At 38.8% G+C, this 71,725-nt stretch overlaps 5 protein-coding genes and 1 long non-coding RNA gene across 6 annotated transcripts in view; 4 read left to right on the top strand and 2 right to left on the bottom strand.

Moving 5' to 3' along the window:
• Positions 1 to 10,869: 10,869 nt before the first annotated feature.
• LOC138403432 (aldehyde oxidase 1-like) lies at positions 10,870 to 13,886 on the top strand. The gene is made up of 4 exons (XM_069503925.1): positions 10,870 to 11,408; positions 11,682 to 11,874; positions 13,021 to 13,131; positions 13,816 to 13,886. Exons 1-4 carry the CDS (start codon positions 10,899 to 10,901, stop codon positions 13,884 to 13,886), a joined length of 885 nt encoding a protein of 294 aa, XP_069360026.1. The 5' UTR covers positions 10,870 to 10,898.
• A 1,995-nt stretch (positions 13,887 to 15,881) lies between these two features.
• Positions 15,882 to 25,397, top strand: LOC117989723 (xanthine dehydrogenase/oxidase-like). Its single transcript, XM_034977134.2, has 17 exons — positions 15,882 to 15,924; positions 16,714 to 16,871; positions 18,207 to 18,367; positions 18,731 to 19,104; positions 19,189 to 19,409; positions 20,141 to 20,243; positions 20,322 to 20,449; positions 20,669 to 20,956; positions 21,305 to 21,466; positions 21,724 to 21,852; positions 21,954 to 22,438; positions 22,509 to 22,692; positions 22,781 to 22,976; positions 23,070 to 23,836; positions 23,914 to 24,106; positions 24,780 to 24,893; positions 25,327 to 25,397. The coding sequence occupies exons 1-17, from the start codon at positions 15,882 to 15,884 to the stop codon at positions 25,395 to 25,397; spliced, it is 3,777 nt and encodes a 1,258-aa protein (XP_034833025.2).
• A 1,513-nt stretch (positions 25,398 to 26,910) lies between these two features.
• Positions 26,911 to 46,523, top strand: LOC117989672 (uncharacterized). The gene is made up of 18 exons (XM_034977064.2): positions 26,911 to 26,984; positions 27,642 to 27,730; positions 28,726 to 28,883; positions 30,063 to 30,223; positions 31,332 to 31,705; positions 33,241 to 33,461; positions 34,722 to 34,824; positions 35,138 to 35,265; positions 35,842 to 36,129; positions 37,615 to 37,776; positions 38,778 to 38,906; positions 39,823 to 40,307; positions 41,365 to 41,548; positions 42,537 to 42,732; positions 43,121 to 43,887; positions 44,433 to 44,625; positions 45,546 to 45,659; positions 46,450 to 46,523. Exons 1-18 carry the CDS (start codon positions 26,911 to 26,913, stop codon positions 46,515 to 46,517), a joined length of 3,894 nt encoding a protein of 1,297 aa, XP_034832955.2. The 3' UTR covers positions 46,518 to 46,523.
• An 820-nt stretch (positions 46,524 to 47,343) lies between these two features.
• On the bottom strand, positions 47,344 to 59,130 carry LOC117989670 (uncharacterized). Its single transcript, XM_069503989.1, has 18 exons — positions 59,088 to 59,130; positions 56,769 to 56,926; positions 55,746 to 55,900; positions 55,023 to 55,031; positions 54,348 to 54,724; positions 53,546 to 53,766; positions 52,881 to 52,983; positions 52,641 to 52,768; positions 52,035 to 52,322; positions 51,297 to 51,458; positions 51,039 to 51,167; positions 50,450 to 50,934; positions 49,650 to 49,833; positions 48,920 to 49,115; positions 48,071 to 48,837; positions 47,800 to 47,992; positions 47,607 to 47,720; positions 47,344 to 47,414 (listed from the first exon to the last, which is right to left on the bottom strand). Exons 1-18 carry the CDS (start codon positions 59,128 to 59,130, stop codon positions 47,344 to 47,346), a joined length of 3,783 nt encoding a protein of 1,260 aa, XP_069360090.1.
• A 1,405-nt stretch (positions 59,131 to 60,535) lies between these two features.
• LOC138403453 (uncharacterized) lies at positions 60,536 to 61,714 on the top strand. Its single transcript, XR_011237713.1, has 3 exons — positions 60,536 to 60,665; positions 60,991 to 61,166; positions 61,620 to 61,714. It is a non-coding gene; the product is annotated as an uncharacterized lncRNA (long non-coding RNA).
• A 6,953-nt stretch (positions 61,715 to 68,667) lies between these two features.
• LOC117989678 (uncharacterized) overlaps positions 68,668 to 71,725 on the bottom strand; it is an 18,916-nt gene continuing 15,858 nt past the window's right edge. The window contains exons 14-17 of the mRNA XM_034977070.2: positions 71,086 to 71,725; positions 70,595 to 70,787; positions 70,192 to 70,305; positions 68,668 to 69,683 (exon numbers count right to left, since the gene is read on the bottom strand). The exon at positions 71,086 to 71,725 is cut by the window's right edge and continues 127 nt beyond it. Coding sequence (XP_034832961.2) covers positions 69,613 to 69,683; positions 70,192 to 70,305; positions 70,595 to 70,787; positions 71,086 to 71,725 — 1,018 coding nt within the window. The 3' untranslated portion in view covers positions 68,668 to 69,612. The remainder of the gene's footprint in view (positions 69,684 to 70,191; positions 70,306 to 70,594; positions 70,788 to 71,085) is intronic.

Genomic DNA, 71,725 nt, shown 5'->3' with positions numbered 1-71,725 from the left:
TCAGCCTATTGGCATGATCGTGGCCGAAAGTCAAGACATAGCTCTCTACGCATCTACTTTAGTTGATGTTACGTACACAAATAAAAGAAAACCAATCGTGGATATAAATGCTGCAAGAAAGGAACCAAATCGAGTCAGCGTTTTCCAATCCGTAAAAGCAACATCTAAAGGCACTGATGTTGTTAAAGTGATCAAAGGGAATAATACTATTTATGGGCAGTACCATTGTCCCATGGAGACTTTAGTTTGCGTAGCTCGGCCAACTGAAGAGGGATTACAGCTGCATGCGACCACGCAATGGATAGATTTGGTGCATCAAGCGGTGTCAAGGTGTCTGAACATGGACCAAAGCAGGTGAATATAATGAGCTTCAATCTGACTGTTGTAGTGTTATTTTTATTTTTTTATTTTTTTATTATGAGAACCAACAGCTTACATACTTAGCCTTGTCAAGTGCTATGTCTGGTCCACCCTCTTGTATGGTTGTGAAACTTGGGTTCTCAAAAAGGAAGCAAATAACCGCCTACAAGCTTTTGAGATGTGGATCTACAGGAAAAAGCTAAAGATAACCTGGAACAGCTTTACACCGAATACGAAGGTACTGGAAATGGTCCACAAAGACAGAGAACTCATGTCCACTATCATGCGAAGGAAGATCGCTTTCTTTGGGCATTTACAAAGAGGAGCCCAATTCTCATTTCCGAGATTAGTTTTGGAAGGAAGGATTGAGGGCAAAAGGGCTCCAGGTCGCCAAAGACGCAAATGGTTGGACGATATAAGGGGGTGGACAGGGCTTAGTTACCCAAAGTTGAAAGAGGCGGCTTTAAATAGAGAAGCTTTTCGCATGATGACCTCCAAACTTCGTTTTGAAGAAGGCACACGATGATGATGAACAGCTTACATTAAAATATAATCTTAAAATTAAGTAAATACAAGCTAATAAAAGGTTTTCACAATTAGATACTAAATTAAAAGTAAAATGAACACAGTGACAGACTATAACTATAATATATTATTGCGTTAAGCTAGCAAATAAATTTATTAAACTTTGGCGCACACTATTCACATTGCCATAAAATAAGTCTATGCTGGATTCGTCATAAAATTGAGTTTAAATTGCGAGAAGTGCGACCAATGAAGTAATTTGATCTGATGTTAGTTCTAGACGATGGCAAATGTAAATGTTTTTGTGCCTGGATGACCGTATTAATACTCGTTATATTGATCGATCGTTACAATTATGATAAATGTTGATGCTCGGACATCGATACCTAAATTATTTTATTGAAAACATTATCCCACCAAAAACATTTCATGTATAGTTGGTTGCCAAGGCTCAGGCTATATATAAAAGCAAAAGCTGACTGGCTGACTGATTTATCAACGCACAGCTCAAACCACTGAAATCGGGCTGAAATTTGGTATGCAGGTAGCTACAATGACGTAGACATCCGTTAAGAAAGAATTTTTAAAAATTCCATCCTAAGGGGGTAAAATAGGGATTTGAAAAAGGGAAACACCCGTTCTTGGCCAAAACTTATGCATCAATGTTATGAATACTAAAAAAACTTATTTAAGTACTGAAACATTGCTCGTAACGTAGAAGACACTCAACTAATTCCGCTCGTAAACAATCTTGCCCATGTAGGTATTGCAATAATTCTTACTGAGAAAACAAATAAACAAAAAGGTTTTTCAAAGTTCCTCCTAATTCTATGTCCAATCCTAGATTTCACAATTTTTAGCGGCCCCATGGTATTAAAATATGCTATGCCTGGTTAAAATCTACTGTTTCCTAAGCTATTACACTGATCGCGAGCAATTTACTCTTATCCGTTGAAGAGTTCCATTATCTATGTTCGAAGATGTTCATTAGATCTTCACCAAATTTATATGGGACCACCTTTAGTATACCCTTTCAAATAAAAAAAGAATTTTTAAAATCGGTTCAGGCGTCTTCGAGTAATCGAATAAAACAAAAACAAAAAAAAAAGATTCCGACGAATTGAGACGTTTCCCTTTGTGTAGTCCTCGCAGATGAAGTCGTGAATATATGAGTTTTGAGCAATCCGGTATTTGACAAATAGTCAAATCAGTAACTTTTTATCAAACGTCAAAACGCGCGCTTTGTAAGCGAGCTTGAAGTACCTACTGGTATGTGACGTCACAATCATTTGATGTGATTTTTTAGTTAATTCGATAATTTAAAATGGTAATCACACTTAAACTGACAAAGGACGTGGATTTTACGTATTTTGGAAGACCCTCTATTTAATAATTACTGAGTATAATAATATATTTTTAATAAATAGGCAAACACCCAATTAAATATCACTTGCTTTTACGGTTAATAAAAACATCGTGACAAAAGCTGCATGCCTAGGAGTTCTCCATAATGTTCTCCAAAGTGTGTGAAGTCTGCCAATCCGCACTTGGACAGCATTCGGCCTTGGCCAAACCTTTTTCAATCTGGGAGGAGACCCGTGCTCAGCACTGAGCCGGCGATAGATTGATCATGATGATGATGATGGACCATTCTGTTAGAATCGACGTTTGCTGCCGGCGACTCGGCGGAGCCTACGGCATGAAGATAGGCCGGGCCAACCAAGTCTCTGTGGCCACTGCCATGGCGGCCGTGCTGCTCGACCGGCCCTGCCGTATGGCCACTCCGCTGACCGTCAACACGAGGGCTATGGGCAAACGCATGCCCTGCTCTAGAGACTTTGAGGTATGATAACATCACATTTCCTTGAAGTGTAGGTAAACAACATTGGCACCGATTCCGTTGTCTTTCTCTAAACTAAATTTAGAGTATCTGCATCAGTTTCTTTTTAACAATGCTAAAATAAAAAATAAAATAAAAATCTATTTTATTCGTATTAACTTTTACAAGTAACCATCTACCACTGGTTCGGAATGCCTTTCCTACCGAGAAGAACCAGCAAGAAACTCGGCGGTTGCTCTTTTCAAATATTTGTTTTTAAATGTAAAGTTCATGCTCTGTCCCTTTTTAGCATTGTTAAAAAGAAAAGGATGCAGATACTCTAAATTTAGTTTAGAGAAAGACAACGGAATCGGTGCCATTATGTCATTTCTCGTTCAAAGGGCTGCATTGTAATATGAGCCCTTGAAAGTAGTTTCAATAACTGCAAAGTGTCGCTACTAGATGGCATAAACAGTCGCTTCAGTACTGAGTGAACATACATATCACAAATTTCATCACTGGAAGCAAGCGAACCGTGGCCTAGCGGTCAGAGCGTCGGACGTGATCCCAGGAGACATCGGTTCGAATCCTGCCGGTTCCGCATTGTTTGATATGTATTATAATAAGCACTAGTTTTGAACATATTAGGGTTATGTACCTCAAAAAGAAAAAGGAACCCTTATAGGATTACTTTGTTGCCTGTCTGTCCGTTTGTCCGCCTGTCCGTCTATCCGCCTGTCCGTCTATCCGCCTGTCTGCATGTAAATCTGTCCGTCTGGCCGTCTGGCCGTCTATCGTGTCTGTTAAGAAAACCTAAAGGGCCCAAGCAAAGGAAAAAATCCGTAAACCGTGAATTTGTGGTTACATCACAAAAAAAGTTAAAATGTATGTTCTCGAAAAAATAATTTACTAAATCACATACCTATAGATGGCGTTGTTGTCATTAACTTGCAGTGTTGCTCGTAAAAAAGTTAAAATATCTTGTACGATGGCACCGTGAACCCTTCGTCAGCAAGTCCCACTCGCACTTGACCGGTATTTTTTTCAGGTGGGCGTGAACGCGAACGGGGAGATTCAATACGTGAACTGCGACCTGTACGGCGACAATGGGTACATTGTCAACGAGCCACTGCTGGCGCTGGGCATGGACGTATACGCCAACTGCTACGACAAGGCCCTGTGGAACTACACCTGCTACAATGTCCTCACCGACACTCCCTCGAACACTTGGTGCCGGTCACCTGGTAAGTACAATACGTGAACTGCGACCTGTACGGCGACAATGGGTACATTGTCAACGAGCCACTGCTGGCGCTGGGCATGGACGTATACGCCAACTGCTACGACAAGGCCCTGTGGAACTACACCTGCTACAATGTCCTCACCGACACTCCCTCGAACACTTGGTGCCGGTCACCTGGTAAGTACAATACGTGAACTGCGACCTGTACGGCGACAATGGGTACATTGTCAACGAGCCACTGCTGGCGCTGGGCATGGACGTATACGCCAACTGCTACGACAAGGCCCTGTGGAACTACACCTGCTACAATGTCCTCACCGACACTCCCTCGAACACTTGGTGCCGGTCACCTGGTAAGTACAATACGTGAACTGCGACCTGTACGGCGACAATGGGTACATTGTCAACGAGCCACTGCTGGCGCTGGGCATGGACGTATACGCCAACTGCTACGACAAGGCCCTGTGGAACTACACCTGCTACAATGTCCTCACCGACACTCCCTCGAACACTTGGTGCCGGTCACCTGGTAAGTACAATACGTGAACTGCGACCTGTACGGCGACAATGGGTACATTGTCAACGAGCCACTGCTGGCGCTGGGCATGGACGTATACGCCAACTGCTACGACAAGGCCCTGTGGAACTACACCTGCTACAATGTCCTCACCGACACTCCCTCGAACACTTGGTGCCGGTCACCTGGTAAGTACAATACGTGAACTGCGACCTGTACGGCGACAATGGGTACATTGTCAACGAGCCACTGCTGGCGCTGGGCATGGACGTATACGCCAACTGCTACGACAAGGCCCTGTGGAACTACACCTGCTACAATGTCCTCACCGACACTCCCTCGAACACTTGGTGCCGGTCACCTGGTAAGTACAATACGTGAACTGCGACCTGTACGGCGACAATGGGTACATTGTCAACGAGCCACTGCTGGCGCTGGGCATGGACGTATACGCCAACTGCTACGACAAGGCCCTGTGGAACTACACCTGCTACAATGTCCTCACCGACACTCCCTCGAACACTTGGTGCCGGTCACCTGGTAAGTACAATACGTGAACTGCGACCTGTACGGCGACAATGGGTACATTGTCAACGAGCCACTGCTGGCGCTGGGCATGGACGTATACGCCAACTGCTACGACAAGGCCCTGTGGAACTACACCTGCTACAATGTCCTCACCGACACTCCCTCGAACACTTGGTGCCGGTCACCTGGTAAGTACAATACGTGAACTGCGACCTGTACGGCGACAATGGGTACATTGTCAACGAGCCACTGCTGGCGCTGGGCATGGACGTATACGCCAACTGCTACGACAAGGCCCTGTGGAACTACACCTGCTACAATGTCCTCACCGACACTCCCTCGAACACTTGGTGCCGGTCACCTGGTAAGTACAATACGTGAACTGCGACCTGTACGGCGACAATGGGTACATTGTCAACGAGCCACTGCTGGCGCTGGGCATGGACGTATACGCCAACTGCTACGACAAGGCCCTGTGGAACTACACCTGCTACAATGTCCTCACCGACACTCCCTCGAACACTTGGTGCCGGTCACCTGGTAAGTACAATACGTGAACTGCGACCTGTACGGCGACAATGGGTACATTGTCAACGAGCCACTGCTGGCGCTGGGCATGGACGTATACGCCAACTGCTACGACAAGGCCCTGTGGAACTACACCTGCTACAATGTCCTCACCGACACTCCCTCGAACACTTGGTGCCGGTCACCTGGTAAGTACAATACGTGAACTGCGACCTGTACGGCGACAATGGGTACATTGTCAACGAGCCACTGCTGGCGCTGGGCATGGACGTATACGCCAACTGCTACGACAAGGCCCTGTGGAACTACACCTGCTACAATGTCCTCACCGACACTCCCTCGAACACTTGGTGCCGGTCACCTGGTAAGTACAATACGTGAACTGCGACCTGTACGGCGACAATGGGTACATTGTCAACGAGCCACTGCTGGCGCTGGGCATGGACGTATACGCCAACTGCTACGACAAGGCCCTGTGGAACTACACCTGCTACAATGTCCTCACCGACACTCCCTCGAACACTTGGTGCCGGTCACCTGGTAAGTACAATACGTGAACTGCGACCTGTACGGCGACAATGGGTACATTGTCAACGAGCCACTGCTGGCGCTGGGCATGGACGTATACGCCAACTGCTACGACAAGGCCCTGTGGAACTACACCTGCTACAATGTCCTCACCGACACTCCCTCGAACACTTGGTGCCGGTCACCTGGTAAGTACAATACGTGAACTGCGACCTGTACGGCGACAATGGGTACATTGTCAACGAGCCACTGCTGGCGCTGGGCATGGACGTATACGCCAACTGCTACGACAAGGCCCTGTGGAACTACACCTGCTACAATGTCCTCACCGACACTCCCTCGAACACTTGGTGCCGGTCACCTGGTAAGTACAATACGTGAACTGCGACCTGTACGGCGACAATGGGTACATTGTCAACGAGCCACTGCTGGCGCTGGGCATGGACGTATACGCCAACTGCTACGACAAGGCCCTGTGGAACTACACCTGCTACAATGTCCTCACCGACACTCCCTCGAACACTTGGTGCCGGTCACCTGGTAAGTACAATACGTGAACTGCGACCTGTACGGCGACAATGGGTACATTGTCAACGAGCCACTGCTGGCGCTGGGCATGGACGTATACGCCAACTGCTACGACAAGGCCCTGTGGAACTACACCTGCTACAATGTCCTCACCGACACTCCCTCGAACACTTGGTGCCGGTCACCTGGTAAGTACAATACGTGAACTGCGACCTGTACGGCGACAATGGGTACATTGTCAACGAGCCACTGCTGGCGCTGGGCATGGACGTATACGCCAACTGCTACGACAAGGCCCTGTGGAACTACACCTGCTACAATGTCCTCACCGACACTCCCTCGAACACTTGGTGCCGGTCACCTGGTAAGTACAATACGTGAACTGCGACCTGTACGGCGACAATGGGTACATTGTCAACGAGCCACTGCTGGCGCTGGGCATGGACGTATACGCCAACTGCTACGACAAGGCCCTGTGGAACTACACCTGCTACAATGTCCTCACCGACACTCCCTCGAACACTTGGTGCCGGTCACCTGGTAAGTACAATACGTGAACTGCGACCTGTACGGCGACAATGGGTACATTGTCAACGAGCCACTGCTGGCGCTGGGCATGGACGTATACGCCAACTGCTACGACAAGGCCCTGTGGAACTACACCTGCTACAATGTCCTCACCGACACTCCCTCGAACACTTGGTGCCGGTCACCTGGTAAGTACAATACGTGAACTGCGACCTGTACGGCGACAATGGGTACATTGTCAACGAGCCACTGCTGGCGCTGGGCATGGACGTATACGCCAACTGCTACGACAAGGCCCTGTGGAACTACACCTGCTACAATGTCCTCACCGACACTCCCTCGAACACTTGGTGCCGGTCACCTGGTAAGTACAATACGTGAACTGCGACCTGTACGGCGACAATGGGTACATTGTCAACGAGCCACTGCTGGCGCTGGGCATGGACGTATACGCCAACTGCTACGACAAGGCCCTGTGGAACTACACCTGCTACAATGTCCTCACCGACACTCCCTCGAACACTTGGTGCCGGTCACCTGGTAAGTACAATACGTGAACTGCGACCTGTACGGCGACAATGGGTACATTGTCAACGAGCCACTGCTGGCGCTGGGCATGGACGTATACGCCAACTGCTACGACAAGGCCCTGTGGAACTACACCTGCTACAATGTCCTCACCGACACTCCCTCGAACACTTGGTGCCGGTCACCTGGTAAGTACAATACGTGAACTGCGACCTGTACGGCGACAATGGGTACATTGTCAACGAGCCACTGCTGGCGCTGGGCATGGACGTATACGCCAACTGCTACGACAAGGCCCTGTGGAACTACACCTGCTACAATGTCCTCACCGACACTCCCTCGAACACTTGGTGCCGGTCACCTGGTAAGTACAATACGTGAACTGCGACCTGTACGGCGACAATGGGTACATTGTCAACGAGCCACTGCTGGCGCTGGGCATGGACGTATACGCCAACTGCTACGACAAGGCCCTGTGGAACTACACCTGCTACAATGTCCTCACCGACACTCCCTCGAACACTTGGTGCCGGTCACCTGGTAAGTACAATACGTGAACTGCGAGGAACATTTGCAGTTATTCGTTCATCGCTCAGAGTAGGTGTACTTCTCCAACACGCCTCTTGTATAAGAGTGGTTATATGGTGAGTTGCATTATCAATATCTTCTGGTGTTTTCAGATATTCTGTTCTAAAAACTCACGGAAAGAGTCCCAATCTGTATACTTGACAACAAGTACCAGAGACCCTGTACAAACTGGGTCTCTGGTCTCTCATTATGTATGATGCTAGTGCTGACAGTCAGTAAGACTGGAGTGTGGTCAGAGGAGCTGTCATAGCAGGATTCAGCTTTAAAGTAATGTTGAGACAGTCCTTTCACAATGAAGAAATCCAAGAGGTCAGGTATTTTATTCCTGTCTGTAGGCCAGTATGTTGGATCGGCAGTCGAAATAGGCACAAGATGATTAGAAACTAGAGCTAGATTTAATTGCCTGCCTCGCGTTGTCGTGAGTCTTGAGCCCCAGTACGTATGTTTCGAATTCCAGTGGCCACCTGCCACAAAGCGGTCGCCAAATTTCCCAAAGAGCTCTGTGAACATGGCTTCACTAATGTTATGTTTTGGTGGACAATAGACGGAAGCCAAGTTAAAGTATCCGCATTTGTCTTTAACTGCTACGATAGTGGCTTGAATATGGCTTGTCTGGAAATCAGGAAGGGGGTGATGTTTTATGTGGTTTTTAATGATAATATATGTCCCACCATGAGCTTTTCCATCAGGGTGGTTGGTCCAATAAGTGTTAAATCCATCAAGTTTAATACTACTGTTACTAGTACAATGAGTTTCTTGTTTCTTGTTTACAATGAGTTTCAATTTTATGTTCTTTTAACAGGAGCTCAGCCTCTGCTTTATTAGGACTTAAACCATTTATGTACCACGTAGCTACTCGTAGACCTATTTTTTAGCTAGTTTATCGACGAGGGTTGTAATGAGGCTCATTAAAGTACTCATCTGTTGTAAGATTAAATCAAATTTCTCATAATATATTGATTATGAGAAATTTGATCATTCATAATGATCTTTTCTAAATTCATAAGGTTATTTGTTGTTTGAGGTTCTTGAGGTTGTGGTTTATTATTCGATTTCAGGGCTTCCGCATAGTACCTCTTGTCCATATAATATGTTGAGTGAACATCTTGTTCAACAACCCGGTCACGCGGGTGTTTTATAGTTTGACTTGGATTCTTTATTGGTCGTTTAGTTATTTTCCTTGCCAAGATTTCTTTATAGACCTCACAGCCTTTATAGTTCGCTGGATGCGGGCCGAGACACAGCGCACATTTTGCAGGTGTGTTTCTATCGCGTTTTGAGCATTCGGATGTTTTATGTGATATATATGTTTTCCTATGTGATAGAGCACACTTTACGCAACGGTAGGGTCTCATGCAATAGTTCTTAGAGTGGCCATACTGCTGGCATCGTTAGCATTGTACTACTGTCTTCTTTTTTCTCGGATCTTCAATTACAACTGACTGATGATATATATACTTGATTTCTTTAGTAAGTTTGTTGTTTGTATGAGGAAGAAGGTTAACGAAGAACGTATTTGTTGGTTTCTTTTCAGGGCCATATCTAGCATTAATTATTTCACCAGATACAGTGTTTCCTGTTTTTTCTATTTCTTCTTTTATAGCCTCGATAGGTGTTGTGTGATGCAGATTTCTAATCACAAGTCTGCATAACCTGTTGTCTTTTCTGTTGAATGTGTGTCCAATTAAGCCTTGTTCTCTAATAACAGTTTTTCGCTTTTTATAGATCTCAACATCATCTGAATTTACACGTAACTGGTTTTTGTTCACAATCTTGTAATAAAACTTGCTTTTGTCTACAATAACCACTTAGCAATTCTGTTAATTTATTGACATCATCTATACCATATAGGATAATTGGTGGGGGTTTAGCGGGTCTAGGTTGCTGCTTCAGATTTGGATCTTCATTCTCATCAACCGGAAGATTGCTCTATCTATTGGTGGTAGGTATTCTTTCAGGAGAAGGGCTAAGTGTGGATTTTTTCCTCTTAGGGTTTCTCAGAGTAGGAATTCTTTGCCACTCCGGTGGGACTACTTTACATACATTTTCATCAGTATTGCCTGGAGTTTGGTTATTATTGAGTTTAATCTCACTAGCGTCTGATGGTTTGCTACCCAAAGATGAGCTTATTGGCCGGGTGATGAATAAGCTTGGGTGGAAAGCTTGCTGTACTAAAGTTTTCTTTCCATTAGTATTTACTAGCATAGGAGCCTGGTCACTCACTCCTATAGAGTCTAGGTATTATATCTATTTAGGTAGATAAAACAAAAAGCTGACTGACTGACTGACTAGACTTTTTATCCCAGAAAATCAAAGAGTTTCCATGAGATTTTTAAAAACCTATAAATCCACGCGTACGAAGTCACGGGCATCAGCTGGTGTAGAATATAAGTTAGTAACAACATTTGTTTTTGTATTTTCCAGGTACTCTAGAGAACATAGCTATGGCAGCGATGATGGTGGAACATATAGCGTGCGAGATGGAGCTAGACCCGTTAGAGGTGCACATAGCAAACTTGGGCAGCAATCGCGATGAATTGGTCGATATGATTAACAAATTAAAAGCTAACTCGCGATACGAAGAGAGGAAAAAAGAGATCGAGACATTTAATAACAATAATAGATGGATTAAACGGGGAATGGGATGCAGTCTCCTGCAATGGGAACCAGTTGGATCCATGAACCTCGACGTGAACTTGTCGGTCTACGCTGACGATGGCAGTGTCATCATCACACACGGAGGAATCGAGATGGGACAAGGTGTCAACTCGAAGGCAATACAGATCGCTTCGTACATACTAAAAGTACCCATGGACAAGATCAAGATTAAGCCAAATGATAGTATCATCGTACCGAATTGTGCCCCATCTGGCGGTAGTATAACATCTCAGAACGTGGGAATCGGCGTACGACGGTGTTGCGAGGAACTTCTGAAAAGACTTGAACCTGTGAAGCAGCAAATGAGTAACCCTTCTTGGAAGGAGTTGATACAGAAGGCGAAAGCTGCCGAGGTCGACTTACAAGTGCACGCGTGGACTACTTCAGCTGATGTTGTAAAATACCATATTTGCGGTGTTGCGTTTTGCGAAGTCGAAATTGATACACTAACGGGAGAGTTCCAAGTACGACGAGTTGACCTGATGGAGGATGTCGGTCAGAGTGTTAGCCCTGGAGTGGATATTGGACAAGTAAGTGTTATTTTTTATAAATTTTTAATTTTTGTAACTAAACTTCAAGGAAATCTCTATATATAAAAATTAATCGCTGAATTTGTTGCTGATCGAAAATTTCGAGAACAGCTGAACCGGTTTCGCTAATTCTTTTTTATAATATTCCTTGAAGTAAGAGGATGGTTCTTACGGAGAGAAAAATTTAAAAAAATTGCCTGAAAAAGAATCGACTGTTAAGGCGGTACGAAGTTTGCCGGGTCAGCTAGTAAAAAATATTTTTATTTTTTGTAGATTGAAGGTGCATTTATGATGGGAATGGGGTACTGGACGAGCGAGAACCTAATTTACGATCCCAGCACGGGAGAGTTGGCGACCACCCGCACATGGGACTACCACCCTCCTCAAGGCTGTGACATCCCACAGAAGCTGAACGTTTACTTCACAGAGAAAGGATACAGTACTGAACTTATTTATGGAGCCAAGGGTGAGTTCCGGCCGTTAAATGTCCAAAGGAAAAAGGAACCCTTATAAAATCACTTCGTTGTCTGTCTGCCTGTCTGTCTGTCTTCCTATTTGCCTTACGACATGCAATGTCGTATATATCAAGACAAGGAAACCAAAACCTGTAGGTTACTTCCCGTTGACCTAGGATCATGAAATTTGGCAGGTAGGTAGGTCTGATAGCACAAGTAATGGAAAAATCTGATAACCATGAATTTGTGGTTGCATCGCTTTCTCACAAGTTGCAACAATCTCCACTTTAAAGTCGCCCATTTCGTATGGGCACCGAGTAGATACGAGAGCCATCCTGAGATAAAGCTTTTTATATTTTAAACAATATCCAGCTGAAGGCCATCATTATTATGTTTAAATTGCTATTGCGCTGGAACCATGACTCATTAACATCGAAATTACGTAATTTTGACGTCAGCCGAAATAAAAATATACCATCAGCTCGAAACTTCAGTCTAGTGCTGACGTCACTAAAATGGCGGCCACGCGCATTAGCAATTTGCGGGACTTATACGTACGTGTGAGCACTGTCGGCGGTACATTTGTTCGGGACTACGTCATGAAATGTTACCTATTGATTGAATAGCGCCATCTAGTTGCATCTGTGGCAACCGCCACACTTCGAATCCTGTGCTATGTGCATGCGGCTGATTGCAAACAGCATTATACCAGAAAAATTGTTACTCTATGTGCATAAATTTTTTTAACAAATTGCCAATGGAGATTAAAATGCTTCCAATTAAATAATTCAGTCATAAATTAAGAAAATGGTTGCAAGAAAAAAAAATTTATGCAGTGGATGACTTCGTACGACAAATTTTGAGATTTCATTATAACTCATCAATGTCATTTTTTTTTAAAGTTAATATTAACATGTAATAAGACATTTTTAGGTTTTTCTTTGACATCATAATATTTTAGTTTTTGTTTAGTATATTTTTCCATGTAAATTGTACTAAATGTGTAACTGACACTATTGTAAAATTGCGCGCCATTAATGGCAGGTTGTAATTGGACTTTTACATTTTTAAGACCCTATGTACATAGGTACAATTTTGCAATTAATAAAATATAATCTAATCTAAGCACTAATCTATATATTTTTTTTTGTGATCAGGAACGGGCGAGCCGGCGGCGTGCATGAGCGTCGTAGTCGCATTCGCGATTAGGAATGCGTTAGGAGCCGTTCGGAAAGACTGTGGACTGCCAAATGAGTGGCTCCAGATAGGTAATCATTTAGAGACGGTCTATTTCACGATGGCCGCTCAGCCTTGGTTGTAGTAGTGAGTGTACCGGTAAGCGTTAACGCATTTGTGTGCGTAACACTCCTTTCACACGGCGCAGCGGTCCAGTTTTGCAGGACAGGCTTTTTACTGTATCCTGCAAAACTGGACGCTGTGTTCACATGATAGTTCAGTTTTGCAGGATCCAGTAAAAAGCTGGTCCCGCAAAACTGGACTGCCGTGTGAAAGGGGCGTAACGTTAACCGTATCGCAGATTTTTATGCATGTTAGTTTTTGATTTATCATGCAAAATGTCGAAAAAAATACCCGAACTTACGGAACCCTCGGTGCGCGAGTCTGACTCGCACTTGGCTGGTTTTATTTAAATTGACAGAGCTCGTGGCCATAGGTGGATTTCTTAGAAAATAATTTAAATTTATAAAAGAAAAAGGTGACTGACTGACTGACTGACTGATCTATTAACGCCCAGCTCAAACTACTGGATAGATCGGGCTGAAATTTGGCATACAGAAAGCTATTATGATAGGATTTTTAAAATTTTATTCCTAAGGGGATGAAATAGGGGTTTGAAATTTGTGTAGTCCACGCGGACGAAGTCGCAATCATGAGCTAGTCATTGTATATTCGTTGAGTAGATTTTTGTATTAAATATTATTATATTTTTTCAGATGGTCCCTTTACCATGGACAAGATTTGCATGGCAACAGGAAATAAACCCGAACATTTCAAATTTTACTAAATATTTTTATTTTTTTGTATTTTTTATCCTACTCTTTATTATGTATAGAGTTAATAGATAGTTTACAATCAGTTCGTATTTTTGCTCTTACTGAGTAGAACTGACTAGTAGATTAAGTTAACTCTTATTATTTTACAATTTTTTTTCTGCATTTAGTACTTAAAATTATCTACTAGTGATGTAACGAATATTCGCATTCGCATTCGCGGATATTCGCATATTTTTGCATATTATTCACATTCGCGAAATTACTGCGAATGTTTTGCGAATATTAAAAAAAGTTATTGATATAGGTTGGTTAGTAAAAAAAACATTAATTTCTTATGTTTTTTAATGTAACAAAAAGTAACTTAACCTCGTTATCACATTATCAGTCTTCTCTTTATCATTTGGTATCATTTATTTATTTAAATAAATAAATGATACCTACTTTAGGCATGAATGACACTTCAATCGGTTGCGTTCGTAATTCGTATTAACTTGGTTATTTTCGGAACAAAAAACGAACTGTACGCATAAGATTTTACGTTTCACCAAACGTTGCTAGAATTCGAGAGTCGAAACACAATACCGTCAAAGTAAAATGGACCTAAAAAGCCTTGAATTGAAGTCAAAAATTCAATGCCACTGATTTTAATTTCGCAACGTTTCCACTTGGAGCGCTGGCTGTAGATGTGTAAACAAACTTGAGCTTTAAAACAAGGCAGTTAAGATCCAGTTTACTATAGATTCAGTTTTTGTTTAAACAAAAACTGAATATTCGCATTCGCATTCGCATCCGCGAATGTCCAAAATATGACGTTCATTACATCACTAATACCTACATGTTATTTCTTTGTTGTCTCAGGGATTGCTTTTCAGGGAAAGTTTTATTATTCTCACTTTGTGTATTATTCAAACATCTTGTTTCTTGTTTTTGTTACTTAGTGGTAGAAGGTTTTTGGTTTCAACAATGTTTGTTCTATGATTTATGAAACTTTTGTTTTGCTGTGATTTGTTGCACTTCTTTATTATTATTTTTAATACGTTAAAATTCTGATTGTTATTGCAAAAATAAAATGATGACATGAAAATAATGTTTCTTTGTTTTGATTTGTTTCTTTAAATTATAATAGCTCATTACTTTTTATCTCTTCAGTAAAACACCCTGGAGAGAGACATAGGCTACTTATCCCGGAAAATCAAAGAGTTCCCGCGGGATTTCGAAAAATGTAAATCCACGCGGACGAAGTCGCGGGCATCAGCTAGTAATATATAAATAGTTTATAGCCTTTTTGATATCAGCTCTGAGTTTACAAAAGCTAAATCTTGGTAAAATTATGTAATGTTTTAGCTTTTAGGGTTCCTTACGCAAAGGGTGCGAACGGGCCTAAGCCTCCGCTGTTCGTCCGTCTGTCGGCCCATCTGTCCGTCTGTCTGTCAGTGGGCTTTAGCTTAGTACCTCATTAACCCTCATAGCTATATACCTAGTTAAAACTGTCACAGAATGTGTATTTCTATTGCCGCTATAACAACAAATGATAAGAATTTCAAAATTACTGTCATGAAAATCACTACTCTTATTATAAATAAGAAAGTGTGTTCGTTTGTTGGTTTATTGGTTTGTCCTTCAATCACGTCGCAACGGAGCAATGTGTTGACGTGATTTATTGCATGGGTACCTATAGGTATCTAGTTGAAGAACTGAAGCGTGACATTTTTATCCCGGAAAATGAAAGAGTTCCCGCGGGATTTTTGAAAACCTAAATCCACGCCGAAGAGGTCGTGGGCATCAGTTAGTTAAAAATAAATAAAAAGTGCGTAGTTTTATACGTTGTGCGATGGTGCGGATAGCGGAACCCTTGGTGTGCGAGTCCGATTCGCACTTGGCTGGTTTTGTGTTATCTATATTGATCAAACAAGATAGTGTTTGCTTATGCAATTTTCTGTGCAAGATAGCCAAATGAAATTTTCCCAATTTCACCGTCCCGTTCACTCGCAATGGTCCTGGACAAGATGGACAAAGTTACTTTTCAAGTTAATGGCATCAGCCATTCAGGTACTTATATATCTTTTAAAGTAACTTAATAACTAATTACTATACAGGTTGTAACCAGAACGCTAGCATAATTTTTTTTTTTAAATTTATAGACTAGCGCTTGGCTGCAATCAGACCTGGTGGCATAGTGATGATGCAGCCAAGATGGAGCGCGCTTGTCTAGAAGATGCCTATTCACTCTTGACTTGAAGGTACTCATATTATAATTGGAGGGGAAAACTGATGCTGGAAGGGTGTTCGAAAGCTTAGCGGTTCAAATCAGAAATGTGGAGGCTAATCGCTTCGTACGTATCCGGGGAATTTGGACTACGTACGGGGGCAGACCTTGGCGATGCCTTGCGGTACGATAGTAGAAAGGTGAAGAAGGAACCAGGTTGAAAAGTTCCTCGGCACACTCTCCGAAATATATCCGAACTTAGCGTTATTGTTATACTACCTAAACACAATCCAATACCAATAACTATTTGCCTCATGTTGTAGTTTTAGTGATTTAGTATCTTTCAAACCCGCAATGTATAGCGCACAAAACTCGGGTCAATGCCTCGCTTACGACGCGGCATTGACCCCGAGTAGCATATTTACGCAACTTCGTTGACCTCTAGCGTCAGTCAGATATTTTTTTTGTAATATTTCGTAAACTTTTACAAAATATAGATCGATCCATACGTGTTGCTGAGCAACAATTGCTTTAGAATTTTATACCAATTATTGTTTTGTACTTTCTAGATTTATCCTATGGGATAATCTCAAGAAAACACTGGTCTTATGACCCTTATGACTATTTTTCAGTTGGCTGTGAGGTCAGCTCGAGCACCACGCTCTTGGAGTACCTTCGACGTACGTTGGAGCTCCGCGGGACCAAGTATAATTGCTTGGAAGGAGGATGTGGTGCTTGCATTGTCAGTGCGGCCAAGTGTGCTGGCGATGCACCACGAGGCATAAACTCTGTATGAATAGAATATAATAGAATAGAATATATTTTTATTCAAGTAGACTTATTACAAGTGCTTTTGAATCGTTAACTAATTTAATTTACCACTGGTTCAGAATGACGTTCCTACCAAAAAGAACCAGCAAGAAACTCGGCGGTTGCTCTTTTCATGTGATCAATTTAGAATATTATTATACCGTACTGTACAAACAATTGCAGCTCCGTGCATTGCTGGAGCGAGTCAAATCCAAGCTTTCTTATCATTTACATAGTCTTCCACTGTATAATCCTTTTTTAAAGGCAAGTGTAAAGGCAAGTCTAAAATTGTTTGTGGGATTCTATTATAAAATATTACACTCATTCCCACAAATGACTTTCCCACTTTCGCGAGGCGTAGCGTAAGAGTTGCAAGTTTATCTTTGAAGGGGTTCTATTTTCTACTTTGTAGGGTTCCGTACCTCAAAAAGAAAAAGGAACCTTAGAGCGATCACGCACTCATCCGATCCGAATCCGTGAAAATATGGATGTAAAAAATATCTACATCAAATATCATAAGCTACCATACAAATAGTTCTATGACAATTACTTCGGAATGTATTTTCACGGACTCAGATCGGATGAGTGCGTAACCGCCGTTATAAGATCATTTCTGTCTGTCTGTCGTGTCTGTCAAGACCCGTCAAGGGTATCAAAACCTATAGGGCACTTCCCATCATCATCGTCATCATCATCATCATCAACCGATAGTCGTCAACTGCTGAACATAGGTCTCTAGTAGGAACTTCCACACGCCATAGTCTTGCGCCGCCTGAATCAAACATCTATCCACCTAGTGGACGTCTTCCAACGCTGCGTCATCCGGTGCGAGGTCGCCATTCCAGTACCTTGGGACCCCAACGTCTATCGGTTTTACGAACTATGTGCCCTGCCCATTGCCACTTCAGCGTCGCAACCCGTTGAGCTATGTCGGTTACTCTACTTCTCCTATGGATCTCCTCATTTTTGATTTGATCACGTGGAGAAACACCAAGCATAGCTCTCTCCATCGCCCGCTGAGTGACTCTGAACTTTCTTATGGGGCCCATAGTTAGCGACCATGTCTCGGATCCATATGTCATCACTGGCAACACGCACTTACTGTTGACTTACAATCGTGAAACTTGGCAGGTAGAAATATCATGTAGTGAAGGTAAAAATCCGAAAAACGTGAATATGCGGTCACATCATAAAAAGAGTTATTTTTTATGAGATGGTACGGAAACCTTCGTGCGCGAGTCCGACCCGCACTTGACTGGTTTTTTATTTAGTCTGCTCCCACAGTCACCCAGTCTATTGCAGTCTACCTTTTCAGTGTTTGGTGTCTGTAACATCATGCCAGGACTGGGATATCAAGACGATCGAGAAGGTTGGCAACCGCTTGGATGGGTACCATCCGCTGCAGAAGACCCTCGCGGAGACGAATGGATCCCAGTGCGGGTACTGTTCACCAGGGATGATCATGAATATGTACAGGTAAGTTGCTCTATAAACCGCACTGCACTTGACGATGGCAGCAGCATGGGTACAATGCCTCGCTGCGGTGGTCTCGATGAGGTTTTAGGTTTAATTTCAAGTTTCTGTTATATGTAAGTTTATTTTATAGAATTCGTTGTTAATTGTTATAATACAAGTTATTAGTATAAATAAATTCAATATAATTATTATTATTATGAATATCTGACGAAATTTACCATCTCCGTTGTTTGTCACTTTATTTAGTTATTTTTATAGGATGTAAACACGATAAAGTATACCAGCTTTTGGTCTGCACTGCGTTCCAACCGTAGCGGAGACCAATCCTTAATCTAAGATTATTATATATAGTAATTTTTTCAGTCTCTTACAATCAAAGCAACTTACAATGCTTGAGATAGAGAAGTCTCTTGGCAGCAACATCTGCAGGTGTACAGGGTACAGGCCAATATTGGAAGCCTTCAAGAAGTTCGCGAGTGATGCGCCGATACCAACCTTGTTAGATATTGAAGACTTGAAACTTTGTGACAAAACTGGACAAGCATGCTCCAAAGAAAAATGTGAACAATCCGATTGGTGCATGGTTTCCAGAAACGAACTGATTAATGAAGTTGTACATATCAAATTGAAGGATAATAAAGATTGGTATAGAGCTAATACTTTGTTGGATGTGTTTGCTATTTGGAGGAAGAATGGCATAGAATCTTTTATGCTGGTCGCTGGAAACACGGCTAAAGGTAGTTTAAATAAAATATTCAATGATTACCGTTATCAAATAGTCAAAAAGATACATTTGATAAAAGATATTTATTTTGTTTCAGGAGTATACCCATTATTAGAATATCCCAGAACACTCATCGATATCAGTTGTGTACAAGAGTTACAAGGTTACTATTTAGACCAAAACTTAGTGATTGGTGGCGGTAACACACTCACAGATGTTATCAGCATATTTGTAACTGTAGCTAAAAATGACGGTTTCAGTTACCTTAATATATTGAAAGACCATATAAATTTGATTGCACATATTGCTGTTAGTAATGTAAGTATATTGAAGATTCGGAAACACGTCATATTTATTGTGTATGAACTTATTATTTTATTTGTTATGATGTACTACATACAAATAAAATAATATATATCATAATTGACATAATATATTATATATGTCGGCAGAGCTCTAGGATCATCTTGTTTCCTTCTATTGGGCTTTTATCTACAGGGTTATTATGTTGAATAAATAGGAACGCGGGATAGGATTCTACGTGATTCTACACAAGTCTTTTCTCTTACCATATTCAACCCATATTGTTTTTCTTAACGTGGTAACCCAGATTGTGTCATAATGCGAAGACTCCATCAACGTCGTTAAACAACGTTTACGTTCCGATTACTTATTATATTCGCGCACTCGACCGACTCGCTCACTTTGTTCTGTACTTCAATTTACCAACTTTCTTTGTACAAAGTCGCAAATTATTTGTGGATAAGATACCTATTGTTTATTTTCTCATGTAAGTGAATTCAATATTCTTAGTGAGCATAAAGATATTTAACCGTATATTGCCGTGTTGTGCCGCAATCTAGTGCGATGTGGTAACGGCAGATCAGAATACAGTTGTCACTACCCCTCCTCTTCCAGCGGACTCTACGCTATTGATCATGATGATGAATATAATATATTACATCAAAAAATTTGGTTACGATTATCTAAACTTTGACTTCTAAAATCTGTCCAGAAAATTGAAGAAATTAATGATGCTTACTTTTCAGTTGGCAACTCTGGCTGGCAATTTGGTTATCAAAAATCGATATCCCAATTTCAGATCGGATATTTATATCCTACTCGAGACAGTTGGAGCACAGATAACCATAAGTAAGACAATTTGACACGAAGTTCAAATTAAAATAACTAATTTATTCGCATATTACTCACACAAATTATAATTTTCAGTAAAAGGTGATGGACAAAAGCAAATGCTACCAATGCAAGTATTTCTGAATGAGGATATGAAGGGAAAAATTATTTTAAATGTCATTTTACCACCGCTGAGTTCAGAATATAAAATAGTAACACACAAGGTAAACTTGTTACAATAATATGACATATAATTACGATTTTGGAAAACGTTAGTTGAAACAAAACACTTGTTAGTTAGTAAACATTAGTTGAACTGAAGCAAAATGTTATTTTCCAAAAATAACTACCATAGTACAAAAGTAATACTGCATCAGTATTACTCGAATACTATTATTACGATAAATAATATATGCATAAAGTATTTTTTAATTTGTTTCAAGATAATGCCACGATCCCAGAGCGTTTACGCTCTTGTTCAAGCTGGCTTCCTCTTCAATTTAGACAAAGCCAATAAAGTAAAAGAATGCAGGATTGTGTATGGAGGGCTTTCCCCAAAATTTACTCGTGCATTCATAACTGAGCGTTATTTGGTTGGTAAAGATTTGTTCACAAATGAAACCTTGCAAGGCGCTCTAAAGGTGCTGAATAAAGAATTAGTGGTGGTCGAAAACTTGCCACAACCACCAGTAATATATCGTCGACAAGTAGCTTTGGGGCTCTTATACAAGGTAAAGAAAGCTATGTTAACTACAGTACGCGGCAGAACATAATGTACATCGGCCTTTAGAATGACATTTTGGCTTTGTAGAGCGTTGTCTCTATCACTCATACCTATATGAAATTTTGTCGGTATCAACGACAGAGACATTGCTCTACAAATCCGCTGTCTCCTCCTAAAGGTCGATGTACATTATTTTCTGCCGCGTAATGTAAACAATTATTTCTTTTGTCTTTTTTGTAATCCTTCACTGTTACTTAATTATTTACATCAATAATAAAATACCTAATTTATGTTATGGTTATGCTCAGGACAAAAATAATAGTTATTATTACTAATTTACCTATCTGTATTTCAGAGTCTGCTTTCACTATGCCCTCCGCATATACTTAACATTCGGTATCGTTCTGGCGCAATCAATCTGAAAGACGCCAGGCCGGTATCTGAAGGTCATCAAGTATTTGACACAAATCCAGACCTGTGGCCTCTTAACAAACCTATGCCAAAAATCGATGGATTAGTAAGTCATTTCAAAATCCTAAATAATTACGTACCTACCCATTAGTCAAATTCTCGTAAGTAGTAAGGGAAAAGTGTTAATACAGTTATAGAAAAGGCACAAGAAAAGTATTATAATATAAAAGATAGAAGAAAAACGGTTGAAAATATTTACCAAAGGGCAAACCTAAATCTGGAGATCAACAGTGTATTTCAAATTATTGAACAACGTCTGGTTGCTTCTTTTAATTATTTATTGTGAAAATTCATTTTGTTTAGATCCAATGTGCTGGGGAATCTAAATATACGGATGACGTTCCATCGCTAAAAGGAGAAGTTTTTCTAGCGTTTGTTCTAGCTAAAGTTTCACTTGGAACAATACAAAAGATTGACTCTTCAAGAGCCTTGGTAAGATTGCAAATAAATATCCCATGGGATATTTTGAACTTTTGGATGGTTGGAAATTTTAACGAGCTTATTCAGTTCTTATATTGTTTTTTAATTTTCAGAGTGAGCCTGGTGTCATAGCATTTTATTCAGCTGCAGATATACCCGGTGTCAATAGTTTTATACCAGCCCCTAATTTGTATAATTTGGCTAATGAAGAATTATTTTGTGATGGAGAAGTAAAATATTTTGATCAGCCTCTCGGTGTTATTGTAGCTAAAACTCAAGCTATAGCTAATAAAGCTGCTACTTTTGTACATGTTGAATACATTAACATAAGAAAACCCATTTTAGACATAAAATTAGCCAAAAATGATCCTACTCGAACTACATTATTCTGGAAAACTGATGCCACAAGTACAGGAAATGATGTTTTTAAAGTTATCAAAGGAAGTAATACTATTTATGGGCAGTATCATTTTACTATGGAAACTTTGTCTTGTGTAGCTCATCCGACAGAACAAGGGTTGAAATTGTACGCGACGACGCAGTGGATGGATCTAATACATCAAGCTACATCAAGGGTTCTAAAACTGGACCAAAACAAGTAATTTTACTAGTTTTTTTATGAATCTCAGTATTTATAAGTAAAATATTTAATGTATTACTTTTTTTAGAATCGACATTTACGTACGTCGAATTGGCGGTGGCTTTGGTGCCAAATTAACTCGGTCATCACAGATTGCGGTGTCTACCGCTCTTGCAGCTTTCAAACTCAATCGTCCCTGTCGATTTAACAACCCCCTGAATATTAACATGAGGGCTATGGGAAAACGGTCACCATGTTCAAGAGACTTTGAGGTAGAAATTAATTTTTGATTTACACTAACATTACGATGTACAGCAAACTGTACGTGTACTATTTTAATGCATTTTTCCCATATCCTAGGTTGGCATAAACGCAAAAGGAGTAATTCAATACGTTTATTATGATATGTATAGTGACAACGGTTACATTTTGAATGAGCCTCTTGTTTTACTTGGGCTAGATTGTTACTCCAATTGCTACAGGAGGGATCCGTGGAAATATACTGTCTACACCACAATCACTGATACTGCATCAAATACATGGTGTCGGGCACCTGGTGAGACAATCTATATAAATATGAAAATATTGTATTTATATTGTATGTATGTGTACATTATTTTATAAAATTTCTTAATTTTACTATAATCAGGCACTCTAGAAAGTATGGCTATGGCTGAATTGATGATTGAAAGGATAGCGTATGAAATTAACCTAGACCCGCTTGAAGTGCGTTTAGCTAACTTAGATACAGAACATTATGGTGATATACTAGACATGACAGAAACTCTGAAAAATAATGCGCAATACGCTGAAAGAAAAACAGCCGTTGATATGTTTAATAAAAGTAATAGATGGAAGAAACGAGGATTACGATTTAGTTACATGAATTGGGTCGCATCTGGAACTTTCAACTATGATGTAAACTTGACGCTGTATTCAGATGATGGTACTGTCGTCATAACCCATGCTGGAGTTGAAATGGGTCAAGGTGTCAATACGAAGGCAATTCAAATCTGCGCATATTTACTAAAAATACCCGTTGAAAAGATTCAGATAAAACCTAATGATAATGTGATTGCACCTAATGGTGGTGCCTCCGGTGGTAGCATTACAACTCAACACGTTGCAATCGGGATACGAAAATGTTGCATAGAACTTTTGAGTAGACTTGAACCCATCAGAAATCAGATGGTAAATCCTACTTGGGCGGAACTGGCGAAGAAAGCATTCGAATCACAGGTTGACTTACAAGTACATGGATATACCACTACAAGTGATGCACAGGAATATACAGTAGGTGGGGTGGCGTTGGCTGAAGTTGAAATAGATGTTCTAACTGGAGAATGGCAAATTATTCAAGTTGATTTAATCCAAGATGTCGGTCAGAGCTTTAATCCTGAACTGGATGTTGGACAAGTATTGGACAAGTTATTCAACCTCATTGAGATAAAATATTAATGTAAACAACATATAATTTTGATTTCTTGTAACAGATTGAAGGGGCATTCATGATGGGAGTCGGTTATTGGACGTGTGAGAATTTGATGTATGAGCCAAAAACTGGCGAGTTACTTACGGACCGTACTTTGGAATATTGGGTCCCTCAAGCTCGAGATATTCCACAGAACTTCAGAATATACTTCAAAAAACGAGGATATAGTAATGATGCAATATTTGGGGCAAAAGGTAGGTCATTGTATCTTCTTAATATATAAAAGGAAAAGGTAACTGACTGACTGACTTATCTATCAACGCACAGCTGAAGCTACTGGACGGATTGGGCTGAAATTTGGCATGCAGATAACTATTATGACGACGGCATCAGTCAAGAAAGAATTTTTGAAAACTCAACCCCTAAGGGAGTAAAACAGGGAATTGAAATTTGTGTAATCCACGTGGACGAAGTCGTGGGAATAAGCTAGTTATTAGATAAAACAACAAGTGTTCCTTGCCTTTTTCAATTAGCATAGAATTTTAACTGACTATCCAAAAGCACTTGAAAAGTGTTATTTGAATAAAAATAGTTCCCTTTCCTTTTCAATTACTTTTTCTATTTCTACTTCTGTTTCTACTTTTACTTCTACTTCTACTAGTACTCCTACTCCTTCTACTCCTAATCCTACTCCTACTGCTACTTCTACTCCTCCTCCTACTACTAATCGTGCTTCTACTTCCATTTTCATTTCTTTTCTAAAGTTGTTTGGGGATATTTTTAATAACAACTTGGTCTTGAGCTACCTTGCTAGACTGGGCTACCTAGAACTTTATATTTTTAGAGACCCGTTAGAGATCGTCGCAGTCTCCAGAGGCCCTAGTGACCCACTATTGTTTCTTTAAATCTGTACATTTCTGCAAATAGGTACAGGGGAACCAGCCACGTGTCTGAGTGTTGTCATCGCTTTAGCCATGAGGGCCGCCATAGCATCAGCGCGGCTTGACTCCGGCTTACCTACCACCCAGTGGTTCCATATAGGTAAGCTACCATGAGATGGTATCTCTCTACAATGATCTAAATAAGTCATAGAAGTATCGCTTTATCATTCTAAATCAAAGTTAAACCCATTTATTCAAAACTAGCGACCCGCTTCGGCTTCTATACGTTTAGCTTATTGACTTTCATAGGGATCTCTAAATTTTTTGAAAATGATGTCACTCAGGAATAATATAGATTTCTACTGGTGAATGAATTTTAAAAATCAGTTTAGTAGTTTCAGAGATTACTTCCTATAAACAAACTTACAAACTTCACCTCTGTATAATATTAATATAAGATCTTTGATTGTCAGTTGTTGAATTTGTAAACTATAGCTACGAGGGTTCCAGACGAGTCATGTGAGATTGCCAGTTAAGTGCTAACTTGTATCGGAATTTAAACAAAAAAAATTAAAAAAAACTTTTTTTTTCAGATGGACCATATTCGGTGGACAAGATTTGTACATCAACTGAAACGAGATTGGAAGAATTTAAGTTTAATTAAAAACAAATGAAATTGTAATTATTACTTATAATTATTATTTAATTTTTATTGTTCGTTCCTGACTATTCAATAATTTTGTAATATTGTGTAGTTATCATATTATTATTATACTTTATTTTATTAAAAATATGTAAGTATATTTTATTTAATAAAATTAAACAAAAATAATGCTGTTTTTTAATTATTATTATGGTAGGTCGGCCTTCCACTCGTGGGTCCTAGATTCGATTTCCAGAATGTACCTATACCTACGTCTAACTTTTCGGAGTTAGTTTTATTCCAGTTATTAAATAACAATTGCTATTTAAATAACAGTGAGGAGACTAGCAAAAGTGGTAGACTATGGCCTAAACTCTACTCATTCTGAGAGGAGACCAGTGCTTTGTAATGAGCCGGCGATGGACTGATAATGATGATACAACTATAAATCCGCGACAGGTTGAAACGGCAATCGGGGTATGAAGCGGGGGGACGCCGCGCACGCCCGCACGTCACCCGCGCCCGCCCGTACTGGGTTAGCGGGGGTTGTGCTGGTGTGCGGGGCGTTACCTCCCCGATTGCCATCTTGACCTGTCGCTTACAGTACGCAGCAGAAAATAATATACATCGATCTTTAGAAGGAGACAGCGGATTTGTAGAGCATTGTCGTTGAGACCGAGAAAATTTCAAATATTTTCTGCCACGAACTGTACTGTAGTTGTAGTTTCATCCTTCTGTATAAGTCCCGCAAATTGCTAATGCGCGTGGACGCCATTGACGTAACGTCAGCACTAGGCTGAAGTTTCGAGCTAATGGTATATTTTTATTTCGGCTGACGTCAAAATGACGTCATTTCGATGTTAATGAGATATGGTTCCAGCGCAATTTGTAGCAATAGCAATTTGCGGGACATAATCTTTAGAATGACAACTAAATATAAGTAACATTACATTGTTATTACAACAACTTATTTGATAATATTATTAAACACATAAAAATAATACAATTCCGTTGCATACATATAACTCGTGATATCCAGACTATGTAAGAATGTTATGTTAATACCTATCTTAAGATAAAAGCATCTCTTTTATGACTTGTCAAAAATATGCAAATCCTCAAAACAAATAAACCGTACCAAGCAAAACACACTCACAACATTTGTATTGCAACCAATGTCATTCGATAATAACCAACTTAAATCATCATCAGCATCAGCAACGCATCGCCGGCCCACTCCACTCCTCTCAGAATGAGAAAGGTTTAGGCCATAGTCTGCCACGCTGGGCAAGTAGTGATTTGCAGACTTCACACACCTTTTTTTTTAAAGAATATTAGGTATCCATATCCAATAATGACTAATATTCCCCTTTTCACTCACACACTAAGCGTCAAGCTTGTGCTAGGGAGGAGGTACGATAATAGTGCAAGTTGCAACGGGTAGGGTTAGAACCGGCGACCTTTTGGATTTCAGTCCGCTCCTCTAACCGTTGAGCTATTGAGGCTTTGAGAACATTATGGAGAACTCTCAGGCATGCGAGATTCTCATGCATTACTTCATGATCAACCCATCGCCGGCTTACTACAGAGCACAGGTCTACTCTCAGAGTGAGAAGGGGTTTGGCCATAGTCTACCACGCTGGCCATGTGCGGATTGGTAGACTCCACACACCTTTGAGAACATTATGGAGAACTCTTTGGGATGCAGGTGTGCACGCAGTCATTACTTGGGCGCGATGTTTTCCTTCACCGTCAAAGTGATATTTAACTGGTTAAAACGCACATAACTCCGAAAAGTTAGAGGTGCGTGCCCGGGATCGAACCCCCGACCTCTGATTAGGAGGCGGACGTCCTAACCACTAGGCTATCACAGATCGTCTCCCGACAGTTCCTGAACAAATATTTAGGTAGTATTTTCAACTTTCAAAGTAAGATTACTATACCAAGTTGCGTATCATAATATGAAAGGCCTTACCCATACATTCTAAAACAGAGTTTTATTTATGTTATTGCGTAAAAGTTTTTGAATTTTATCATGCAAAATGTCGAAAAACATACCTTCGTACGGAACCCTCCCCGGTGTCCATGTCTGACTCGCACTTGGCTGGTTTTTTTTGTATTTTATCTTGTTTTTCTTTATGCACTATTTGTTAAAGGACTCAACAGACTCCGCTTATCCAAACTTGTTATCTACAACGGTAAAACAATAAAGGTTATTTCCATAATTTAGCCATTTCACTGCACCAAACAGATTGTTTGGTGCAGTTCCTCACTGGCTCCTCCTCACTCCGCCGCTGCGGACATGGACAAGCTGGACAAGGTTACCTTTCGAGTCAATGGCGTCAGCCATTCGGGTATGTATCTATACAAAAATAAATCTTTTCAAATATATCATCATCATCATAGGTCTTTTATAGGGACTTCTTTATCTTGCGCCGCTTGAATCCAGCGGCTCCCTGCAAATCGTCTGATGTCGTCCGTCGAACGCTGCGCCTACTAGTGTGAGGTCGCCATTCCAGCACCTTAGGACTGCCCATTGCTACTTCAGCTTCGCAAGCCGTTGAGCTATGTCGGTTACTCTAATTATACGGATCTCCTCATTCTGATTTGATCACGTAGAGAAACTCCGAGCATAGCTCTCTCCATCGCCCGCTGAGTGGCTGTGAGCTGTCTTGCGAGTGCGAAGCTCGCGCAACGAGGGCTCCGTACTACAGTCGTATTTTTTCGACATTTTGCACGATATTTTTTTTTTTTTTTTTTTTTTTATTAACTATCAAATATCGAACATTTTACAAATACTTTTAACACAACAAAAAAACCACTAAGGTTTAGTATGTTGCTTATCTTTCCGTCCATTAATCGATTTTGGGTATAGTGCTTCCATAAATAATATATACATTATGTATAGAAGCACTAGGGAGCGTTACATGATAATAATTTGTTATATTTAATTTTAATTAAATATAACAAATATATTTAATTTTAATTCAAAAACAATGATGCAAAAATATAAATAAAAATCTGTTTTAGAATGCACAGGTGAAGCCCTTTCATATGATACCCCACTTGATATAGTTTTCTCACTTCGAAAGTTAAAATTACTAATTATTAGTTCATGACCACAATTTAATTTTTTTGTGTTATGTATCAACAAATTCACGGTGTTCAGATTTTTCCCCTAATGCCAGCTATAAGACCCACTTTCCTGCCAAATTTCATGATTCTAGGTTAACGGGAAGTACCCTGTAGGTTTCTTGACAGACAGACAACAAAGTGATCCTATAAGGGTTCCTTTTTTCGTTTTGAGGTACGGAACCCTAAAAATGTATTGAAGATTTGTTCATTTTAGTTGGCAGTGAAGTCAGCTCCTCGGATACCCTCCTGGAGTACCTCCGGCGCACGCTGGAGCTCCGCGGGACCAAGTACAAGTGCCATGAAGGAGGCTGTGGTGCCTGCATCGTCAGCGCCGTCAGGAGCCCTGGCGCTGCACCGATGGGGGTCAACTCTGTATGTTTTTCTGAACTTTTATCATCATCATCATCATTTCAACTCGTCATCGCCGGCACTTTCACATCTATATTATATTACTTACTATATATTATTACTTATAATAAAACTGTAACAGGTCAAATTCTGTACATTGAAGATATTTTGAAAATTTTTTTCGAGGGCACTCTATAATCGATACTGAACCCAAAACTGTAATTTTTTCATTTTTGTCTGTCTGTCTGCCTGTCTGTCTGTCTGTATCACGGCCGCGCATCACGCTGAAACTACTGAATGGATTCCAATGAAACTTGGTACGATTTGAGGTTATACTATGAGGAAGAATATAGGATACTTTTTATCCCGAAATTCAGCATGGTTCCCGTAGGAGAGGGGATGAAAGGTAAAATGTATACTGAGTTGTAATTCATTAACGCGTAGTCCGATTTCATTCATTCTTTTTTTGTTAGAAAGGGGATATTTTAAAAATTAGACTGTTAGGCGGAACGATTTTCGCCGGGTCAGCTAGTTTATAATATTAAGTAGGACTAGCTGATGCCCGTGACTTCATCCGCGTGGATTCAAGTTTTAGGAAATCCCGTGAGAACTCTTAGAATTTCCGGGATAAGTAGTATATAGCCTGTCACTCTCCAGCTCTTAGACTATACACATGCGAAAAATCACGTAGCTCCGTCGCGTTGCTCGGCTGCGACGTGATTGAAGGACAAACCAACAAAAACAAACACACTTTCGCTTTTTAGGGTTCTGTACCTCAAAAGGAAAACGGAACCCTTATAGGATCACTTTGTTGTCTGTCTGTCGGTCGGTCTGTCAAGAAACCTACAGGGTACTTCCCTTTGACCTAGAATCATGAAATTTGGCAGCAAAGTGGGTCTTATAGCTGGCATTAAGGGAAAAATCTGAAAACTGTGAATTTGTAGTTACATAACACAAAAAAAAATTAAATTGTGGTCATGAACTAATAGTCAGTATTTTCAACTTTCGAAGTGAGAAAACTATATCAAGTGGGGTATCATATGAAAGGTCTTCACCTGTGCATTCTAAAACTGATTTTTATTTTTATGCATCATAGTTTTTGAGTTATCATGCAAAATGTCGAAAAAATACGACTGAACCCTCGTTGCGCGAGCCTGACTCGCACTTGGCCGGTTTTTTAATATGGGTTGTGATTATTTTCAGTGTATGGTGTCAATAACATCATGTCAGGACTGGGATATCGAAACCATCGAGAAGGTTGGCAACCGCTTGGATGGATACCATCCGCTGCAGAGGACCCTCGCGGAGACGAATGGCTCCCAGTGCGGGTACTGCTCCCCAGGGATGATCATGAATATGTACAGGTAAGGTCAAGAGTCTTCTTCGTTCTGGCATGTTCCAGAATTTAAATCCTAAACCACAACCTCTTCTAAATACGAAACCACAAGCATTTCGTTTAGGACTGTCATCCATGTCTTTTGGTATCCACAAGTATAGGGCGCGACAGGTCAAGATGGCAATTGGGGTATGAGGCGGGGGAATGCCCCGCACACCCGCATGTGTCCCGTTCTATTCCACGCTGGGCTAGCTCGGGCGCTGTGTCACGAAAAAGAAATTTATAGCTATCCTCTTCCTTAAATCAATGCTACCACATGAAGAAATATGCCATAGCCTATAGGGAAGCAAGCAGGTGATGTGGAGCTAAATTCAAATACACAAAACTTGGGTCCCAGGAGGTTAAGCTAAGAAAATAACTAATTAAGATGTAGCTTTGTTCAATGTAACATTCCCCAACGAACTGCACTTAAGTATACCAAGTAACAATAAATTACAGTAAAACGAAAAAGGCAAAAAAAAAGCTATTCATAGTACCGACCTACAAAAGTCTCCGACCACCTTGTCGGCGGAAAAGAGGATGGAACACATAAAAAAAACCGGCCAAGTGCGAATCAGGCTCGCACACTGAGGGTTCCGTACTATAGTCGTATTTTTCGACATTTTGCACGATAATTCAAAAACTATGATGCATAAAAGTAAATAAAAATCTGCTTTAGAATGCACAGATAAAGCCCTTTTATATGATACCCCACTTGATATAGTTATCTGACTTCGAATATTGAAAATACTAATTATTAATTCATAACCACAATTTAATTTTTTTTGTGTGATCTAACCCTAAATTCACGGTTTTCAGATTTTTCCCCTAAAGCCAGCTATAAGACCCACCTACCTGCCAAATTTCATGATTTAGGTCAACGGGAAGTACCCTGTAGGTTTCTTGACAGACCGACAGACAGACAGACAGACAACAAAGTGATCCTATAAGGGTTCCGTTTTTCCTTTTGATGTACAGAACCATAAAAATCACGTCAATCTATTGCACCGTTGCGACGTGATTGAAGGACAAACCAACAAACAAACACACTTTCGCATTTATAATAAGGATACTGATTATGACGTAACGTTTTTCAGTCTCTTACAATCAAAGCAACTTACAATGCTTGAGATAGAGAAGTCTCTTGGGAGCAACATCTGCAGATGTACAGGGTACAGGCCAATATTGGAAGCCTTCAAGAAGTTCGCGAGTGATGCGCCGATACCAACCTTGCTAGATATTGAAGACTTGAAACTTTGTGACAAAACTGGACAAGCGTGTTCCAAAGAAAAATGTGAACAATCCGATTGGTGCATGGTTTCCAGAAACGAACTGATTAATGAAGTGTTACATATCAAATTGAAGGATAATAGAGATTGGTATAGAGCTAATACTTTGTTAGACGTGTTTGATATTTGGAGGAAGAATGGCATAGAATCTTATATGTTGGTAGCTGGAAATACAGCCAAAGGTATGAATTATTCCATACTAATATTATAAATGCGAAAGTGTGTCTGTCTGTCTGTCTGCTAGCTTTTCACGGCCCATCCGTTCAACCGATTTTGTCGAAATTTGGTATCGATATAGTTTGCATCCTGGGGAAGGACATAAGCTACTTTTTATACCGGAAAATCAAAGAGTTCTCACGGGATTTTTAAAAACCTTAATCCACGCGGACGAAGTCACGGGCATCATCTAGTATTGCATATCTAAATATATAAAAGGAAAAGGTGACTGACTGACTGACTGACTGACTGAATGACTGACTGATCTATCAACGCACAGCTCAAACTACTGGACGGATCCGCCTGAAATTTGGCATGCAGATAGCTATTATGACGTAGGCATCCGCTAAGAAAGGATTTTTGATAATTCAACCCCTAAGGAGGTGAAATAGGGGTTTGAAATTTGTGTAGTCCACGCGGACGAAGTCGCGAGCATAAGCTAGTTTCTTATAAAAATGTAATCATAGAAAAATATCTCCGAGAATTAGAAAAGAAAATATTAATTGTTTGAAATGTTTTTATGTTTGTGTCTTTTGGTGTTAAAATCATGGGGCGAGGATGCTAGATTCTCTTTTAAAGATCTATTATCCCACTACCTGATGCCCGCGACTTCGTCCGCGTGGATTTACATTTTTCAAAATCCCGCGGGAACTCTTTAGTTTTCCGGTTTAAAAAGTAGCTTATGTGTTAATTCAAGATGTAATCTCTCTCCATTCCCAATTTCATTCAAATCCGTTCAGCCGTTTTTGCGTGATTGAGTAACAAACATTCAAACATCCACACATTCACACATCCACACTTTCACATTTATAATACCTATTAGAAGGATTAAATTAGAAGGATTTCAAGGAGTTCTAAGGTGACAGGAAAGCTATTAGTTAGGTAGTTGGCAGGTACGTAGCCTCGTTGTAGTGCTTATGTTTATTTGTTTCGTAAGTCTTCAATCTAAATATATATAATGAAAAGGTGACTGACTGACTGACTGACTGACTGACTGAATGACTGACTGACTGACTGATCTATCAACGCACAGCTCAAACTACTGGATGGATCGGGCTGAAATTTGGCGTGCAGATAGCTATTATGACGTAGGCATCCGCTAAGAAAGGATTTTTGAAAATTCAACCCCTAAAGGGGTGAAACAGGGGTTTGAAATTTGTGTAGTCCACGCGGACGAAGTCGCGAGCATTAGCTAGTCTATCTATATATATAAAAGGAAAAGGTGACTGACTGACTGACTGACTGACTGACTGACTGATCTATCAACGCACAGCTCAAACTACTGGACGGATCGGGCTGAAATTTGGCATGCAGATAGCTATTATGACGTAGGCATCCGCTAAGAAAGGATTTTTGAAAATTCAACTCTTAAGGGGGTGAAATAGGGGTTTGTAATTTTGTAGTCCACGCGGACGAAGTCGCGAGCATAAGCTAGTTAATTATATTTTATTATCTAGAAATGAAAATGTATTTACTACGTCCTTACATCATTCTATTACAGGAGTGAATTCAATACTGGAATATCCCAGATTACTGATCGATATCAGTTGCGTTCAAGAATTAAAAGGTTACTATGTAGACCAAAACCTGGTGATAGGAAGTGGAAATTCTCTAGCTGACGTAATAAATATATTCACAACAGTTGCTGAAAATGAAGGTTTTCAATACCTCAGTGTGCTCAATAATCATTTGCAGTTAATTGCACATACTACTATTAAAAATGTAAGTATTTTCGCGAAAGGGCTTGTAAATACAAGGTGTAACCAGAACGCTTTTTTTTTGTTTATTCAGATACAAGTTAGCCCTTGACTGCAATCTCACTTGGTGGGAAGTGATGATGCAGTCTAAGATGATAGCGGGCTAACCTGGAAGGGGTATGGCAGTTTTTATTAAACCCATACCCCTTTGGTTTCTACACGGCATCGTACCGGAGCGCTAAATCGCTTGGCGGCACGGCTTTGCCGGTAGGGTGGTAAAGCCTCCCACCAGACCAGACCAGAAATTTAGAAATTATAAAATTCCAAACCCCTGCCAGGAATCGAACCCGGGACCTCCCACTATTAAGACCACAGCGCTCACCACTGCGCCAGGGAGGTCGTCATACCAAACACTTAGCGTTATTGTTATACCTACTATCTAAACACAATCCAATACCAATAACCATTTGCCTCATTTTGTAGTTTTGTGATTTAGAATTTTTGAAACCCGCAATGTATAGCGTGCAAAAGACGGGTTAATTTTCACCCGTTTCGGGACGGGACAACTCGGCATCAACTCCGAGTGGCCTACTTTCGTAAAGTTTGTTGACCTCTAGCGTTAGTGAGATGTTTTATTTGCTATCGTAAACTTTTACAAAATTATAAGATTTTGTTGTATTTTTTTTTTCGCGGTTTTTTGTGCTATCATATCAGTATAATCATCAGTACCTTCACCTGTCTTTGTTTTTGGCAGCGTTTTGGTTACATCCTGTATACGTAGAGAATCTTGGGTAGTTATAGTTTCTACTGGTATAATAAATTAGAGTTTTAGTAGATCTTCGTCATCATAGACGTCCACTGCTGGACATAGGTCTCTTTAAATTACTCCCACACGCCATGGTCTTGTGCCACCTATGATGTCATCATCATCATCATGATCAACCCATCACCGGCTTACTACAGAGCGCGGGTCTCACCTCAGAGTGAGAAGGGTTTTGGCCATAGTCTACCACGCTGGCCATGTGCGGATTGGTAGACTTCACACACCTATGATTTGTACGAAGTGATAATTATGGTCTTCTAATGGTCTTTGGTGCCGCCTGCTCCAGCAGGTCCCTGCGACTTCGATGTTGTCTGTCTGTCTGTCTGTTGAAAGTTTACCATCTTTGCGCTTTCCAGTTGGAAATTCGTCGCCATTCGATCTTCAAATGTATATTATAATATATTCTGTAGAATATTATTTTTTACTTTATGAATTATCTAAATCCAGACATTTTATCTTCAGTTAGCAACGTTGGCTGGAAATTTGATGATAAAGAATCGATATCCCGATTTCAAGTCTGATATTAATATTCTACTCGAAACAGTTGGAGCTCAAATTACTATATGTGAGTAGAATTTAATTTAATTTAGAATCCACCGCGATTAATAGCCTCATCTGGTGACGGAAGGACTGGCTCATTTTTTGGGCAACGGATCAGCCTGTCTGTCCAGCGCAGAAATCCAGCCAGTATTCTTGGCACCATTTCACGCGGGTACGATTTGTACAGTAATTACATAACGCTAGCTTTAAGTTTTATTTAAATTAAAATAAAAGTAGAGTTTTAAACATAACCTGCATTTTAAGGGTGATGTTCAAAAGTTCATTCATTGATGAAAGGTATTTTGTGATCTTTATTTGTACATTTAACATATTTTCAGTGAAAAGTGATGGACAAAAGCAACTGATAACAGCGCAAGCTTTTCTGAAAGAAGATATGAAGGGGAAAATCCTCCTAAACGTAATTTTTCCACCGCTGAGTTTAGAAACCAAAATAGTAACATACAAGGTAAATGATAGATTAGAGATTTCAAGAAGACTTTACTTTAACTGTCAAAAGAAAACATGATCTACTCAACTTAAACTTCGACCGCGTGGATTACACAAACTTCAAACTCCTGTTTCACCCCCTTAGGGGTTGAATTTTCAAAATTTCCTTTCTTAGCGGATGCCTACGTCATAATAGCTATCTGCATGCCAAATTTCAGCCCGATCCGTCCAGCACTTGGAGCTGTGCGTTGATAGATCAGTCAGTCAGTCATATTTTTTTTAAGAATATTAGCCATGTTAAATGACTAATAGTCCCCTTTCCTCTCCAGCTAAGCGTCAGGCTTGTGCTAATATACATATATACACTAGCTTATGCCCGCGACTTCGTCGGCCTAGACTACATGAATTTCAAACCCCTATTTTATCCCCTTAGGGGTTGGATTTTCATAAATCCTTTCTTAGCGGATGCCTACGTTATAGCAGCTATCTGCATATTAAATTTCAGCCCGATCTGTCCAGTAGTTTAAGCTGTGCGTTGATAGATCGGTCAGTCAGTAAGTCAGTAGATTTTCAATTTCTAACAATTTATTTTCAGATAATGCCGCGATCCCAAAGCGTACATGCGCTAGTTCACGCTGGGTTCCTCTACAAACTAAGCGCAAACCATACAGTTCAAGATTGTAAAATTGTATATGGAGGTCTTTCTCCGAACTTTACTCGTGCGTTCAAAACAGAGCGCTTTCTGATCGGTAAAAATTTGTTCGTGAATGAAACCCTGAAACCCGCTCTGGACATGCTAAATAAAGAATTAGTGGTGGTAGAAAACTTGCCAGAACCACCAGTGAAGTACCGTCGGCAGGTGGCTCTGGGACTGTTCTATAAGGTAAACACAACCTTCACCAGGGTTGCTCTATCTCCTTTTTTTCTTGTTTTTCTCTATCTTCCCTTCTCAGCATTATGGCTCTCAGCATCTGACCGTATCTGTGCCACTCATTTTCGCTTGACACCATACGGGCTACCAGATTTTGGGCGTTGACACTGTCGCTTGCTCCCTGTGCTGCTTCTCTAAGATCCGCGCACGCGGGACACTCAAAAATTGCGTGTCTCCGGGTGTCTTCCTCTCCGCAAAAGTAGCAATTTTCAGTAGGCGCTTTCCCTATTGCGAAGAGGTAGGTGTTGAACACCCCGTGGCCGCTGAGTGCTTGTGTCAGCCAGCGGTCTACTTCCCCATGCTTCCTCGTGTGCCATTTTTCCAAGTCGGTAATGAGTTCTCTGGTCCAGGTCCCTTTGCCTGCTCCCGACCATTCCTTTACCCACTCCTTCAAGGTATCTTCTCGCACTTCTAAAAGTGTTTTCTCCTTGCTATCGAACAGCTTAGCACGGGCACGGTGAGAGCAACCAGAGGGTCAGCACGAAGTAATGTTACACGGTTCCGTGCTGATCTCGCAGAGGGGGAGGTCTTTTTAATCCGTGCGAGTCGGACACACCCTGTCGATAGACAGAAGTCCATTAGGGATTTTTCCTCTTCCTAGAAAAAAAAAAAAAAAAACCTTCACCAGGGGCTGGAGTGGTTAGCATTGTGGTCTTTATAACTGAGAGATCCTGAATTCGATTTCCAGTAAGAGATATTTAGGAATTTATTTATTTTCTTATTTGTCTTCAGTCTCGCTTGGTGGAAGGCTTTGACTGTAGTTAGCTACCACCACAGATAACTGAAACTGAGCCTCAATAGCTCAACCGGTAAAGGAGTGGACTGAAAACCGAAAGGTCGACAGTTCAAACCCCTCCCGTTGCACTATTCTCGTACCTACTCCTAGCACAAGCCTGACGCTTAGTTGGAGAGGAAAGGGGAATATTAGTCATTTAACATGGCTAATATTCTTTAAAAAAAAAAAAAAAAAAAACTTATCTGTGGTAACCACCGTACTGGCAAAGTTGTGATGACAATGGGTTTAGTATAAAATTGGCATATTATCCTCTTGAAGTTAGGTGTAGCCTATTTTTGCTAAGAAGTACTCGCAAATTATGCTCACTTTTATATTGATATTTTAAAATCTCTAAGAGTTATAATTTTAGAATAACTTATATTCTAGACTAGCTAACGCCCGCGACTTCATCCACGTGGTTTTAGAGTTTTAAAAATCTCGTGAGAACTCTTTGGTTTCGGGATTAAAAGTAGCCTATGTCCACTCTCCAGGTCTTTAACTATACCCATGCATAAAATCACGTCAATCGGTTGCTCCGTTGCAACGTGATTGAAGGACAAACCAACAAACAAATGCACTTAATATAATAATATGAGTAGCAATATACTTAGTTATTAAAAAGAGTTTAAGAACAATAATTCATCTGATGCGGTTATTTTCAGGGTCTCCTTTCGTTGTGTCCGCCCAATAAGATGAGCATTCGTTACCATTCTGGAGCCATCAACCTCAGAGACACCAGGCCGGTGTCGGAGGCACACCAAGTGTTCGACACTAACCCAGAGATGTGGCCATTAAACAAACCTATGCCCAAAGTCGATGCGTTGGTGAGTGAGCAGCTGAGTTTTTTTTTTCAGACAATTAAAAAAAATCAAAATCAAAACCGGTTCGGAATGCAGGAAAAGTTGCATCAATAAGACCAACAGTGGTAATAAGTAACCACTAGTACTTAGTTAAGACGTCGGTCTTGTATTCAGGAGGTCGCTTTTAATCCCGGGCACGCACCTCTAGCTTTTGATCCCGGGCACGCACCTCTAGCTTTTGATCCCGGGCACGCACCTCTAGCTTTTGATCCCGGGCACGCACCTCTAGCTTTTGATCCCGGGCACGCACCTCTAGCTTTTGATCCCGGGCACGCACCTCTAGCTTTTGATCCCGGGCACGCACCTCTAGCTTTTGAGAATTAAGTATATACGTTTTAGGCAATTCAATATTATCACTTGCTTTAACGGTAAAGAAAAACATCCTGAGGAAACCTGCATGTTGCAATGTTCTCAAAGATGTGTACTGTCTGCCGATTCGCATTGGGCCAGACTATGGCCTATGGTCTTAAGTCCATCTCATGTTAATTTGAGCGTCAATTGCTCTACGAGACACAGTAGCCCAAAGCCTTTGATCTCGTGGTAAATGTCCCGATATTACTATGGAAATTCCGGGACACTCGTTACCGGTTACCGCATGACTGCTCTATCTAGACGACTCCGTCGAACCTTTGGATGGTAATAACGTACCATCCTGACTCTGTGAATGATAGCTTTCGAGCTCATTAGCCATTTACTTTTAATACATTGAAGGCTTTGTATTAAAAAAATTAAAAAAAAAATTAATATCACTCAATGAAGCGGAAATGTAGAACTAACTAAGTGTCAAATGAGCCTAAGCTCATTTTATAGCTGCTATTATTCAGTAAGAGCTTCCGAGACGGCGACTTGACGTCAAGCACGTAGATTGCTTGATGCGCGTTTGATGCGCCCGTCAAGCGGCTTGATAAACACTGAGTTAGCGAATCACGCCGCTAGTGAAATAGTACGAAAAATCTATTGTGTAGATCCAATGTGCCGGAGAAGCCAAGTATACGGATGATCTTCCAGCACTCCCGGGGGAAGTGTTCCTGGCGTTCGTTCTGGCTAAAGTTCCGCTTGCAACTATAAAGACGATCGATCCTGCTCAAGCTTTGGTAAGACTTTTATTAACTCTCTCTTTCTCTGCGACGTGTTCCTCATTGTTGAAGGTGATAACCCCTTCCTAATTTTTTTTGGGATGGGATAAAAATGCAGTTATCTTCCAAATCCTACTCGATAGAAAGATTACAGAGTACGATTTTAACTCTTTGATATTAAGTAGGTACGATTATTATCAGGTGTTAGTGACAGACGCTTGCTTTAACGGTGAAGGAAAACATCGCGTGGAAACCTGCATGCCTGATAGTTCTCCATAGTTTTAAATACATATCAAAATTGCGGAACCGGCAGGATTCGAACCTGCCGGTTCTCCTGGGATCGCGCCCTAGGATCTACAAAGCCGAAATCTCATTCTAAAGGTCAATGTTCGATATTTCTTGCCGGATCCTGTATTTCCTTCTTGGTTTTGTTTCTCTCCTTCTCTTTCTCTCTTAGTTGATTACAATTTGTTTTGTTTTTTACAAATACAAATTATTTATTTGCTCATTGTAGGTTACATTAATAAGTTGTTAACTACAATTGTTTTTGTTTCGAGCTACAATCTGTCATACCATGGCGTGCAAATTTGAAATCTTAAAATACAAAATATAGAATTACTAGCTTATGCTCGCGACTTCATCCGCGTGGACTACACAAATTTCAAACCCCTATTTCACCCCCTTAGGGGTTGAAATTTCAAAAATCCTTTCTTAGCGGATGCCTACGTCATAATAGCTATCTGCATGCCAAATTTCAGCCCGATCCGTCCAGTAGTTTAAGCTGTGCGTTGATAGATCAGTCAGTCAGTCAGTCAGTCATTCAGTCAGTCAGTCAGTCAGTCACCTTTTCCTTTTATATATTTAGATTAATAGGAATCCTTACTATTATTGTTGTGAGGATATTTACCTTATATATTACTTTGTAACTTTCCAGAGTGTACCCGGGGTTGTAGCGTTCTATTCGGCGGCAGATATACCGGGAGTAAATAGTTACATACCAGCACCCAATAATTTCAATACAGTCGATGAAGAATTGTTTTGCAACGGTGAAGTCAAATACTATGATCAGCCTCTAGGTGTTATTGTAGCTGAATCCCAAGCAATAGCTGCCAAAGCTGCTACTTTAGTGCATGTTGAATATATTAACATAAGAAAACCAGTTATTGATTTACAAAAAGCCAAAAATGATCCAACTCGTGTCAAAGTTTTCTCATCAATTGAAGCAACAAGTAGAGGAACTGATGTCACTAAAGTAATTAAAGGGAGTAATACCGTTTATGGGCAGTATCATTTTCCTATGGAGACCATGGCTGCAGTGGTACATCCTACGGAAGAAGGATTGAAGATCTATGCCACGACGCAGTGGACGGATTTAACACAACAAGCTACGTCGAGGGTTCTAAAATTGGACCAAAGCAGGTAATCACACACTGTATTTATAGTGTTTCTATCGTGGAAGACAGAACTTTTCAAGTTAATTAGCTTATTTTAAATTGACATAAACAACTTTTGAAGCCATTTTTCACACGTATCTATTTTTTCTTCGACAATATTTCGATAATTGTCTTTTATATCTCCACAATCACAATAATAATATTAAGCCACAAAAATTTAGTTTTTTATCAACATCATTGCATTTATTTCGTTTTGTCTATTAAGTTGTACTTTATTAAACACTAGCTTGTACCCACGTCTCTGTTCGCGTGGACTACATAAATTCAATCCCTCATTTTTCCCCTTTAAGGGTTGAATTTTCAAAAATCGTTTCTTGGCAAATGTGTACGTTGTAATAACTATCTGCATGCCAAATTTCAGCCCGATCCGTCCATTAGTTTGAGCTGTGCGTTGATAGATCAGTCAGTCACCTTTGTGACCAGTGAGTTTGTTGTGGGCTCTTCTTAGACTTGGGCGCGTTTGGAAACCTCGTAGCTTTAGTTATAAGTTCGTAATTAATTATCACCACCATATCATCTTACAAATTAACAATTTTGACTATCAGTAAGCTTAACATGCTACCTATCTTCTTTTCTATCTATACTCTATACTATTATATAAAGAGGTAATGTCGTTAAGTTTGTTTGCAGGGGGTAATCTTTGGAACTACTGAACCGATTTTAAAAATTCTTTCACCAGTAGAAAGCTACATTATTCCTGAGTGACATAGGCTATACGGGGTCTTTAAAAACCTAAATCTACGCGGGCGAAGCCGCGGGGATCAGCTCAGCTCAGTAATATATAAAAATGAATCACTGAATGTGTTGCTGATCGCAAATCTCGAGAACAGCAGCTAATTCTTTTTTTATAATATTCCTTGAAGTACGAGGATGGTTCTTACGGAGAGAAAATTTTTTAAAATTCCTGAAAGAATCGACTGTTAGGCGGTACGAAGTTCGCCGGGGCAGCTAGTTCTAAATAAATGATTTGACTTTGACTTTTCGTTTTATATATTTAGAAGAAGATTAAATACTTTTTTCAGGGTCGATGTTTTCGTCCGACGACTCGGCGGCGGCTTTGGTTATAAATTAACCCGCTCCACACAAGTTGCAGTGGCCGCTGCTCTCGCTGCTTTCAAGCTCAATCGACCCTGTCGTTTCATCAATCCCCTGAACATTAATATGAGAGCCAGTGGAAAGCGAGCTCCAGCTCACAGAGATTTTGAGGCAAGTCTTTAACAGCAAGCAACACTGAGAATAGGGCAGGTTTATTTAGCTTCATCATGATCAACCCATCGCCGGCTCACTACAGAGCACGAGTCTCCTCTCAGAGTGAGAAGGGTTTTGACCATAGTTTACCTCGCTGGCCATGTCCGGATTGGTAGACTTCACACACCTTTGAGAACATTATGGAGAACTCTCAGGCATGCAGGTTTCCTCGCGATGTTTTCCTTCACCGTTAAAGCAAGTGATATTTAATTAATTAAAACGCACATAGCTCCGAAAAGTTGCTTGCCCGGAATCGAATCCCCGACCTCCGATTAGAAGGCGGACGTCCTAACCACTAGGCTATCACAGCTTTTTATTTAGCTTAGTGTATCGAGAAAGAGCTTTATTACTGTAAAGCAACGTTAGCTGCCACGGAACCAATAAATCAAAATTATAGCGTTTTAAAAATAAAATGTTATATTTATAAACAAAAATTACGTATAATTTTTGGAAATTATGACTATCTACATAATAGGAAACTACAGTTTCCCATTACAACTAAGAAATATAGATGTAACAGTTTTTTTTTTCTATAGGAAAATTGTATCTAGTCGTGATTCCATCTCATATGAAATCAGGTAAAAGATCCATAACGGTATTAGATATTCATACGAGTAGCTTTCATACAAAAAGCTTCCAAAAGTCGCATTTTGCATAATATGAGCGTGTTAAAGACAAATGTAATCCTATTGATTCAATAAATGAATGCTGAAAGAACACGTGAACAAAGTGTCATATCTCAAATCAAGAAAGACTAAGATGCGTCAGTGGACAATTTCTTAGTATATAAGATAATTTATAAGTTTAGGTTAAAATAAAATTACTTATTGGTCATACATTAGGCTAGATCGTAATATAATTGAGTAGCTTATTGGCACTCAACAATAAGGAAAAAAATAAAAAATAAAAAAATGAATAATGGCAATTTACTGTCATCTTTTCCTAGGTTGGAGTTAACGCTAAAGGAGTAATTCAATACGTTACTTGTGATTTATACAGTGACGACGGCTATATTAAAAACGAGCCTCTATTGAATCTAGGTCTTGATTGTTACTACAATTGCTACAAGAAGGGTCCATGGAAGTACACAGCTTATACTGCTGTTACCGACACTGCTTCAAATACATGGTGTAGATCACCTGGTACGTATAATGGTTAAAAAAATATCATCATCATCATCATCACGATCAACCCATCGTCGGCTCACTACAGAGCACGGGTCTCCTCTCAGAGTGAGAAGAGTTTTGGCCATAGTCTACCACGCTGGCCATGTGCGGATTGGAGAACATTATGGAAGACTCTCAGACATGCAGGTTTCCTCACGATGTTTTCCTTCACCGTTGCAAGTGATATTTAATTAAATAAAACTCACATAACTCGGAAAAGTTAGAGGTGCGTGCCCGGTATCGAACTCCTGACCTCCGATTAGAAGGCGGACATCCTAACTACTAGGCAATCACAGGCTTTGGCAAAAAAATATGCATAATATAAATCTTTCATCAATTTAATGATTAAATGTTACTTGAACAGGTACCCTAGAAAATATTGCAATGGGTGAACTGATGATAGAAAAAATAGCTTTTGAACTAAATTTAGATCCGCTTGATGTAGCTTTAGCAAACTTGGATATGGAGAAACATAGTGATATAAAGGATATGACTGAAACGATAAAAAATAACGCGCAATATTATGAGCGCAAGATAGCAGTTGAAACATTTAATAAAAATAATAGATGGAAGAAACGTGGGCTAAGATTTTGTTTCATTAACTGGACTCCATACGGATACCTTAACTTTGACGTAAATATGACTCTGTATTCAGATGACGGTACCGTCGTTATAACACATTCTGGAGTAGAAATGGGCCAAGGTGTTAATACGAAGGCAATTCAAACTTGTGCATATTTATTGAAAATACCAGTTGAAAAGATTCAGATAAAGCCTAATGATACTGTGATTGCACCCAATGCTGGTTTCACTGGCGGCAGTTTAACAACTCAGCACATTACGTTTGCACTAAAAAGATGTTGCAATGAACTGTTAACTAGACTTGAACCTATAAGACAACAGATGACCAATCCTACTTGGGCAGAGTTGGCGAAAAAAGCTTATGACTCGCAGGTTGACTTACAAGTACATGGTTACACTACTTCAGCTGATGTAGTGGATTATACTGTAGGTGGAGTAGCATTAGCAGAAGTTGAAATAGACGTTTTAACGGGTGAATCGCAAATTATACAAGTTGATATTGTTCAAGATGTTGGTATGAGTTTTAACCCTGATTTGGATATTGGACAGGTGAGGTTTTTAAAAACTATTAAATTAATCAGTAATTAAGTTTATAATAATAGTCACTCAGGGAGTGATGGAAAACGCTATGTTTGGAGTTTCTCTATAAGGTCAAATCAGAAAAAAGGAGAACAGAGTAACCGATATAGCTTATGGTTGTGAAGCTGAATTGGCTATTGCCAATCTGTTCTCTCTGTTCAGGTGTTGTGATCTGGCTTTCAAACTATGTGCCCTGCCTATTGGCAGGGCACATAGTTTGAAAGCCAGATCACATAATTACAGTATTTGGCAAATAAAAATATGAATAATGAATACGAAAAAAAGTCGGTAGACATTGGGATCATAAGGTGCTGGAATGGTGACCCTGACCTGGTGAATGGTGGTTGGAAGAAACTTTACTAGATGGACAGACGACATCAGACGAGCCGATGTGTGGAAGTTCCTACAAGAAACCTATGTCCAGAGGTGCTCGTCAATCGATTGATAATGATGATAATGATGATGAAGATTTTAATATTTTTATCCATTAACAACTTTTTGCCCGTTTGCAACAGGTTGAAGGTGCATTTATAATGGGAGTCGGTTACTGGACATGCGAGAATTTGGTTTACGAGCCGAACACCGGGGAGTTGTTGACTAACCGTACGTGGGAATACTGGGTCCCCCAAGCCTTGGACATTCCGCAAAATATGAGGATATACTTTAAGAAGCGAAGTTATAGTAGTGATGTCGTCTTTGGGTCTAAAGGTGAGTTTTGTGAAACTGTGATATTCGCGTACCTAAAGTTATTACTCTCTGTTTTTTAATGTGTAGACCAGCGTTTCAGAGAAAACCAGGTTAACTGAAGCAATCGACATATTTGAACAATTGACTAGTAGAATTAGACTATAATGTATGAGACTAGACTATAAATCAAACATAACTATAATATTGGATTAGACTATAAATCTTGATGAAACTAGTCTTGTGCCTGACGATAATTCATAATATTGTCTAGGTTGGAGCATGCTTGCATGTAAGATGCCTATGCTTTGAAGGTATTTAGGTTGCAGGAAACACGGATGCTGGAAGGGCATTCCACACCTTAACGGTTCGTTTCAAAAACGTTGCAAAAACGTTTTGTGCAAGTGAATTGAATGTCAACCACATAAGGATGCCAACGTTCATGGTTTCTCGCTATTTTGTGGTGGTTGTGGAGGAGGAATGGTGAAGGAGAAACAAGGTTGTGGAGTTCCTAAGCACACTCTCCAAAGTAAATCCGATACAAGACCGATAAGCAGACGACATTGCGTCGGTGTTGTAAGCTGAGCAATTTCTTTTGCGGAGTGATCACCAAATTGTTCGAGCGTGGCGTTCTATCGAGTCTCAATTTGATTTTAATCGTTATGAGAAACAATTATTATGAGAAAACAAAAAAAATCTTATTTTGTAACTAGCTTATTTATGCTCGCGACTTCGTCCGCAAGGACTACATAAATTTCAACCCCCAATTTTACTCCCTGGGTTGAATTTACAAAAATCCCTTCTTAGTGGATGCCTACGTCCATAATAGCTATCTGCATGCCCAGCCCAATATGTCCACTAGTTTCAGTTGTGCGTTGATAGATCAGTCAGTCAGTCGGTCTCTCGTTTCTCAACACGAGAATAATTTCAAAGCTCTGTTCTAGGTGTCGGTGAGCCAGGTTCATGTCTGGGTATTGTTGTACCTTTTGCGATGAAAGCAGCGATAACAGCCGCACGCCTGGATTCCGGGATACCAGCTACACAGTGGTTCCAGATAGGTAACATTACTTAGAACTTACGTCTTTATAGTTTTCGGCTGTGCATTCATCTATTTCAAATTGTAGACGAGTGCTTGTGTACACACAATCCAACTAGGTAGGTCCAATTTGAAGGAAAAGTAGCTGCTGAATCAAACTCGGCTGGGTTCGGGTAACTTCGATAACTTCGACATTGCCCCTTCCCCATTCCAACTACTGGAGGTGGACAGATGACATCAAACGTCACAAAGAGTTACTGGATTCTGTCTGTCTGCTTGTCAAGACCCGTCAAGGGAATTAAATGTTTTTGTACAATGATACAGAACCTTTCATATGCAGATCCGACTTGTTAATTTGACTTGACTAATTTTCTTGTTTGTCCAGCAATGAGGAGGTTTCCCGGCAACGTTTGAGACAATTTTCATAGATGGCGCTGAATATATGACCACCACTAAAGACGACGAAAAATAATACCTATATCTATATCATATATGCTTTAATTTTTTAAATTTAAATCGGTTGCGAAATTAATTAATTACCTATTATAGTTCACAGATTTTGTGGGGAAGAAACTTAAGGAAAATTGCAGTGCACGCTAGCTCTTACTCTTCATCTATATCATTGATTGACACGACCTAAACATTAAAGCATAGATCATAAAGGTATTATTTTTCCTCTTTCGTGGCGACCTATGCGAAATATTCAAGAGACATCTATGAAAATTTTATTGAAGCTGTCCCTGAAACTTCCTCATTAAGTTAACAATTTCAAGTTATCTAAATTTTCTATCTAATCGTTAATTTTTTTCCAGATGGACCGTATACTGTGGACAAGATTTGTACGGCGACTGCTACGAGATTAGATGAATTTAGATTTTAATAAAGAAGAAATGAGTTTTGCTTTTAACACGTTTCTTGTGCTGATTTCATCTACAAGAGATTATTGTTCAGTTATCAACGTCATCATTTAGTTTACAACACTACTACGTACTAACAAGTTATAATAATTATTTCTTTGTGATTACGACTTTAAGGTTTATTTATTGTGTAATAATAATATTTTATTCTTTACTTGCATTTACCACTTTTGCAGATTTAACTATTCTGAGATATTTTTGTTTTTAGATGTTTCACTTCACATAATATATTTAGTACTTAACAACTGGTGATTGGCATTTTTTTATAGCAACAGTTAATTATTAATATTGTTCTCTTTGTTTGGTTTATTTATTTTTTACTTCGTACATTGATAAATAAAATAAATGTTTTAAAACAAGTATGTAAAGAGATTTTTTTATTAAAAAATAACAGAACTTCAGATTTCTGAAACAAAGTCCTTCAACTACAGAAATTACAAAGTCAAAATCCAACAAAAACCACCATTTAGAAAATTTGATAAGATTGAAAAGATAATGTTTATAATATTATATCTAATATTATGTTGACGTTCCTATTCTTTAGACTAAATAATTTAATCTATAGTAAACTCACCCATAATAAGTGATAGCCTAGTGGTTAAGACGTCGGCCTCTCAGTTGGGGGATGCGGGGAATGATCCTGGACACGCAGAGTTATGACTAGTAGATTATGGCCAAACCCTTCTCATTCCGAGAGGAGACCCATGCTCAGTAGTAAGCTAGCGATGAGTTGATGATAATGATGGTGATGATGAAACCTACCCATGTGAAGTCCGAATGAGTCATTTATTAATAAAATTTAAAATCTGCGGTCTTGACTGCGCATGACAGACCAATCTTGTCCACGGTGAAAGAACCGTCTGTAATAAAAAAAATATGAAAATATTATTTAGTAAAATTAAAAAATATTCTAGCAAGGACGAGTAGACAGACAGACAGACAAACAGACACACTTTCGCATTTTTAATATTAGTATGGATTTATACACGAATGAATCACAGTTCACATTTATTTTAAAGTCGGTAAAGAAATTATAATTTAAAATCACCCACCTATTGGGAACCACTGAGTAGTAGGTAGCCCAGATTCAAGCCTCATGGCTGCAATGGCTGCTCTCAATGCAAAAGATACTACAACTCCCATACACGTAGCCGGTTCGCCAGTTGCTAAAATCAGTGATACGTTATTGGCTTCCAACACTACAGTATTAGAATTTTTGCAAGGTTTTAAATTTAAAAAAATCACCTTTCGATCCAAGAATAACATCACTACTAAAAGACCGTTGTCTAAAATAAACACGCAAATCTTGTGGAATATCTCTGGCTTGAGGCACCCAGTAATCCCAAGTTCTATTCGTAAGCAACTCTCCTGTGTTAGGATCAAACACTAAATTTTCACAAGTCCAATAACCAGTTCCCATGATGAAAGCACCTTCTACCTTAAATACATAAACATATTTAGTTTCTGCTTGAAATGCTGTTTTTATTTCATGAAAATTAAAAGTTATTCAACTTACTTGCCCAACATCAATTTCAGGATTAACACTTCGACCAGCATCTTCAAGTATATCTGCTCTTATAAACTGCCACTCTCCGGTAAGTCCATCAACTTCGACTTCAGCCAGAGCTATTCCATAAATTGGATAATTCACAATATCTTGTGTGTTTGCTAAAGTGTGAACTTGTAAATCAATCTCCATTTCATAAGCCTTTTTAATTAATTCTTCCCAAGTGGGATTAGTTAGCTGACTCCTGACTGGCTCTAATCTTTTCAACAGTTCTTCACAACATCTTCGAACACCAATAATAACATTTTGAGACGACAAGCTGGAACCAGTCGGAAGGACATTTGGTCCAATTGTGGTATCGTTTGGCTTTATTTGAATTTTCTCCAAAGGTATTTTTAGAAAATAAGCACATACTTGAGCAGCTCTTGTATTTATCCCTTGGCCCATTTCAACACCGGCATGTGAAATTGCTACGCTACCGTCATCATTATAAACGGACATATTTATATCCAAATACTGATACCCTAAAGGGGTCCATCGAAGAAAACTGGGTCTTAAACCACGCTTCTTCCATCTATTCTCTGAATTGAATTTTTCAACTGCAGCTTTTCTTTCAGCGTATTGCGAGTTATTTTTCATCGTTTCTGCCATTTCTTGTAAATCACGGTGATTAACTGTATCTAAATTAGCCAAACGTACATCAAATGGGTCCAAATTTAACTTATAAGATATTCTTTCTAGTATAACTTCCGCCATAGCTATGTTTTCCAAAGAACCTAATAGATAGTATCAAAAATTATATTGATTTTTTTAATATAACTATTAAAATAATAAAATTGATGTGGTATAAAATCTTACCAGGAGAACGACACCAAGTGTTTGACGGGGTATCAGTCACTGCATTGTAAACTTTGTAATTCCAAGACTCTTTATTGTAACAATTATTGAATACATCAATACCCAACAAAAGTAAAGGTTCATTAAATACATAACCATTATCGCCATACAGTTCACAATTTACGTACTGAATAACGCCACTTCCATTTACTGCAATCTAAAACAGTAAGTAAGCTATTTAACTTTGCTCCGAAAATTAATAACTAAACCAATGAGTAAATCTGCATTTTTCTTCGGAATAATGAATTAATATCACGAAGTATTATTTTATGCAAGACATTTTAATTGAAGAAAGGTAAACATAATTAAAAAACAATATAGAATCATTATTAGAATTCGCGGTTTTATCGCTAATAGAAAATGCCTACCAAGCACCAAATAAGAAAAATACAAAAAGCATGTACAAGAGCTTAAAAGAAATTACCAAAATCGACAACAATAGCTGATTATATTGAGGAGTTCTAACAAGAGCGAAGTTTTTGAATGAAATGATGATGACCATATTTTATGGATAACTCAAAATATGGCTAAAGTTGTTTTTTGAAACTTTTAATTTAGATGTAAAAAAAAATATTTCTTAGTCAATACAAAAAAATATTTTTTTTACATCTAAATTAAAAGTTACTACAATTAGTAAGTGTCTACAGTAGAACTCAAAGTCAGCAAAATGTCTGATAGTTCTAATACTTACCTCAAAGTTTGTAGCACACGGCATTCTTTTTCCCATAGCTCTGAAGTTATTAGTAACAGATTGAATGAATCGACAAGGACGATTGAGTTTGTACGAGACCAAACCACAAGCTGTGGATATTTGGATAGAACGAGTTATTTTATACCCGAAACTGCCACCAAGCCGACGAACGTGAACGTCAATACTAAAAAAAATCATCGAGATTAACAAAACGATTATTGAAAAATCTAAATACGGGTATAACAAGATATAAAAGGAATTTCGTTTACAAAATATGAGGACTGCTATTTTTGTAAACGAAATTTGTTGTGTACTATTTAGGTCAAAAAGATGTTTGAATTAGAAGAGATTTTCATGTTGACGGCATGTTTTGTGATTTCAAAAAATGATGACGTAAACATTTTTTGGATGATATTTAAAAAAATTACCCATACCCAACCTTAGCCAAAGATAAAGGGCCTTTAGGTCCAACTAGTGAACTACTTTTATTTTCTAATGATTTTAAGCATTTTTCGCGGTTTAACATTATTATTTATATTTTAATATCGACACATAAAAACATCAAATCAATCGCGGTATGTACCCGTTATCTACATTAAAATATGCTTTTATTTTGATATCCCACACTTTAGGTTTCAAAAAATATCCAACAAGACATCTTAAAATCTTTGAGACCATTAAACTTGTCGGCAACATCAAAGACATAGAGTTTTGTAACCTTAAGAAAACATAACATATCAAATCACGGTCCTCATATTTTGCAAACAATGTCTCTTCTAAATCCGGCTCTTCTAAAATACCTGTTTTGATTTATTTTCAGTGCTCTATGAAGCACTTGCTGTGCTCCATCAATCCATTGCGATGCTAAATAAACTCTTAAACCTTCCTCAATCGGATGTGTTACACACACTAACGTTTCTATACTGAAGTGATACTGCCAGTAAATTGTATTGTCACCTTTTATTACATTTGTTATATCATTTCCAGTTTTCGTCGCCACGATTGAGTTTAGCAAGGTAACTTTGGTAGGGTCATTTTTAGCTATTTTCACATCGGTAACAGGCCTTCTCGTATTTATGTAAGTTACATGAACTAAACTAGCAGCTCTTTGTGCTATACTTTGAGATTCAGCTACTATAATACCCAGAGGTTGATTGAAATATTTGACTTCTCCGTTGCATAGTAACTCTTCATTTATGGTGTTAAATATGTTAGGGGGCGGTGTAAAACTATTTTCGCCAGGTATATCTGCCGCCGAATAGAATGCAATAACTCCAGGTTCTTGCTATGAAGGATGAAAATACATATAATTTAAAAAGATTAGTAGGTAATAAATTCTCAAATTTTTAGATTCAAGTGTAATTATTAAAAAACAGACATTTTGCTTACCAAAGCTGGGCCAGGATCGATTTTATCTATTGTTCCCAAAGCTACTGTAGTTAGAACAAATGCTGCAAAGACTTCTCTTGGAAGAGATGGTACATCTTCTGTGTATGTAGCTTCGCCTGCACATTGTATCTAAAATGAATTCTATATCAAAACAGTTTTTGTATCAAAATATTTTTTCCACTCCTTTTTTAAGAAGGGTACTAAACACTTAACATTGAGAAAACATATAAAATACTAAAGAAAAAATGATGTACTTACTAATGCTTCAAGTTTAGGAATGGCTTGATTCAGCGGCCATAGCGAAGGATTAGTGTCAAATATTTGGCGTCCTTCTGAAACAGGTCTCGTTTCGTTCAGCTTTATAGCTCCGGACACATACCTCTGATTAAGTATGTCTGATGGACATATTGAAAGAAGACCCTGCAATACACAATTTAAGAATCGAGCAAAAGGATAGTGAAATCCTCTGCTAGTTTACCACAAGACGCAATGACACAATGCAGTCGTGAGCACTGTTAGGATGTGGTATGGATTTGTGGTAGGATCTAGTTTAAAAATTATAATTATTGCTATACCATATCAAAGCTAAGAAGTATAAAATATATATCAAAAAAATGAAGTTAAAATTAATGTAGAATTATAAACTGACAAAATATTGTAAAATAATCATAAATTTAGGATTTTATTTTATAATTATTCATAAAATTTACGATATACTATTAGACATATATATTTTAGGTAGTTTACAAATAAAATCAACAAGGTGCGCGCTGATTGAATAATTAATAACTCCATAAACTAATCAGTTTAGTCGGGGTAGATTATAAACTATCAGAAATCGTAATCAGGTAAACTATCCAATGCGTATTATTATCCATTAGCAAACATTTCTCAGTTTACAAATCACCGATGCTCATAATGATTATAATCGGGTGCAGAAACATTATTTTAGTCTATAACATTAATAAAAAAACTTTCCCATTTCATTTTCTTTACCTTGTAAAATAATCCCAAAGCAACTCCTCGTCTGTATTCAACTGGTGGATCAGGAAGGCTTTCTGTTACCACCATCTCGTTCCGTAATACATCTATAGCTCCTTGTAACGTTTCATTCCTGAACAAGCTTTTTCCAATTAAATATTTTTCAGTATTCGTCGCTCGGATAAATGTTGGAGAAAGACCTCCGTAGACTATTCTACAGCCTAGGACTTTGGCTGATGGGTCAATTTTATAAATAAAGCCAGCGTGAACCAGAGCATGTGCGTTCTGTGCTCGAGGCATAATCTAAAATTCATTTTCAAATAAATTTAATTTCTTTCACGTATCTAAATTACCCTTATTATGAATGCGAAAGTGTGTTTGTTTGTTGGTTTGTTGGTTTGTCCTTCAATCACGTCGCAACGGTGCAACGGATTGACGTGATTTTTGGCATGGGTATAGATAAAGATCTGCAGAGTGACATAGGCTACTTTTTATTTCGGAAAATCAAAGTTCTCACGGGATTAATAAAAAACCTAATTCTACGCGAATGAAGTCGCGGGCATCAGCTAGTTAGTTAATAAATGCATAATAACTAGTAAATAAAGCGTCTACTTATTCTACCTTGTAGGTTACTAATTTATGCTCATAACTTAGCGGTGGCAAAAGAACATTCATAATGATTTTGCCCGTCATATCTTCATTCAAAAAATTTTGCATTGTCAAAATTTTATATGTTGCGGCAGATACCACTGAAAATGATAAGAAAAAGAAGCAGTTAGTGTTAATTATAAAAGCTTTCGTAATGAACATTTTAAAAATACACGAAATTAGCATAGATCAATGGATGTAATAAATACTCACTTATTTTTAATTGAGCACCAACAGTCTCGAAAAGCAGAAAAATATCTGACTTAAAGTCACGATGACGGTGTTTCAACATCAAATTGCCTGCAATAGTCCCTAGCTAGTAGAAACAATAGGAAATTCCATTAAACAAATGACATTATAGAAGTTACACGAAATCTTATATGTAAAAGGATAAGGTGACTGACTGACTAATCTATCAACGCACAGCTCAAACTACTGCACAGATAGGGCTGAAATTTGGCATGCAGATACCTATTATGACGTAGGCGTCCGCTAAGTAAGGATTGTTGAAAATTAAACCTCTAAAGGGGTGAAATAGGGATTTGAAATTTGTGTAGTCCACGCGGACGAAGTCGCGAGCATAAGCTAGTAATATCTTTGAAACTGTACGGGAGCGATGTGCAGGCAGGCTTGACCGTACCAAAGGGAGATCTCCCACCAAGCGGTTGGCTATGCTCGGTGGCGCCAGCTGATGGTTGTATCTTGAAACTTCTATATATAGTCCAGATTGAAGAAAATTCCGTTAGTGCGAGTACTGTCGGCGGTACATTTATTCAGGACTACGCCATGAAATGTTATCGATTGAACAGCGCCATCTAGTTCCTACTGTGGCAACCGCCACAGAGTCAAAAAAACAACTATTCGAAAAGCATACATACGTTTCTAATTGTAACGTGAGCAACAAGATTAATGTGATCATTAAGCACTCTGAGATAGTCAAAATTATCAAAACTGGAGACAGCTTTAAATATATCTAGAACTTCGGTAAGAGTAACTCCAGCACCAAGCACTAAATTCTGGTCCATGTAGTAACTTTTTAATTCTGATATGCAACTGATATCTATAAGCATTTTCGGATATTCCAAAATTGGATATACACCTAAAAAGTAAAATGGTCTATTAATCTAAGAAAAACACATGTTACTATTTTATATACAGTATTATTTTGTACTACTTAAGCATTTGTAGTTATTAATTATTCATCTTCTACAACTCTATAGGTATTATTATCGATAGTTTTAATAACATTATCATTTCTTCTTAGATTTAGTTAGACCTAATCTGCTACATTTTTAGGGTTCCGTATCTCAAAAGGAAAACGGAACTATAAGGATAAGATCACTTCGTTGTATGTATGTCTGTCTGTCTGTCTGTCAAGAACCCGTTAACTTAGAATCATGAAATTTGGCAGGTAGGTAGGTCTTATAGCAGACAAAAGGGGAAAAAATCTGAATTGTGGTCATGAACTAATAATTAGTATTTTCAATTTTCGAAGTAAGATAACTATATCAAGTGGGGTTTCATATGAATGGGCTTCACTTGTGCATTCTTAAACAGATTTTTATTTTTATTTTTTTTCATCGTAGTTTTTGATTTATCGTGCAAAAAATCGAAAAAATTCGACTGTAGTACGGAACCCTCGGTGCGCGAGCCTGACTCGCACTTGGCCGGTTTTTTTACCTTTTCCTGTATTTCCAGCAACAAGCATGTAAGAATGAGTCCCTCTTTGTTGCCATATAACAAACACTTCCAATAACGTAAATACTCTATACCAGTCTCTATCATCACATAATCTTATGTGCAATGTTTCACTTATAACTTCATTCCGAGATACCACACACCAGTCGTGTTCATCACAACTAGTCTCAGAGCAGACTTCTCCAGACTTTTCACATACTTTCAAATCTTCAATATCTGGTATATCCAAAGGGTTAGGGGCATCTGACGCAAATTTCTTGAAGGCATCACATATTGGTCTGTATCCTGTACATCGACAAACATTGCTACCTAGTGATTTTTCGATTTCAATCATTGTCAGTTTTCGTGATTTCATCAGACTGAAAATGAAGCATTCAATTAGTGTAAATTATAAATACCCAAATTACACGATTCCCTTACACTGATTCAATAGTTCTGCACTAGAATGAACATAGAGAGTTATGGACTTATAAAATTACTATACTAAATTGCTCTTTGGAATCGGTACTGTTTTTTTGTTACAATAGATTTTCTAGTGCTGGATTTTATCACCAGATTTGCTACTGCGATAATGTCACTTACTATAATAGTAAAACTAATAGGTGCTTCAATAGAATAGAAATAGAAAGCTTAATTTTTATTTAAATAAACTTCAACAGCAAGTACCTGCTTCTGAATTTGTCAGAGGAATTTACCATCAATGGCTCAGTAACCTAAAGAGATCTTGGTTTTTAACATTGGAAGCTGTCATTCATGCATTATGACATAATAATGACTATTATTCCTCTTTCCCCTCCAACTAAGCATAAAGCTTGTGTTAAGAGTAGGTACAACAATAGAGCAACGGATGGGGTTTGAACCGCCACGCCGACCTTTCGCATTTCAGTAAGCTCCTCAATTGTTGAGCTATTGAGGCTATAATTGCGCCACTTCATCATTGCAGAAGTAATAAAAATATAAAATTTTCATTTTACCTATACATATATAATGTGTTTATAAACACTCTTGTGAAATAAAAGATCTTGCGTTGCTCTGTAAAGAGTATTATGTTTTATTAACGCCCTGACATTTTACAAGAACCAAACACATAAGTTGTTAAAGATTATCTTACCTGTAAAGAGAAACAACAATTGAAGCTATTATTTCACTGTTATTAGGTATTGTTTAAACTTTAAATTCTAATTTTATATTATAATTCGAAATTCACTCGCACAGCTAACGTTTTAATAAAATAACAACCTGACAGTTGACACTTGACAGCTCTCTCGGGTCAATGCGCGGCAGATTCAAATTATGTGATCATAGACATAGATAAGTGATGACATTGACATAGACAAATAAATGAAGAGAAATAAATGGGCTTCCTAAGGTCATTTATACATATTCATGACCATCCCCGGAGAGCAGTACCCACACTGTGACCCGTTTGTCTCCGCGAGGGTTTTCTGCAGAGGATGATACCCATCCAACCGGTTTCCAACTTTCTCTATAGTTTCGATTTCCCAGTCCTGACATGATGTTATCAAAACCATGCACTGAAAAAATTATGATGGACAATTTAATAGATGTTGACCGTTTAACATGTTTAAAATGTGTAAGTACATCGGGAAAAGTTGGACAGCAAATAACGATTGAAAATGAATTCAAAAATATTAGTATAGTTATAGAAAACAAAAAAAATATCATTTACCGAGATACGATTAGGAGGCAGGAAAGTTTGGAACTGGATTATACGGGGTCGGTGTCAGATAGACAACAAAATATAGACAGAGACGTAAGAATCACCACGTACATCACTGATAATGACAGATATTAACTAAATAATAAAACTGTTTACCCAATAGTAAGTACTAAGTAGTATTACAAAATATAAATATTGTTGAAGCATACTCAGTTTGGTAGAGATTTAACTAAACGATTTACTTAACTAATTAGCAAAGCGAAAATAAATATCCTGACTCACTGACTGACTGACTCATCTATACGCAGCCCAATCCCTTACTCCAGCAGAGTGGTGGTGGAACTGTCGTGAACTGTAGTATAGTATAGACTTACAGAATTGACGCCTCATGGAACATCTCCATTGCATTTGGCGGCGCTGACGATGCAGGCGCCGCAACCGCCTTCCAAGCAGTTGTACTTCGTCCCGCGGAGGTTCAGGCTCCGATGGAGGTACTCCAGCAGAGTGGTGGTGGAATTGTCGTGAACTGTGGTATAGTATAGTCTTACAGAATTGACGCCTCGTGGAACATCTCCATGGCATTTGGCGGCTCTGACGATGCAGGCGCCGCAACCGCCTTCCAAGCAGTTGTACTTCGTCCCGCGGAGGTTCAGGCTCCGATGGAGGTACTCCAGCAGAGTGGTGGTGGAATTGTCGTGAACTGTGGTATAGTATAGTCTTACAGAATTGACGCCTCGTGGAACATCTCCATGGCATTTGGCGGCGCTGACGATGCAGGCGCCGCAACCGCCTTCCAAGCAGTTGTACTTCGTCCCGCGGAGGTTCAGGCTCCGACGGAGGTACTCCAGCAGAGTGGTGGTGGAACTCACTTCAGATCCAACTATAATAACATATTTTTTTCTACTATTAAAAGTTAACCTTGACTGCAATTTCATCTGATACAAAATATATTTAATAAAACGACTCCCAAAATCACTACAACCAGGATTCAGGAGTTGGAGCCAGATTTTTTTATGGGACCATTACGGAAACTTCAGCTGTTGATAAAAAAAAAATTTTGCAAATTGGTGCAGAAACCTTGAAATAATCGGTGTACATACATAGCTACATAAATACATTTTTTTTAAAACGGGCCGAATTGAGAACCACCTCCTTCCGAATACGAAAAATCTGAAGCCCCTGCATTTGTGGCTAGGCATAAAGAAATCTTATTTTTTATGTTGCTGATATTGAGGTTATATTTAATTAATACTTCTTTAATCAAAATAAATGGATGTTTACGATTCTTTCTGTAATTGTGGATATTTTCAATGATAGGGTGAAATAAAAGTTGTAGTAAAACATATAAATCGTAAAAAATAACACATTTTTTTAAAAATCAATTTAGGTTTTGACACGACGCGACGCCACAAAAGAGAGCCCGTTCACGGGCAATCTCCTTTGACGGAGTTATGGAGTAAAATCGATAAATACTATTTATTACCCATTGAAGAGCATAATGTGCAACATGTTACCTACCTGATGGTACAACCTTTATAGAAAAAAAAGAATTTTGAAAATTGGTTCTTTGGCAGAGTTATGCAGTACAATCGATAAAAAATTTGATCCCGTATCCCGACAAATCCCTAATTGTTTCGGGATAAAAACTACCCTATATGTTAACCCGGAGTATCAGCTACCAATGTACTAAATTTCATTTAAATCCGTTCAGTAGTTTTCGCGTGATGCGCGCACATACAGATAGACAGACAGACAAAAATCCTAGAAAAAATAGTTTTGGAGTCTTTATCGATAATAATGTTTCCTCCGATTAAAATTTTCAAAATATATTTCATATACGGAATTCGTCCAGTTACAGTTTTATTATAAGTAGGTATAGATACTAGCTTATGCTCGCGACTTCGTCCGTGGAATACATACCTTTCAAACACCCATTTAACCCACTTAAGAGATGGAATTTCGAAAAATCCTTTCTTAGTGGATACCCACTCTTTACAAAGAACTCCCCCTCCAAATTTCATGTCTCTAGGATGAGCGGCTTAGGCTGTGTGTGCATATATTATGTATAAGTATATATCAGTCAGTCAGGACTTTGAATTTTATGTATAAAAGATAGACTAAAGACTAATATTATAAAATATGTGGTTGTTACTTTGTTAATCTAGTATCTGAATATATAAAAGGAAAAGGTGACTGACTGACTGACTTCCGCCGAACGTAGACGTCCGCTGAAAAGGATTTTTTTGAAAGTGCGCACTGCACTTCCGTCATCCGAGTTCTATCCGTCATCCGTAAGAATACCAGCGATTATCTACGACATACTATATCATAAGCCATCATATAAAACAAAAAGGAACGTATTATCTCGGACTCGGATCGGATGAGGTCAGGCTCGCGCAACGAGGGTTCTGTACTACAGTCGTATTTTTTCGACATTTTGCACGATAATTCAAAAACTATGATGCATCAAAATAAATAAAAATCTGTTTTAGAATGCACAGGTGAAGCCCTTTCATATGATACCCCACTTGATATAGTTATCTTACTTCGAAATTGAAAATAATTAATTGTGAATTCATGACCACAGTTTAATTTTTTTTTGTGTGATGTAACTACAAATTCACGGTTTTCAGATTCGTCCCCTAATGTCTGCTATAAGACCTACCTATCTGCCGAATTTCATGATTCTAGGTCAACGGGAAGTACCGTGTAGGTTTCTTGACAGACCGACAGACAGACAGACATCAAAGTGATCCTGTAAGGATTCCATTTTTCCTTTTGAGGTACGGAACCCTAACAAGAAAAAATAAGCTAGTATCAGTACCCTTATTATAAATGTGAAAATGTGTTTGTTTGCCCTTCAATCACGTCGCAACGTTACAACGGATTGACGTGATTTTCTGCATGGGTATAGATAAAAACCTGGAGAGTGACATAGGCTACTTTTTATCCCGGAAAATCAAAGAGTTCCCACGGGATTTTTAAAAAACCTAATTGCACGCGCATCAGCTAGTAGAATATAAATATGATTTTCAACGTACCCGAATAGCGGCACCCGTTGACTTGGAAAGTGACTTTGTCCATGACCGCAACGCCAAAGCGAACCCGACGCACTGAAACGAGTTCTACAAACACGCTCAATCATCTTTGCTATGTAGATTAGGTCATAAAAAAATTTTAACATGCATTCGTTTGCGACTCCGTTCACTTTTTTAGGGTTTCGTACGTCCGAATGAAAAAACAGAACCTTTAATGATCACTCGTGTGTCTGTCTGCCTGTTCAAAGTCAAATGATTTATTCAAAATCTCTACGTATAAAAATGAATCGCTGAATGTGTTGCTGATCGCAAATCTCGAGAACAGCTGAACCGATTTCGCTAATTCCTTTTTCATAATATTCCTTGAAGTACGAGGATGGTTCTTACGGATAGAAAAATTTAAAAAAATCCTGATAAATAATCGACTGTTAGGCGGTTCTAGTAGCTAGTAGGTAATAAATTACTCTTTTTGATAGTCAAATGTTGGATTTGTACGATATAGTGGTGATAATTATTACGCAAACATAAAACTAAAGCTACGAGGGTTCCAAACGCGCCCAGGTCTGAGAAGAACCCACAACAAACTCAGCCGGGTATTCTTTTTATTATCACCACTTTACAAAATAATATATTTATTTAAATCTTAAACCATAAATCTTAACAATATACAATGTCAGTAACATAGTTAGTAAGAACGTATGAATAGGCCGCGTGACAACCCCTGTAATATTAAATAATGTATTATACAGTGGGTTAACTTTCCCATTCCTAAGTATTATAGTTGATGGAAGAAGTCTATAAACACTCTATAGTTTGTAAATCGCGGGGTAAATCTCTCAATATCGTGCATATAAACTTACATATTCATCGCACGGAACCCTCTCCAAGCGAGTTTAACTCACACTTGTCCAGTTTATTATTCACTAGATAATGCCCGCGACTTTGTCCGCGTGGTTTTTAGGTTTTTAAAAAATCCCAGGGGGAAATCTTTGATTTTCCGGGATAAATAGTGGCCTATGTCCTTCCCCGGGATGTAAGCTAACTCTGTATCAAATTTCATCAAAATCGGTTAAACTGTTGGGCCGTGAAAAGCTAGCAGACAGACAGACAGAAAGACAGACAGACCGACACACTTTCGCATTTATAATATTAGTATGGATTGTCCAGTTCATTTTTAGGGTTCCGTACCTCAAAAGGAAAAACGGAACCCTTATAGGATCACTTTGTTGTCTGTCTGTCTGTCCGTCTGTCTGTCAAGAAACCTTCAGGGTACTTCCCGTTGACCTAGAATCATGAAATTTGGCAGGTAGGTAGATCTTATAGCGGAGGACGCCTTATAGTAGAGGATGACGTTATGACCACGGAACAGAAAAAACAGTGGAAGTGCTAAGTAGGCGTGGCACGCGTGCCACAATTAAGCGTAGTTACGTAAAACTGATCCCAGTCGCGTTCTAACATCGCGTGGAGTTGGTAGTCTCGTGACAAATTCATATTGCCCTAGCAATGTTACTGTTCCGTTTTGGAGTGTAAAAATGATAGTAGGAGAAAAAATCTTAAAAATGGAGGTGTTTCGTATCATCGGTAAGCACGATTTTCATTGTTTTCTATAAAATCTTAATTTATTTCAATTTACTAATATTTAATAGAACGGTTAGTCAAAATCAACCTTAAACAATTAAGATAAAGTTTATTTTGGATTGATTCAATTCCGAAAGTACTTCGCTCCGTGTTCGCTACTCAAGTAGTGATGTGGCCAAGTCGAATATTGAATTTATCGATTGATATCGATACAAGGATATAAATAACTAGTAACGCAATAATTATAATTTATTAATGAGTGAGACGTTGCATTGATCACTAAATAGACATCAGTAGTTCCTCTAACCTTCATTTAAAATATTTTTAGGTTTCCCAAAGATGCAAGCATCAAAGAGAAATGGATAGATGCAACGGGTAGAGTTAATTGGATGCCAACCAAATCAAGCATGATATGCTCTGAACATTTTTTTAGAAGTCGATTTTATAATATCAAATAAAGGATATAGATATACGAAACCTACTGCGCTTCCATCAATGAAAATCGTTAAATTTTTTAATCAAGTAAGTAACCTTGTTTTATTTTATTACTTTCAGTAAGTATTGAAAATACTTGATATTATAATACAAAACAACACACCTCTTAGTTATATTTTTGTATGAAGATTGACTGACTAAATATCAAATTTAATTCATAAACACACTAATTAATTTTTCTCCTATTCATTTTTATATAGGTACTAGATGATGCCCGCGACTTCGTCCGCGTGGATTTAGGTTTTTAAAAATCCTGCGGGAACTTTTCAACTTTCCGGGATAAAAAGTAGCCTATGTCCTTTCCCGGGATGCAAGCTATCTCTGTACCAAATTTCATCAAAAACGGTTGAACGGTTGAGCCGTGAAAAGCTAGCAGACAGACAGACAGACAGACAGACAGACACACTTTCGCATTTATAATATTAGTACGGATTTATTCTCAAAATTTAATTTTGGTTTCAGCCACAAAATGATAAATGTGGTCACTCCAGGTTCTTCAAAAAGACAAAGTGATTCGGAGATTCCTGCGTCTAATCACGTTACCGATTTGATGAAGGCAATAGTTGAAATAGTTTATAGTTTTAGTTTTCTCTTATTTTAGAAGTTACAAGGGGGGGCGGGGGGGGAGACACATTTTACGACTTTGGAAGTGTCTCTCACGCAAACTACACAGACAGACAGAATGACGAATCTATAAGGGTTCCGTTTTTGCCATTCGGCTATCGCATTTATAAAATTAGTATGGATTTGGTACACGGGTAGCTTGCATCCTGGAAATTGACATAGGCAACTTTTTATCCCGGAAAATCAAAGAGTTCCCACGGGATTTATAAAAACGAAGTCACGGGCATCACCTAGCAACAATACACTTCGCTTGCGGTGACACTCGTAGGGACATCGTTTGGGTGTTTCTGTATCCTGATTCCTGGTGCCCTATTACTAATTACTAATTAGTTGAGTATTACGTATTAGTGTAATTTACGATTTTTTGCGACGCGACTTGTATTGTAAACAAGTGATAAATATTCCAACTTCCTTTTCCACGCAAAAAACCTTAATTTTTCCTTAATTAGGTAAATACCTACATTGACGTTCGTTAAACATTTTTTTTTATTATTTTTGTTCAAACATATTAAAACTAGAAAACATACGTACCTAAACTACCTCACAAAGAAGGACTAGATTCATGTGTGCAAAAAATCAAGTTTTTTGGCTTACGAGGCCTGATGGCGCAGTGGTGAGTGTTGTGGTCATATGAATGGGAGGTCCCGGGTTTGATTTCCGGCAATTTTAAAATTTGTAATATCTAAATAGGTTCATCAATTATCTCTCATCGCCGGCTCACTATTAACACGTCATCCTCCAGACCTCAAAAAATGAGATGGGGTTGGTTGGCCATAGTCCACCACGCTGTTCAAGTACGGATTTCAGAGTGAAGGAAAACATCGTGAGGAAACCTACATGTCTGAGAGGACATGTAGGTTTACCGTTATTATTCATGAGTTTTCTTGTAACGTGGGAAAATGTAGTTTAAAACACTTGCGTATAAAGTTAACATTTAATTACATAGTTACACTTAGTTACATATAACATTTATATATCAACCTTATATGGCTACATGGGGTTTATGCGGTACTTGCATTAGTATGGCTCCCGTACACATTGGGCCACAAAAGCCGCCGCCAGGCAAGACGTGGCGAATGTACGCCAGGACTCTCTAATTTAGGGTTAGATCACACAAAAAAAAATTAAATTGTGGTTATGAAATAATAATTAGTATTTTCAACTTTCGAAGTGAGTGACTATATCAAGTGGTGTATCATATGAAACCTGTACATTCTAAAACAGATTTTTATTTATTTTTATGCATCATAGTTTTTGAATTATCGTGCAAAATGTCGAAAAAATACGACTAGTACGGAACCCTCATTGCGCGAGCCTGACTCGCACTTGGCCGGTTTTTTGACAACGACCTCACCCAGTGGTAGTGGGCTTAGGAGAGCCGTACTACTTTAACTATTATTACTAGCTTATTCCCGCGACTTTGTCCGCGTGGACTACACAAATTTCAAACCCCTATTTCACCCCCTTAGGGTTGAATTTACAAAAATTCTTTCTTAGCGGATGCTTACGTCATAATAGCTATCGGCTTGCCAAACTCCAGCCCGATCCGTTCAATATTCGAGCTGTGCGTTGATAGATCAGTCACTCAGTCAATCCTTTTATATATTTAAAAAAAGAAGATAACTTGCAAACTAAAAAATGTTACCTCTCTTTATAATATTAGTATTATAGATTATTTAATTATTATTAATAGAATAGAATAGAATAGAATGTTTTTTTTTTATTCATGTAAACTTTTTAAAAGTGCTTATGAATAGTCAGGTTTAATTTACCACTGGTTCGGAATGCCGTTCCTACCGAGAAGAACCAGCAAGAAACTCGGCGGTTGCTCTTTTTAATTTTTCAATTTACAATGTTATTATACCGTACTATACAAGCCATTGCAGCCCCGTGCATTGCTGGAGCGAGTCAAATCCAAGCTTTTTTGTCGTTTACATAGTCTGCGACTGTATAATATGCTTTTTTTAGGAGCATACTTTTAACACACTTTTTAAACTTGTGTAAAGGCAAGTCTAAAATCTATCTATAAATTAATTAATGTATCTTCGCTAACAGACTTTACTTAAGTATTTAATTAATAGTGTTACTTTGTTGAATCGCAAGCACACAGCATAGATAATTTTTATAGGTTTGAGGCGAGACAAAAACAAAACACCAGTGTGAAAGAAATGAATAAAATAATTTAAGTAATTGAATTACAATTTTTCATTGTAAAAATATGATATTTATGATTTAACTAGCTTGTCTGCGCCACTTCGTTCGTGTGGACTGAAATAAATTGAAACCCCTATTTTAACTCCATAGGGGTAGCATTTTCAAAAATTCTTTCTTTTGCAGACGTCTAGTGTCTACGTCGTAATAACTAACTGCATGTCAACTTTCAGTCCTATCCGGCCAGCAGTTTGAGCTGTGCGATGATAGATCAGTCAGTCAGCTTTTCCTATTATAATACTCTACTCTATGTCCAAAAACCATGAATAATCTAATTTTATGATGATGACCCACTTGCTCGTTTGCGCGCTATTTTTGTTTAAAAAATCTTAGCTTCTGACACTAAAAGCTGCCACTCAAGCCTGTCCTGATGTGTGAAAGATGTAAAAGTATAAAATGTGTGTGGTAAGGTGGGAATGCCCTAACCTGAATACCATCAAGGCAAGACTGAATAGGAATATTCTCGGCAAGCGCGCTCCAACCTAGACCTCATAAAAAGCAAGCCTCACAATTAAAAGAAATACCCTTTTACCTGTACATATTCATGACCATCCCCGGGGAGCAGTACCCACACTGTGAACCGTTTTGTCTCCTGTTGCCGACTTTCTCTATAGTCTCGATGTCCCAGTCCTGACATGATGTTATCGAGACCATGCACTGGAAAGTGATGGTTATAAAAATACTGTTTGTTTCCTGCTAAGTACCTTTGAGGTAAGCGTAAATAGACATTTTCTAAGCAAGCGCGCTCTAATTTAGACTTCATCATTGCTTTCCAAATTATTGTTGCCAAACGCAAGCCTATCTTGTAATTTAAGAAAAACCTCGTTCTTTTTTTTTTGGCGCCGCAACCGCCTTCCAAACAGTTGTATTTCGTCCCGCGGAGGTTCAGGCTGCGACGGAGGTACACCAACAGAGTTGTGGTGGAACTCACTTCAGATCCAACTAGAAAAGAGTTTTTGAAGTAAAACTTCTTTAGGCGCAACTTGAGAGTAAACTCAGATCTTTTTTCGGATGGAAGTGACTTTCAAACGTCACTTTCGCGGAAAATGGCTACCAAATCAAACAGATGTTTTGAGGCTGCCATCTTTTATCATTTGTAAATGCAGTCTGGTACATAAGAAATGACGATATTTATCCTGACCTTCAAATTGAATACGTCTACAAAACATTACCAAAGCCCAAGCCCACGACCATAGGCTTCACCACCACGTCAACTCTTGCTGGCAAACTGAGCTCTGCTACTTACGCTGTTAGAAAGATTCGGCAGTTAACTGACGTGGAAACGGCAAAGATTTTGCTTATTTTCATAGTATCTATTATCACGTCTTAGGGAATGTAGGGAATAATAGGGAACCCCTTAATATGGGGTAAAGCGGCAGATATTGGGAGAATTTTTGTATCACAAAAAAGGGCAATACGCGCAATTTGTAACTTAAAACCACGCGATGCCCTTCGATAGAAGTACAAGGAAATAGGTATCCTAACAAGTAGCCTTTCAATATATTTACAATAGCATAATTTTTGTAAGACAAAATATTCTTAGTTACGAGAAAATTGGTGATCTACATGATAGTAGGCTAACCACTAGAAACCGTAATAAGCTTGCGACTCCGCCTCAGGAAAGTCCAAAAATCATTTGTAGGAATGGGTATAACCTTTTATAAGAAAATTCCGTAATCTATTCTATATTCGTGTAAAGAATTTGCCTTTACACGAGTTAAAAGAATCTATTAAAAGTATGCTCCTGAAAAAAACATATTACACAATCGAAGATTATTTAATTGGTAAATGAGAGTAGATTAGACCTGTCTTAACCCATTAGAGGTCAAATGAAAAGTACAAATATTTTTTTGGAACCACCTTTATTTATGTATTAATGCAGAACAAAGAAACATAAAATCAAAGAAAAAAATTATGAAAACATAGTTTTCAGCAAATTACAGGGGTGTACACAAATGAGTACACTGACCGTTTAAGTATGAAAATTTTCGAAACAATCTTTTTCGACACAAAGTGTTTTTAGGCACTTCTTACATTGCCAGCGCACTCTTGAATGACAAAGGACACACCGCAGCGGTTTTACAATTTTGGTGGGATAGTGTCCAATTCCATCTTGAGGCAGCCCTGGAACTACTGATGCAGACTGGCGCGATTTTCTTTGTTCACCTTGGCGTAGATAAAATCGTGCAATTTGACGGCGGAACGCGAGTTGATCCATGGGAGCATCATTAGTTTTCACATGTATACGCCAGGAATTAGCAATAACCATGTCCAACATATATGTAAATAGCACCCACCACCACTTTTTACCATGAACAGCAATTCGATATAGCGAGATGGACTGATCCAGTTCATCAACTCCACCCATATTTTTGTTATAATTTTGGAACAATCGTGGTATCGCCACGTCGGTCTTCTCTCGCTTTACTGGACACCATCGCTTGACAGTCCCTAGTGGTTCAATGCTATCGTAGTTGGTTGCCATTGTACACACACTATTATCTTTCCATCTTACCATAAGTACCTCACTTCGCTTGTCAAACCTGTAGTCGTAAGAGGCACGGTCTTTCTTTTTCATGTCCTTGGTGCTAGTCAGTGTACATTTTTTAGTTCTGTTTTCTCTTATAGTCCCTGTAGCACGGTAGCCTAGGTTTTTCAAGTCTACCAAAAGATCGTAGCTGGTAAAAAAGTTGTCAAAAAAGACCTCGTGATTTTCTGGGGTACAATTCAGTTTTTCCAATAAATTTTTGACAACGCGAGAACCCAATGGATCCGAAGTTATTACCTGGGATTTTCCACAGTAAAAATCAAACGAGTAACAGTATCCTGTAGAACTAGCCGCTACCCAGTTTTTATATCCGAATCGAACTGGTTTTCCACGAATAAACTGTTTAGCAGGGTGATGGCCAAAATATTTAACCATTGATTCGTCTACAGAGATACCATCATGAAATACACCCCACTGTAAAAACTTCTGCATAAGAGCATCGGCCAATGGTCTTATCTTGAACATTTTATCAGTCGAAGTTCCTGCCAAGTTGTTATCGACAAGATGAAGGTTTCTTTTTATATCTCGAAACCTATGCCTTGATATGGCTCGAGCAATCAGTTCCACGCGAATATCTTCGTCTAAACTCCAATACATTGGTTCTCGAGGTAGCTTGTGGTATCCAGATAATATCAAGACCCCCAAAAACTTTTTCAAATCACAAGAATCTAGCTGGAAATCATGTCTGTTGTTTTGATTTGAATAAAGTATACTATTAGATATAATGATATCAACAATATCTTCATCAAAGAGTTTTTCAAATATTTGCACAGGGTTTAGGCCCTTTAGTTCTTCACGAATGGCATTTGTCTTATCACAGACTTCGGAAGTACGCTGAGAAGTTGAGGTGTATGAAGGTGGACATTTATGCCAGGTTGGGATTGTTCGGCGAGTAACATCTTGTCGCCTTCTTTTCGACGCCAGCGGTTCATTGTCACTGTCATCGCTACTACTATATTCGTTACCACCATCCGTACGATTCGTAAATATCTCAATAGTACCAGGCACGTCATGCGGTATGAACGACGACACCATATCCTCATCGGCTCCTTCTTCTTCATCAGTCAACGCACTTGGATCAGGTGGTATGATAGCCAAATCAAACTCATCATCATCGCTATCATGCAAAATGGCGTCAACAGCCTCTTCAAGTCCTTTGTAGTTGTTTCGTGCCAAAAATATTTGTTGTTTGCTCATTGTTAGGAATCTGAAAAAAAAAAAATTTACTTATGGATGTTGTCATTGTACACAATCGAGTACAGCAAGATTTATATAGCTACAGTTTTATTGTAATTATAGCTATTTGATTAGAATGTTCTTTAAAACTTACGTTGACATGTACTGTATGGTAATTGAATGTGAAAACCAATAATTATACAGTAATTATTATAATATTTCCAAAATTATTCACTTACCTGCATAGTACTCCCGTGACACAACTTCGACTGAGATTTTTATTCAAAAACAATCACACTACTCACATAATATTTATCTGTAGCTTTGATCACTATTGTTATGAAATAAAATATCAACAACAATACCGTCAATTGTTTGAAATATAAAACCTACACTTGATGATATGGCTGTACACAATTGAGTACAGTGACTTCTAATGGGTTAAACCATGTGATCTAAAACCACTGGTTCGGGGCACATCGGCTGGATGTTTTCTAAGTCTATAACGGACACAGGTAGAAACATTTTTTGTGTTTTATATATAGAAGTTTTATTATAGTATTTGTAGGTAAAATAAAAATGTTAAAATATATTTTTTATATTTACTTATATTTTTTTTTATCAAACGATTCTGTAGGTGCCTACCTAAATAGCAATATATTTATTTTATTTTGATACTTACACGAATGACTGACGCCATTGACTCTGAAAGTAACTTTATCCAACTTATCCATGACCGCAGCCCCGCCCCGCCCCGCCCGCCCCGTCCGCCCCGCCCGGAGAGAAAAAGATTTAGTGAGGAAATGCATGAAACAATTTTGTCTCGTGGAGTAAAATTGCTAAATTGTACAAATAACCTTTATTGTTTTACGTCAGATAAAAAAATTACATAATGTTTATTTACAAAATAATATACATAATATTATACAAAATGTAACCAAAACGCTAGCAAAAACGAAAACAGGTGATCAGGTGAACATATCCGGAACATCACTATAATACTGATGATTACTGATAATATGATAACACCAAAAAAAAACGCGAAAAAATCCAAAAAAATCCTATATTTTGTAAAAGTTTACGATATATTGCAAATTTATTATAAAACATCTGACTGACGCTAGAGGTCAGCGAATGTTGCGTCAGTAGGCCATTCGGAGTCAATGCCACGGCGTAGACGGGACATTGACCCGAGTTTTGCACGCTATACATTGCGGGTTTGAAAAATACTAAATCATTAAAACTACAAAATAAGGCTAATGGTTATTGGTATTGGATTGTGTTTAGGTAGTATAACGATAACGCTAAATGTCTGCTAACGTTCTGGTTACACCCTGTATAGATAAGCTCAAAAACTGCTGAGTCTAGCAAATAGTACATCATGAAATACCTCTACAACTACCTGTTAAAAATGTGATAGTAGTACGCGACAGGTCGAGATGGCAATGGAGGTATGAGGCGGGAGGGCGCCTCGCACACCCGCACGTCACCCGCGCACCCGTACAGGGCTAGCGCTATCCCGCCATCCCCCATACCCATCCCGATTCGACCTGTCCTATACGACAGGTCGAGATGGCAACCTACACTTAAAATTTCCATTACGAAGAAACGGTTCACATTTTTTAATACTATGTGAATCATTCTTTACCAATATTATTATAGTTTAGCCAAACAAATAATTCCTATGCTCCATCCCCGTATTCTTCAAGGATAAGGAATCCCCGGAATAGAGTATAAAGCATGTATTAAATAAATAAATAAATAAATTATTTTATACATTTTAAAAAACAAGTTTGCCCGTCTGTCTGTCCGTTGCCTATGAGTTAGCGTGAAAACGTTTGTTTCAAATGACCCGTCTATTGCGTAGAAGGTTTTAAAATATAGAAGTAGTTGTAATCAGTAGAATTTGAAATGGTCAGTATTGACTGCGCACGCAACACCGATTTTGTCCACGGTGAAAGGTCCATCTGAAACAAAAAAAATTGATCACACAACAACAAAAAAACCGACCAAGTGCGAGTCAGACTCGCGCACTGAGGGTTCCGTACTACAATCGTATTTTATCGATATTTTGCACGATAACTCAGAAACTATTATGCCTAAAAATAAATAAAAATCTGTCTTAGAATGCACAAGTGGAAGCACTTTCATACGATTACCCACTTGATATAGTTATCTTACTTCGAAAATTTGAAATACTAATTATTAGTTCATGACCAAAATTTAATTTTTTTTTGTGTGATGTAACCACAAATTCACGGTTTTCAGATTTTTCCCCTTATGTCTGCTATAAGAGCTACCTACCTGCCAAATTTCATGATTCTAGGTCAACGGTACCCTGTAGGTTTCTTGACAGACAGACAGACAGACAACAAAGTGATCCTATAAAGGTTTCGTTTTTCCTTTTGAGGTACGGAACCCTAAAAAAACATTGTTGGATTTATAATATAAGTGAAGTACAGAATATTATATCACCTATAGGGAACCATTGCGTTATAGGTATTCCGGATTCTTGCCTCAAGGCGGCGATGGCTGCTCTCAGTGCAAAAGCTACAACGATGCCCATGCATGTCGCCGGTTCACCAGTTCCTAGATAATCAAAAATTTATGAACGGTTTTACAGCCGTACTCAGAGTCGCTTAATCGTTACTTAAGTTAAGTTAAAACGAGACAGAGCTATATCTCTTACATAAATCTGTCTCGTTTTAACTCTATCTTAAGTAACGTTTAGCGACTCTGAGTACACGACATTAGAAAAGTTAGAGGAGCGTGCCCGAGATCAAAACTTCCACCTCTATATTATAATAAGCCGATGTCTTAACCACTTAGGATATCATTCTATTTAAAGATATAAAAAGATAGAATAGATTAAAAATACCTTTCGCTCCAAGAATGAGTTCGGTGCTAAACGAGCGTTTCCTGAAGTAAATCCGGAAGTCCTGGGGAATATCCCGGGCCTGAGGCACCCAGTAGTCCCAGGTTCGGTTGGTGAGCAATTCGCCGGTATCGGGATCGTAAACCAAATGTTCGTGAGTCCAGTAACCAGTTCCCATGATGAAAGCACCTTCAACCTAGAAAACGAGGATTCTTTAACTTTTACTCACCTTAGTAAACTATACATCAACATCATCAACCCATCACCGGCTCACTATTGAGCACGGGTCTCTTTTCCTAATGAAAACGGCTTAGCCAAAGTTCTCCACGCTCGATGGCCAAGTGAGGATTGAGATCCTTTGAGATCATTCTGGAGAACTCTCAGGTATGTACGTTTATTCACCATGTTTCCTTCATCATCAAAGCAACTGATACTTAATTGTTTAAAAGGCCAGCCTAAAATATTAATGATAATAAAAATTTAACTCAACTTACTTGACCCACATCAATTTCAGGATTGACACTTCGCCCAGTGTCTTCCAGTAAATCTGCTCGTATGAACTGCCATTCTCCAGTAAGACCATCAACTTCGACTTCAGCCAAAGCTATACCATAAATATGATACACCTGGATGTCCTTCGCAGTAACTAAACTGTGAACTTGTAAGTCAACCTCCATTTCGTAAGCCTTTTTTATTAATTCTTCCCAAGAAGGATTGGTCAACTGAGTTCTGACTGGCTCTAATCTGCTCAGCAGTTCTTCACAACATCTTCGAACGCCAATACCAGCATTTTGGGATGTAAGACTACCTCCAGACGGAAAGCCGTTAGGCGAAATGACAGTATCGTTAGGCTTCACTTGAATCTTCTCCACGGGTATTTTGAGGAAATACGCACATATTTGCGTGACTCTTGTATTAACACCTTGGCCCATTTCAATACCAGAATGTGTGATCACCACTGTACCATCATCATTATAGACAGACATGTTTACATCAAAATATTGATATCCAAAAGGGGTCCATCGAAGAAAACTAGGTCTTAAACCACGTTTCTTCCATCTGTTCTCTGAATTGAATTTTTCGACTGCAGCCTTCCTTTCGACGTATTGAGCATTAGTTTTTATTGTCTTAGCC

This window comes from Maniola hyperantus, chromosome 16 (assembly GCF_902806685.2).
Source record: "Maniola hyperantus chromosome 16, iAphHyp1.2, whole genome shotgun sequence".
Taxonomy (NCBI): domain Eukaryota; kingdom Metazoa; phylum Arthropoda; class Insecta; order Lepidoptera; family Nymphalidae; genus Maniola; species Maniola hyperantus.
This window is presented reverse-complemented; position numbering and strand designations above follow the sequence as displayed.

What these genes read in the sequence shown, in the direction of transcription:
- LOC117989670 (XM_069503989.1), bottom strand. Translation starts at nt 59,130, where the DNA reads ATGGACAAAGTCACTTTCCAAGTCAACGGGTGCCGCTATTCGG. An exon ending in CTTTGGGATTATTTTACAAG is followed by an intron (nt 51,459 to 52,034) that starts GTAAAGAAAATG and finishes TGTGTATTGCAG; the next exon opens with GGTCTTCTTTCAATATGTCC. An exon ending in TACTCAGTGGTTCCCAATAG is followed by an intron (nt 47,415 to 47,606) that starts GTGGGTGATTTT and finishes TTTTTATTACAG; the next exon opens with ACGGTTCTTTCACCGTGGAC.
- LOC117989723 (XM_034977134.2), top strand. Translation starts at nt 15,882, where the DNA reads ATGGACAAAGTTACTTTTCAAGTTAATGGCATCAGCCATTCAG. An exon ending in CGCTGGAAACACGGCTAAAG is followed by an intron (nt 19,105 to 19,188) that starts GTAGTTTAAATA and finishes ATTTTGTTTCAG; the next exon opens with GAGTATACCCATTATTAGAA. An exon ending in CATGTTCAAGAGACTTTGAG is followed by an intron (nt 22,693 to 22,780) that starts GTAGAAATTAAT and finishes CCCATATCCTAG; the next exon opens with GTTGGCATAAACGCAAAAGG.
- LOC138403432 (XM_069503925.1), top strand. Translation starts at nt 10,899, where the DNA reads ATGAACCTCGACGTGAACTTGTCGGTCTACGCTGACGATGGCAGTGTC. An exon ending in CTGGAGTGGATATTGGACAA is followed by an intron (nt 11,409 to 11,681) that starts GTAAGTGTTATT and finishes TATTTTTTGTAG; the next exon opens with ATTGAAGGTGCATTTATGAT. An exon ending in ACTTATTTATGGAGCCAAGG is followed by an intron (nt 11,875 to 13,020) that starts GTGAGTTCCGGC and finishes TTTTGTGATCAG; the next exon opens with GAACGGGCGAGCCGGCGGCG.
- LOC117989672 (XM_034977064.2), top strand. Translation starts at nt 26,911, where the DNA reads ATGCGAGATTCTCATGCATTACTTCATGATCAACCCATCGCCGGCTTA. An exon ending in CACCGATGGGGGTCAACTCT is followed by an intron (nt 28,884 to 30,062) that starts GTATGTTTTTCT and finishes GATTATTTTCAG; the next exon opens with TGTATGGTGTCAATAACATC. An exon ending in CACATACTACTATTAAAAAT is followed by an intron (nt 33,462 to 34,721) that starts GTAAGTATTTTC and finishes TTTTATCTTCAG; the next exon opens with TTAGCAACGTTGGCTGGAAA.